This window comes from Ranitomeya imitator, chromosome 2, assembly GCF_032444005.1.
Source record: "Ranitomeya imitator isolate aRanImi1 chromosome 2, aRanImi1.pri, whole genome shotgun sequence".
Lineage (NCBI taxonomy): Eukaryota > Metazoa > Chordata > Amphibia > Anura > Dendrobatidae > Ranitomeya > Ranitomeya imitator.
In genome coordinates, this window is record NC_091283.1 from 258,298,948 (window position 1) to 258,371,036 (window position 72,089).

The following is a 72,089-nucleotide window of genomic DNA, read 5'->3' on the forward strand; positions in this document are numbered from 1 at the left end:
ATACAGTATGGAGCATCATGTGCGGTCATTATACACTATGGAGCATCATGTGTGGTCATTATACATTATGGAGCATCATGTGCGGTCATTATACAGTATGGAGCATCATGTGCGGTCATTATACAGTATGGAGCATGATGTGCAGTCATTATACAGTATTGAGCATCATGTGGGGCCATTATACAGTATTGAGCATCATGTGGGGTCATTATACAGTATTGAGCATCATGTGTGGCCATTATATAGTATGGAGCATCATGTGCGGTCCTTATACAGTATGGAGCATCATGTGCGGCTATTATACAGTATCTATTATACAGTATGGAGCATCATGTGTGGCCATTATACAGTATGGAGTATCATGTGCGGTCATTACAGTATTATTGAGCATCATGTGCGGTCATTATACAGTATGGAGAATCATGTGTGGCCATTATACAGTATGGAGCATCATGTGCGGTCATTATACACTATGGAGCATCATGTGCGGTCATTATACACTATGGAGCATCATGTGTGGTCATTATACAGTATGGAGCATCATGGGCGGTCATTATACAGTATGGAGCATCATGTGCGGTCATTATACAGTATGGAGCATGATGTGCAGTCATTATACAGTATTGAGCATCATGTGGGGCCATTATACAGTATTGAGCATCATGTGGGGTCATTATACAGTATTGAGCATCATGTGTGGCCATTATACAGTATGGAGCATCATGTGCGGTCCTTATACAGTATGGAGCATCATGTGCGGCTATTATACAGTATCTATTATACAGTATGGAGCATCATGTGTGGCCATTATACAGTATGGAGCATCATGTGCGGTCATTATACAGTATTATTGAGCATCATGTGCGGTCATTATACAGTATGGAGAATCATGTGTGGCCATTATACAGTATGGAGCATCATGTGCGGTCATTATACAGTATGGAGCATCATGTGCGGTCATTATACACTATGGAGCATCATGTGTGGTCATTATACAGTATGGAGCATCATGTGCGGTCATTATACAGTATGGAGCATCATGTGCGGTCATTATACAGTATGGAGCATGATGTGCAGTCATTATACAGTATTGAGCATCATGTGGGGCCATTATACAGTATTGAGCATCATGTGGGGTCATTATACAGTATTGAGCATCATGTGTGGCCATTATACAGTATGAAGCATCATGTGCGGTCCTTATACAGTATGGAGCATCATGTGCGGCTATTATACAGTATCTATTATACAGTATGGAGCATCATGTGCGGTCATTATACAGTATTATTGAGCATCATGTGCGGTCATTATACAGTATGGAGAATCATGTGCGGTCATTATACAGTATGGAGCATCATGTGCGGTCATTATACACTATGGAGCATCATGTGTGGTCATTATACAGTATGGAGCATCATGTGCGGTCATTATACAGTATGGAGCATCATGTGCGGTCATTATACAGTATGGAGCATCATGTGCGGTCATTATACACTATGGAGCATCATGTGTGGTCATTATACAGTATGGAGCATCATGTGCGGTCATTATACAGTATGGAGCATCATGTGCGGTCATTATACAGTATGGAGCATGATGTGCGGTCATTATACAGTATTATTGAGCATCATGTGCGGTCATTATACAGTATGGAGAATCATGTGCGGTCATTATACAGTATGGAGCATCATGTGCGGTCATTATACACTATGGAGCATCATGTGTGGTCATTATACAGTATGGAGCATCATGTGCGGTCATTATACAGTATGGAGCATCATGTGCGGTCATTATACAGTATGGAGCATCATGTGCGGTCATTATACAGTATGGAGCATCATATGCGGTCATTATACAGTATGGAGCATCATGTGTGGCCATTATGGAGCATCATGTGCGGTCATTATACAATATGGAGCATCATGTGTGGTCATTATACAGTATGGAGCATCATGTGTGGCCATTATACAGTATGGAGCATCATGTGGGGCCATTATACAGTATTGAGCATCATGTGGGGTCATTATACAGTATTGAGCATCATGTGGGGCCATTATACAGTATTGAGCATCATGTGGGGTCATTATACAGTATTGAGCATCATGTGGGGCCATTATACAGTATTGAGCATCATGTGGGGTCATTATACAGTATTGAGCATCATGTGGGGCCATTATACAGTATTGAGCATCATGTGTGGCCATTATACAGTATTGAGCATCACGTGGGGTCATTATACAGTATTGAGCATCATGTGGGGCCATTATACAGTATGGAGCATCATGTGTGGCCATTATACAGTATGGAGCATCATGTGTGGCCATTATACAGTATTGAGCATCATGTGGGGTCATTATACAGTATTGAACATCATGTGTGGCCATTATACAGTATTGAGCATCATGTGGTCATGTGGGGTCGTTATACAGTATGGAGCACTGTGTGGCCATTATACAGTATCGAGCACTGTGTGGCCATATTTTTTTTTTATAATTATTCTTTATGAACAGTGTGATCAGCAGTGCTAAATGGGTGTGGTTGAGACATGGATATGGGTGTGACTAGTGAATGGGTGTGGTCAGAGGTGTGTCCCAAAATTTGCTGCGGCGCGCAACGCAAACTTTGTCCCTCTTTCCCAACTTCAAAAGTTGGGAGGTATGGTAATATGTGGTCTGGAAATGGTGCGGTGGTATTTGTCCCTTGTATGTGCTATTATTCGATCACTGTGGTTGTAATTTGTGGTCTGGTCATGGTGCGGTGGTATTTGTTCCTTGTATGTGATATTATTGGTCAAGATATACCTAAATTGTATTGCAGATTTTAACAAATATTTCCTAGGTTACAGTAGAGTAGGGCCCGGCCCTTTTTCTGGAATAATCTGGTTCGGGTATATCATGACCCCCGTCACGTGACCCCCGTCACGTGACCGGGGGGGCCCACAGTGTGTGAACAGCCCGGGGCCCTGGCTACCCTTAATCCACCCCTGACTGCACATCATGCTCCATACTGTATAATGACCGCACATGATGCTCCATACTGTATAATGACCGCACATGATGCTCCATACTGTATAATGACCACACATGATGCTCCATAGTGTATAATGACCGCACATGATGCTCCATACTGTATAATGACCGCACATGATTCTCCATACTGTATAATGACCGCACATGATGCTCAATAATACTGTATAATGACCGCACATGATGCTCCATACTGTATAATAGATACTGTATAATAGCCGCACATGATGCTCCATACTGTATAAGGACCGCACATGATGCTCCATACTGTATAATGGCCACACATGATGCTCAATACTGTATAATGACCCCACATGATGCTCAATACTGTATAATGGCCCCACATGATGCTCAATACTGTATAATGACTGCACATCATGCTCCATACTGTATAATGACCGCACATGATGCTCCATACTGTATAATGACCGCACATGATGCTCCATACTGTATAATGACCACACATGATGCTCCATAGTGTATAATGACCGCACATGATGCTCCATACTGTATAATGACCGCACATGATGCTCCATACTGTATAATGGCCACACATGATTCTCCATACTGTATAATGACCGCACATGATGCTCAATAATACTGTATAATGACCGCACATGATGCTCCATACTGTATAATGGCCACACATGATGCTCCATACTGTATAATAGATACTGTATAATAGCCGCACATGATGCTCCATACTGTATAAGGACCGCACATGATGCTCCATACTGTATAATGGCCACACATGATGCTCAATACTGTATAATGACCCCACATGATGCTCAATACTGTATAATGGCCCCACATGATGCTCAATACTGTATAATGACTGCACATCATGCTCCATACTGTATAATGACCGCACATGATGCTCCATACTGTATAATGACCGCCCATGATGCTCCATACTGTATAATGACCACACATGATGCTCCATAGTGTATAATGACCGCACATGATGCTCCATAGTGTATAATGACCGCACATGATGCTCCATACTGTATAATGGCCACACATGATTCTCCATACTGTATAATGACCGCACATGATGCTCAATAATACTGTAATGACCGCACATGATACTCCATACTGTATAATGGCCACACATGATGCTCCATACTGTATAATAGATACTGTATAATAGCCGCACATGATGCTCCATACTGTATAAGGACCGCACATGATGCTCCATACTATATAATGGCCACACATGATGCTCAATACTGTATAATGACCCCACATGATGCTCAATACTGTATAATGGCCCCACATGATGCTCAATACTGTATAATGACTGCACATCATGCTCCATACTGTATAATGACCGCACATGATGCTCCATACTGTATAATGACCGCACATGATGCTCCATAATGTATAATGACCACACATGATGCTCCATAGTGTATAATGACCGCACATGATGCTCCATACTGTATAATGACCGCACATGATGCTCCATACTGTATAATGACCGCACATGATGCTCCATACTGTATAATGGCCACACATGATTCTCCATACTGTATAATGACCGCACATGATGCTCAATAATACTGTATAATGACCGCACATGATGCTCCATACTGTATAATCGCCACACATGATGCTCCTTACTGTATATTGGCCGCACATGATAATGGCCACACATAGCTACTCCTACACACGCGGCTGCGCTCCGTAAACTTTGCATACACGGCTCCGCTCCGTACACATGGCTCCACTCCATACATCTCATACACACACGGCTCCGCTCCGTACACATTCAGCTCCGCTCCATACACCTCATACACGGCTCCGCTCCATACACCTCATACACACACGGCTCCGCTCCATACATCTCGTACACACGGCACTACTCCGTACACCTCATACACACATCGCTCCGCTCCATACACATTGCACAAACTGCTCCGCATACCTTGCACACACACAGCTCCGCTGCGTACACCTCATACACATACGGCTCCTCTCCATACATCTCGTACACACACGGCACTACTCCGTACACCTCATACACACGTGGCTGTGCTCCGTACACCTCATACACACGCGGCTGTGCTCCATACACCTCGTACACACGCAGCAGTGCTCCGTACACCTCGTACACACGGCTCCGCTCCGTACACCTCGTACACACGCGGCTGTGCTCCGTACACCTCGTACACATGGCTCCGTACACCTCTTACACACGACTCCGCTCCGTACACCTTGTACACATGCGGCTGTGCTCCGTACACCTTGTACACATGGCTCCGTACACCTCTTACACACAACTCCGCTCCGTACACCTCGTACACACGCGGCTGCGCTCCGTACACCTCGTACACACGACTCCACTCCGTACACCTTTCACATGCTGCTCCGCTCCGTACACCTCGTACACACGCGGCTGTGCTCCGTACACCTCGTACACACGCGGCTGTGCTCCGCACACCTCGTACACACGGCTCCGCTCCGTACACCTCGTACACACGCGGCTGTGCTCCGTACACATGCGGCTCTGCTCTGTACACCTCGTACACATGCGGCTGTGCTCTGTACACCTCGTACACATGGCTCCGTACACCTCTTACACACGACTCCGCTCCGTACACCTTGTACACACGCGGCTGTGCTCCGTACACCTCGTACACATGCGGCTCTGCTCTGTACACCTCGTACACATGCGGCTGTGCTCTGTACACCTCGTACACATGGCTCCGTACACCTCTTACACACGACTCCGCTCCGTACACCTTGTACACATGCGGCTGCGCTCCGTACACCTTGTACACATGGCTCTGTACACCTCTTACACACGACTCCACTCCGTACACCTTGTACACACGCGGCTGCGCTCCGTACACCTCTTACACACGACTCCGCTCCGTACACCTTGTACACATGCGGCTGTGCTCCGTACACCTTGTACACATGGCTCCGTTCACCTCTTACACACGACTCCGCTCCGTACACCTTGTACACATGCGGCTGTGCTCCGTACACCTTGTACACATGGCTCCGTACACCTCTTACACACAACTCCGCTCCGTGCACCTCGTACACACGCGGCTGCGCTCCGTACACCTCGTACACACGCGGCTGTGCTCCGTACACCTCGTACACACGCGGCTGTGCTCCGTACACCTCGTACACACGACTCCACTCCGTACACCTTTCACATGCTGCTCCGCTCCGTACACCTCGTACACACGCGGCTGTGCTCCGTACACCTCGTACACACGGCTCCGCTCCGTACACCTCGTACACATGCGGCTGTGCTCCGTACACCTCGTACACATGGCTCCGTACACCTCTTACACACGACTCCGCTCCGTACACCTTGTACACATGCGGCTGCGCTCCGTACACCTTGTACACATGGCTCCGTACACCTCTTACACACGACTCCGTACACCTCTTACACACGACTCCACTCCGTACACCTTGTACACACGCGGCTGCGTCCGTACACCTCTTACACACGACTCCGCTCCGTACACCTTGTACACATGCGGCTGTGCTCCGTACACCTTGTACACATGGCTCCGTTCACCTCTTACACACGACTCCGCTCCGTACACCTTGTACACATGCGGCTGTGCTCCGTACACCTTGTACACATGGCTCCGTACACCTCTTACACACAACTCCGCTCCGTACACCTCGTACACACGCGGCTGCGCTCCGTACACCTCGTACACACGCGGCTGTGCTCCGTACACCTCGTACACACGCGGCTGTGCTCCGTACACCTCGTACACACGACTCCACTCCGTACACCTTGTACACACGCGGCTGTGCTCCGTACACCTCTTACACACAACTCCGCTCCGTACACCTCGTACACACGCGGCTGTGCTCCGTACACCTCGTACACACGCGGCTGTGCTCCGTACACCTCGTACACATGCGGCTCTGCTCTGTACACCTCGTACACACGCGGCTGTGCTCCGTACACCTCGTACACATGGCTCCGTACACCTCTTACACACGACTCCGCTCCGTACACCTTGTACACATGCGGCTGTGCTCCGTACACCTTGTACACATGGCTCCGTACACCTCTTACACACGACTCCGCTCCGTACACCTTGTACACATGCGGCTGCGCTCCGTACACCTTGTACACATGGCTCCGTACACCTCTTACACACGACTCCGCTCCGTACACCTTGTACACAAGCGGCTGCGCTCCGTACACCTCGTACACACGCGGCTGTGCTCCGTACACCTTGTACACATGGCTCCGTACACCTCTTACACACGACTCCGCTCTGTACACCTCGTACACACGCGGCTGCGCTCCGTACACCTCGTACACACGCGGCTGTGCTCCGTACACCTTGTACACACAACTCCGCTCCGTACACCTCATACACACGCTGCTCTGCTCCGTACACCTCGTACACACGCGGCTGCGCTCCGTACACCTCATGCACACGGCTCCGTACACATCGTACACACACGACTCCGCTGCATAGACCTTTCACACGCTGCTCTGATCCATACACCTCGTACACACACGGCTCTGCTACATCCACCCTGTAAACACCTCCTGACCTGAGACCTCACACATAAGCTGCCTTACCCTCCTCCGGCGCCATGGCAACCAGCAAAGTCCTGTACACGGAGGTCCTCCTCCCGATCATGTGACCCCTGACTCCTCCCATCCTGTGACCTCATCACAGGTCCTGTGCACAGAGCAGCCATTATGTGGTGTGCTGCTGTGCAGGCCTGGTGCAGGGACTCGGAGCTCTCAGCTGACCGGCTGATACACGCACCTCCCAACCAATGCGGGCCCCCTCTCTCTGCCCACCGGGTCCGGGGGCACACAAATGCCGGCGGGCATTCAGACACTTAGTGGAGGGTCAATCTGTGCGGTAGCCCAGGGCCCCCCCAGACCACTGGGCCCTGGGCTACCGCCCATATTGACCCTCTGATAATCCGCCCCTGTGTGCAGTCATTATACAGTATGGAGCATCATGTGCGGCCATTATACAGTATGGAACATCATGTACGGTCATTATACAGTATGGAGCATCATGTGTGGCCATTATACAGTATGGAGCATCATGTGCTGTCATTATACAGTATGGAGCATCATGTGCTGTCATTATACAGTATGGAGCATCATGTGCAGTCATTATACAGTATGGAGCATCATGTGCTGTCATACAGTGTGGAGCATCATGTGCCGTCATTATACAGTATGGAGCATCATGTGCGGCTATTATACAGTATGGAGCATCATATGCGGTCATTATACAGTATGGAGCATCATGTGTGGCCATTATGGAGCATCATGTGCGGTCATTATACAATATGGAGCATCATGTGTGGTCATTATACAGTATGGAGCATCATGTGTGGCCATTATACAGTATGGAGCATCATGTGGGGCCATTATACAGTATTGAGCATCATGTGGGGTCATTATACAGTATTGAGCATCATGTGGGGCCATTATACAGTATTGAGCATCATGTGGGGTCATTATACAGTATTGAGCATCATGTGGGGCCATTATACAGTATTGAGCATCATGTGGGGCCATTATACAGTATTGAGCATCATGTGTGGCCATTATACAGTATTGAGCATCACGTGGGGTCATTATACAGTATTGAGCATCATGTGGGGCCATTATACAGTATGGAGCATCATGTGTGGCCATTATACAGTATGGAGCATCATGTGTGGCCATTATACAGTATTGAGCATCATGTGGGGTCATTATACAGTATTGAACATCATGTGTGGCCATTATACAGTATTGAGCATCATGTGGTCATGTGGGGTCGTTATACAGTATGGAGCACTGTGTGGCCATTATACAGTATCGAGCACTGTGTGGCCATATTTTTTTTTTATAATTATTCTTTATGAACAGTGTGATCAGCAGTGCTAAATGGGTGTGGTTGAGACATGGATATGGGTGTGACTAGTGAATGGGTGTGGTCAGAGGTGTGTCCCAAAATTTGCTGCGGCGCGCAACGCAAACTTTGTCCCTCTTTCCCAACTTCAAAAGTTGGGAGGTATGGTAATATGTGGTCTGGAAATGGTGCGGTGGTATTTGTCCCTTGTATGTGCTATTATTCGATCACTGTGGTTGTAATTTGTGGTCTGGTCATGGTGCGGTGGTATTTGTTCCTTGTATGTGATATTATTGGTCAAGATATACCTAAATTGTATTGCAGATTTTAACAAATATTTCCTAGGTTACAGTAGAGTAGGGCCCGGCCCTTTTTCTGGAATAATCTGGTTCGGGTATATCATGACCCCCGTCACGTGACCCCCGTCACGTGACCGGGGGGGCCCACAGTGTGTGAACAGCCCGGGGCCCTGGCTACCCTTAATCCACCCCTGATTATACCAGGCAATGCAGGAGCTCCGCTTTTCTCTCTTCTTCTGATGGGCGGGGAGAGGCGGAGCTTAAATCCGGCATGCAGCGATGCTCAGAAGAGAGAGACTGTCTGAGTCAGGGGCCCACCGGGGGATCCTCCGGTACCCCGGTGGGCCAGTCCGAGCCTGCCGCCTGCTCAGGCCCCCCAGCACTCGGCGCCCAGCGACAATAGGTGAGTATGGTTTTTTTTTTTATATATCGCAGCAGCATACGGGCCATATACAATGGAGCATCTTATGGGGGCCATCAACCATAATGGAGCAGTGTACGGGGGCATATATTATGGAGCATCTTATGGGGGCCATAAACCATAATGGAGCAGTGTACGGGGGCATACACACTGGAGCGTCTTATGCGGGTCATAAACCTTTATGGAGCAGTGTACGGGGGCATACACACTGGAGCGTCTTATGGGGGTCATAAACCTTTATGGAGCAGTTTATGGGGGCATACACTATAGAGCATCTTATGGGGGCCATAAACCTTTATGGAGCATCTTATGGGGGCCATAAACCATAATGGAGCAGTGTACGGGGGCATATACTATGGAGCATCTTATGGGGGCCATCAACCATACTGGAGCAGCGTATGGGGCATATGGATGGGAGAAGCAAATTAAAGAATGGTGGCGCAGGATGGGAGCAGCACATGACAGGATGGTGGCGCAGGATGGGAGCAGCACATGACAGAACGGTGGCGCAGGATGGGAGCAGCACATGACAGAACGGGGGCACAGGATGGGTGCAGAACATGTCAGAATGGAGGCGCAGGATGGGAGCAGCACATGTCAGAATGGAGGCGCAGGATGGGAGCAGCACATGACAGAATGGGGGCGCAGGATGGGTGCAACACATGACAGAATGGGGGCGCAAGATGGGTGCAACACATGGCAGGATGGGGGTGCAGGATGGGTGCAGCACATGACAGGATGGGGACGCAGGATGGAGCAGCACATGTCAGAATGGGGGTGCAGGATGGGAGCAGCACATGTCAGAATGGGGGTGCAGGATGGGAGCAGCACATGTCAGAATGGGGATGCAGGATGGGTGCAGCACATGACTGGATGGGGACGCAGGATGGAGCAGCTCATGACAAGATGGGGACGCAGGATGGAGCAGCACATACCAGGATGGAGACCATATACCAATATAAATGCTCGCCACCCGGGCGTAGAACTGGTTCAATAGCTAGTATATTATATAGAGGGGAGGTGACACACAGGTATATACAGTATATAGAGGAGGAGGGGACATACAGGTATATACTATATACAGGGGAGATGGCATACAGGTGTATACTATATACAGGGGAGAGGACACACAGGTATATATTATATAGAGGGGAGGTGACACACAGGTATATACAGTATATAGAGGAGGTGACATACAGGTATATACTATATACAGGGGAGAGGACACACAGGTATATATTATATAGAGGGGAGATGACACACAGGTATATACTATATACAGGGGAGATGGCATACAGGTGTATACTATATACAGGGGAGAGGACACACAGGTATATATTATATAGAGGGGAGGTGACACACAGGTATATACAGTATATAGAGGAGGAAGTGACATACAGGTATATACTATATACAGGGGAGAGGACATACAGGTGCAGCGCCCCAGAGATCTGGTCATTGCAGTATGACGCTCTGCCACTAAGGGGAGTGATGGTGCGTCCGATGGCACTAAAGAGTTCTCCTGACCAGGTATCACCAGAACACTTTACACTTCACACTCCGGCCACTAGGGGGAGCAAAAGGCTTTATTTATTGGTCCACTCCTCACACTGGTAAAACTAGGGGTCGGGGAGGAAGTTAGTCAGAAGCTGACTGGGTTGGATTCAGGCAACATCCCGTGGCAGGGGGTGTTGCAGGGAGAAGACACAGGGGGGTCCCTGTCAGGCGTGGGAACCTGGCAGGTGCCTAGCGAACAGAACAGAACTTAACGGAACCGCACCTGCACACCCCGCGGCGGTATCCAAGAGAGAGACACGAAGGGAAGGATATTGTGGAACAGTGTAAACGAGATCAAGCACAAAGGAGTACCAGTAGGAGTCGTGCCGTGAGACCAAGGCAACATCCTACTGAGGCGTATAGCCGGTGGCCGGAACACCACGGGAGTAACTGACTCTAGGCCTTACTCCGAACTCCGCAGGACAGTTAATTATAGGTTGGCTGTCTCACCTAAACACCTACGAAGACATAGGGGGCAACTGTGGGAGAGGGGCGTCTCTAGGGTCCCGGAAGAACTCCAGGCCTTCCCGTCATATGGGTGCGTCCTAGCCATAACATATCTGGGGGACGTTGAACTAGTAACATCTGGAACTAAAGAAAGAGAGAGCTGTAGAAAACGAACGAACGAGAACAGTAGTTGTGAGGACTATTCCGAATGCTCAGCAGGGTAGGACTACAACACAAACAGGCGCTAGTGGTAGGCAACAATTTCCATCTGCGAAGGAAACTCTGGATGTGCCCATCGGACCGGCCGGTCTCCGACAGCCCTGTTAAGCGTGCTCTGGATTGTGGATCCTGAAGTCTTCAGTAAAGCGGTAAAGAGACTGCAACCCTGTGTCCTCGTTATTGACTGCACCTCACACCATCACCATCCACCTTACTGGGAAGCCCTGGGGACATACTTCACCTGTGGGAAGGTATACCATCCAGCTGCCATTCCATCACCCCAGCGGACCCCACAGCAGCGTCGGTCACCCTGCCCGAACACCACAGGTGGCGTCACGAACCCTTGACAGACTGTACTACCTTTCTTGGATGCCCCTTAGCAGGGTCGCGGACCGGGTCTAGCCACCGTGACAGCCTCAGAACCGAACCAGAGAGGCCCGGTACCGAGAACTCGTGGCCCTGTGTCTGGGGGCGCTCCACAGGTATATACTATATACAGGGGAGATGACATACAGGTATGTACTATATAAAGGAGGAGATGATATACAGGTAAATACTATATACAGATGATATTCAGAAATGCTTCCAGGGGTCTTCCCCATGATGTTCCCGTGTCATTTGAGCACTGTTCCCATTGATTTCTGACTTTTTTTAGACACTAAAAGGACCCCCCGGGGAATTGCGGCAAAAATGCTCGGATTTCCCACAGACTTACATTGGGCTCATTGCTCGGGTCGAGTACCCGAGTATTCCAATTTGCTCGACCCGAGCATCGAGCACCCGAGCATTTTAGTGCTCGCCCATCACTAAACTATACACACAGGAATTTGTGTCAAGTGTGCAGTATATAATATAGTATATATCGGGTATGAAAAGAATAGTTTCCCGATGTGATATAAATAAACTATGTGTTATTATAGTAGAAATGTATGAAAACTGTATTATAAATAAGAGTGATAAATATGACAATGACATTTATGAAAGTATTAGAAGTATGGTAAAAATATAAAAATAATTAAGATCCCCAATGAACAGACAAATACAATGTATTATGAATATGACAATAAACTGTTATAATAAACTAGCTATTGAACCCGTTCTACGCCCGGGTGGTGAGCATTTATATTGGTATATGGTCTCCATCCTGGTATGTGCTGCTCCATCCTGCGCCACCATCCTGTCATGTGCTGCTCCCATCCTGTGCCCCCATTCTGACATGTGCTGCTCCCATCCTGCGCCTCCATTCTGACATGTGCTGCACCCATCCTGCGTCCCCATCCTGTCATGTGCTGCTCCCATCCTGCGCCCCCATTCTGACATGTGCTGCTCCATCCTGCGTCCCCATCCTGTCATGTACTGCTCCCATCCTGCGCCCCCATTCTGACATGTGCTGCACCCATCCTGCGTTCCCATCCTGCGTCCCCATCTTGTCATGTGCTGCTCCAATCCTGTGCCCCCATTCTGACATGTGCTGCTCCCATCCTGCGCCTCTATTCTGACATGTGCTGCACCCATCCTGCGTCCCCATCCTGTCATGTGCTGCTCCCATCCTGCGCCCCCGTTCTGTCATGTGCTGCCCTATTCTGTCATGTGCTGCTCCCATCCTGCGCCCCCGTTCTGTCATGTGCTGCTCCCATCCTGCGCCACCGTTCTTTAATTTGCTGCTCCCATCCATATGCCCCATACGCTGCTCAATAAAGGTTTATGGCCCCCATAAAATGATCCATAGTATATGCCATGTACACTGCTCCTTAAAGGTTGATGGCCCCCATAAGATGCTCCATAGTATATGCCCCCGTACACTGCTCCATAAAGGTTTATGGCCCCCATAAGATGCTCCATAGTGTATGCCCCGTACGCTGTTCCATAAAGGTTTATGGCCCCCATAAGATGCTCCATGGTATATGCCCCCATACACTGTTCCATTATGATTTATTGCCCCATAAGATGCTCCATTATGGTTTATGGCCCCATAAGATGCTCCATTGTATATTCCCCATATGCTGCTGCAATATATAAAAAAATAAATAAATACCATACTCACCTATGGTCGCTGGGCGCCGAGTGCTGGGGGGCCTGAGCAGGCGGGGACACCGCGCTGTGGGGGTCAGGTGCCGGTATCGCCGCCAGCTCAGGCCCTCCAGCACTTATATATTCACCTGGCCCCGTTCCACCACTGCGCGCCGCCATCTTCCCGGTCTCCTGGCTGTGACTGTTCAGTCAGAGGGCGGCGCCGGCGCGCATTAAGCGCGTCATCGCGCCCTCTGAACTGAAGGTCACAGGCCGAGGACTGGGAAGATGGCGGCGCGCAGCGGTGGAACGGGGCCAGGTGAATATAGCGCATACTTACCCTCCTGGTGGTCCCTGCTTCTCTGCTGGAGATCGCGGTGTGCGTTCAGTGTTTACGCATACCGAGATCTCCTGGGAGCGTCACTCTGTGAGGCCCAGACTGCGCCGGCGCTTGCGCAGTCTATAAAGGCTTCGGACAGAGTGACGCTCCCAGCCTTATGTTATAGATAATACAATTTATGAAGTCAGAAAGGAGGTCACAAAAATACATCTGTGATTTCCCTGAGTCCATTTGGAGTAAGGTGTTTAGTTTATAAATCCACAAGATTTCTCTCTGATGTCGTTGTCCAGTGCGATTCTGAGCCTGTGGGGGAATCTCCTCTGTGGGGAATATTTTCCGTTGTTTTATTGTGTTTGATGGTGCAGTGGCGTGAAAGCCCATGTTTGAGAAAACCCTATTGGATCTTGGGACGGTGAGAGTTCAGCCTTTTGTGGGGGGTTGGGTCGTCCTTCCCACATATACATTCTGACATTAGCATATAATCACATAGATGACAGAACTGGTGGAACATGACATGGGACTTTTCATAGGGAAAATGTCACCTGTAGAAAAAAGGGTGAATTCAGAGAGACCATGGCAGATCGCAGGACAACAAAGACAATTTGTCAGATCGCATGTAATGACTTTATTCAGAAGACGCCACTTTTAGTGAATCTTCCATCTTCTTTTTTATCTTTCTTGGTGCTAGGACATTTTTTAATGGAGTCGAAATGTCAAAAACGGATTGCTAGGTAATGTTATTCCCACTCCAGCTGTCTGACATGCTCACCATGCTCCTCCAGAGTACGTGAGGAACTCAATACATCACCCAGGAAAATTACCACAAATCTACCAATCAGTGAGAAAAAATATAATTAATGACATTTTCAAAGACTGACGAAGCATTGGTTACCGCGAATGGCAGCATCAAATGTTCAATCTGCCCCTCAGGTGTATTGTGTGCGGTCTTCCATCCGTCACCATGGCGATATGTATAAGGTTATATGCCCCTCTCACGGTAAGTCTGTAAAACCATTTATCTCCAGGTAATTGGCTAAACAGGTCAGGTGTAAGGGGTAAAGGATCAGGAAGGTGAGCTGTGATTTTATTACTATCTCTGAAGTCCAAGCATGGACGCCGCCCTCCATCCTATTAACAAAACCCCACAGTGACTGGAGAGGGGCATGGCCGTATATGACCCTTAGCCGGACACTGGAAGGGGGTAAATAAGCGAGATTTCGGCATTTTAGCTCCTGGTATGGAGGCGATAGCACAATCATATGCCGCCATATACTAGACGTCCGGTAACCGGTAATAATTCCCTCATGTGTGGGGTCTATTTGTCTCCAGAGAAATCACACGTTACATTCCACACAGAACATTGTGTAGAAAAGGCGGCGCGAGGTAATTGTGCCAGTAGTGAGGGCGAATAATGGCGGAAATGTCACTGACTGAGGAGAAGTCTCCATGTAACGTCTTCACTGCGGATCACGTGACCCCTGACTCCTCCCCCCTGTGACCTCATCACAGGTCCTGTGCGCACAGAGCAGCCATATATGTGGAGTGCGGCTCTGCAGGTGGAGGTATGTGGAGATTCCCCATTACTGAGCGCGGGGGGGACATTAACCCCTTCTGCACTGAGACTCTTTATAAGAATCATAACGTTGTTGTTCTGTTTCCTGTAATAGATACATACGAGCCAACTATGGAGGACAGGAAGTGAGGGAGCGGATTGTTCTCCTAGTACAGGCCCCTTTCTTGGCCCCACACAGTGTAATGCCCCCATTATGCCCTGTAAGCAGGGTTCTGCCCCACACCCAGCTGCCTCGGGCACTTTACCATGAGCTGGTACCTCAGATTCTTCCCCGCACCCCTTTCCTTTGCTTGGCGCCAAATCTGTTCTGCCTTTGGGGCTCCGGCCTTTATAATATCAGTAACTGCGTCATCAAGGTCTCCTGACCAGGTGCACCCTCTAGACTCTTCCCTCCGGAAACCCTCCCTCTTCCCATTGATGTCACATGGTCCCGTCTGGACGGCAGATAGCAGTCTGTACAAATGCAGCACAGCCCTGAGGAGTCTTTTTTATGACTCTCCTTTTTACACCCCTTATGTAATATATATGATGGCGCTCACACAGTATAATGTTTCCACAGTACTGGCATCTCTCGTAAAAGGATTTTCACACTACCGCCATACCCCCACACAGTATAATGTTCTCATAGTACCGCCATACCCCCACACACAGTATAATGTTCTCATAGTACCGCCATACCCCCACACACAGTATAATGTTTCCACAGCACTGGCATCTCTCATAAAAAAGGGATTTTCACACTACTGCCATACCCCCACACACAGTATAATGTTCTCATAGTACCGCCATACCCCCACACACAGTATAATGTTCTCACAGTACTGCAATACCCCCACACAGTATAATGTTCTCATAGTACCGCCATACCCCCCCACAGTATAATGTTCTCATAGTACTGCCATACCCCCACACACAGTATAATGTTCTCATAGTACCGCCATACCCCCACACAGTATAATGTTCTCATAGTACCGCCATACCCCCACACACAGTATAATATTCCTACAGTACCGCCTTAACCCCACACACAGTATAATGTTCTCATAGTACCGCCATACCCCCACACACAGTATAATCTCATAGTACCGCCATACCCCCACACACAGTATAATGTTCTCATAGTACCGCCATACCCCCACACAGTATAATCTCATAGTACTGCCATACCCCACACACAGTATAATGTTCTCATAGTACCGCCATACCCCCACACACAGTATAATGTTCTCACAGTACCGCCATACCCCCACACACAGTATAATGTTCTCATAGTACCGCCATACCCCCAAACACAGTATAATGCTCCTACAGTACCGCCATACCCCCACACACAGTATAATGTTCTCATAGTACTGCCATACCCCCACACACAGTAGAATGTTCTCATAGTACCGCCATACCCCCACACACAGTGTAATCTTCTCATAGTACCGCCATACCCCCACACACAGTATAATGTTCTCATAGTACCGCCATACCCCCACCCACAGTATAATGTTCTCATAGTACTGCCATACCCCCACACACAGTATAATGTTCTCATAGTACCGCCATACCCCCACCCACAGTATAATGTTCTCATACTACCGCCATACCCCCACACACAGTATAATGTTCCTACAGTACCGCCATACCCCCACACACAGTATAATGTTCTCATAGTATCGCCATACCCCCACACACACCGTATAATGTTCTCATAGTATCGCCATACCCCCACACACACCGTATAATGTTCTCATAGTATCGCCATACCCCCACACACAGTATAATGTTCTCATAGTACCACCATACCCCCACACACAGTATAAAGTTCCCACAATAGTGGCTTCCCACAGACATAGGATAATGTTTCCACATGACTGGGATCCCCCTCACACACAGTATAATGTCCCCACAGTACTGTCATCCCCCCTCTTTCTAATGTTCCCACAGTACTGCCCCCTACATACACAATATGGTACCATCCACCTCACTGACTACCTCCGACCACCGACAATTAATAAATACTCACTTAGCCTCATTCTTGGCGCAGATACTAATGAACCCAGGATCTATGAGATATTTACCATATGATAGTTGGATAGGCAGGAGTGTATCATCCATAAAGGTAGCCCACTCGGTTGCTATGAATTGACAGGGCTCGGTGGGGTGTGGTATTGGTCACCCTCTCCTTCCCATCATCACAATTTCAGCGATATCCACTAAAGGGCAAGTGGGAAGAGAGATGCTAAGTGCCAGAATTGGTGCATCTTAGAGATGTGCCTTTTCTGGAGCGGCTGAGAGCTGATGTTTTTATACTAGGGGGGCGCAGTATCCATGGCCCCTTCCTAGGCTATTATCAACCCGCAACTGCCTGCATAGCCTTTGCTGGTTATTAAATACTAGATGGTGGCCCGATTTGAACGCATCGGGTATTCTAGAATATGCATGTCCACCTAGTATATTGCACAGCCCACGTAGTATATTGCCCAGCCTTGTAGTATATTGCACAGCCACGTAATATATTGCCCAACCACGTAGTATATTGCCCGGCCACGTAGTATATTGCCCAGTGACGTAGTATATTGCCCAGTCACGTAGTATATTGGCCAGCCACGTAGTATATTGCCCAGTCACGTAGTATATTGCCCAGTCACGTAGTATATTGCCCAGTCACGTAGTATATTGCCCAGTCATGTAGTATATTGCCCAGTCACGTAGTATATTGCCCAGTCACGTAGTATATTGCCCAGTCACGTAGTATATTGCCCAGTCACGTAGTATATTGCCCAGTCACGTAGAATATTGCCCACCCACGTAGTATATTGCCCAGCCACATAGTACAGGTCCTTCTCAAAAAATTAGCATATAGTGTTAAATTTCATTATTTACCATAATGTAATGATTACAATTAAACTTTCATATATTATAGATTCATTATCCACCAACTGAAATTTGTCAGGTCTTTTATTGTTTTAATACTGATGATTTTGGCATACAACTCCTGATAACCCAAAAAACCTGTCTCAATAAATTAGCATATTTCACCCATCCAATCAAATAAAAGTGTTTTTTAATAACAAACAAAAAAACCAACAAATAATAATGTTCAGTTATGCACTCAATACTTGGTCGGGAATCCTTTGGCAGAAATGACTGCTTCAATGCGGCGTGGCATGGAGGCAATCAGCCTGTGACACTGCTGAGATGTTATGGAGGCCCAGGATGCTTCAATAGCGGCCTTAAGCTCATCCAGAGTGTTGGGTCTTGCGTGTCTCAACTTTCTCTTCACAATATCCCACAGATTCTCTATGGGGTTCAGGTCAGGAGAGTTGGCAGGCCAATTGAGCACAGTAATACCATGGTCAGTAAACCATTTACCAGTGGTTTTGGCACTGTGAGCAGGTGCCAGGTCGTGCTGAAAAATGAAATCTTCATCTCCATAAAGCATTTCAGCCGATGGAAGCATGAAGTGCTCCAAAATCTCCTGATAGCTAGCTGCATTGACCCTGCCCTTGATGAAACACAGTGGACCAACACCAGCAGCTGACATGGCACCCCACACCATCACTGACTGTGGGTACTTGACACTGGACTTCAGGCATTTTGGCATTTCCTTCTCCCCAGTCTTCCTCCAGACTCTGGCACCTTGATTTCCGAATGACATGCAAAATTTGCTTTCATCAGAAAAAAGTACTTGGGACCACTTAGCAACAGTCCAGTGCTGCTTCTCTGTAGCTCAAAAGTGGCTTTACCTGGGGAATGCGGCACCTGTAGCCCATTTCCTGCACACGCCTGTGCACGGTGGCTCTGGATGTTTCCACACCAGACTCAGTCCACTGCTTCCTCAGGTTCCCCAAGGTCTGGAATCGGTCCTTCTCCACAATCTTCCTCAGGGTCCGGTCTCCTCTTCTGGTTGTACAGCGTTTTCTGCCACATTGTTTCCTTCCAACAGACTTACCATTGAGGTGCCTTGATACAGCACTCTGGGAACAGCCTATTTGTTGAGAAATTTCTTTCTGGGTCTTACCCTCTTGCTTGAGGGTGTCAATGATGGCCTTCTTGACATCTGTCAGGTCGCTAGTCTTACCCATGATGGGGGTTTTGAGTAATGAACCAGGCAGGGAGTTTATAAAAGCCTCAGGTATCTTTTGCATGTGTTTAGAGTTAATTAGTTGATTCAGAAGATTAGGGTAATAGGTCGTTTAGAGAACCTTTTCTTGATATGTTAATTTATTGAGACAGGTTTTTTGGGTTATCAGGAGTTGTATGCCAAAATCATCAGTATTAAAAGAATAAAAGACCTGACAAATTTCAGTTGGTGGATAATGAATCTATAATATATGAAAGTTTAATTGTAATCATTACATTATGGTAAATAATGAAATTTAACACTATATGCTAATTTTTTGAGAAGGACCTGTATATTGCCGAGCTGCGTAGTATATTGCACAGCCACGTAGTATATTGCCTAGTGACGTAGTATATTGCCCAGCCACGTAGTATATTTCCCAGTTACGTAATATATTGCCTAGTGACGTAGTGTATTGCGCAGCCACATAGTATATTGCCCATTGACGTAGTATATTGCCCATTGACGTAGTATATTGCCCAGCCACGTAGTATATTGCCCAGTTACGTATATTGCCCAGTCACGTAGTATATTGCCCAGCCACGTAGTATATTACCCAGCTACGTAGTGTATTGTCCAGCCACGTAGTATATTGCCCAGCCACGTAGTATATTGCCCAGTGACGTAGTATATTGCCCAGCCACGTAGTGTATTTCCCAGTGACGTAGTATATTGCCCAGCCACGTAGTATATTGCCCAGTTACGTAGTATATTGCGCAGCCACGTAGTATATTGCCCATTGACGTAGTATATTGCCCAGTCGCGTAGTATATTGCCCAGCTACGTAGTATATTGCCCAGCCAGGTTTGTCACAGGTGAAAAAATAAACATATACTCACCTTTCCGAGGTAGCCCTTGTAGTCCACGGCAGGTTCCGGTCCCAGGGTTGGTATTAGCGCAGGACCTGTGATGACGTCGCGGTCACATGACCATGACGTCATGGCAGGTCTTTGTAGCGCAGGCGCGCAGGGCCTGTGATGACGTCGCGGTCACATGACTGTGACGTCATGGCAGGTCCTTCTGCCACCGGAACCTGCAACGGAAGATGGCGGCCGGCGCGAGCTGCAATGGAGGGTGAGCATAGCAGGTTTTTTTTTTAAATTATTTTTAACATTACATTTTTTACTATTGATGCAGCATAGGCAGCGTCAATAGTAAAAAGTTTGGGACACAGGGTTAATAGCGGTGGTAACGGAGTGTGTTACCCACGGAATAACGCGGTCCGCCAGCATTAACCCTGTGTTAGCGGAGACCGGAGGGGAGTATGCGGGTGACAGGCACTGACTGCGGGGAGTAAGGAGCGGCCATTTTCTTCCGGACTGTGCCCGTCGCTGATTGGTCGCGGCAGCCATGACAGGCAGCTGGCGAGACCAATTAGCGAATGAATAACCGTGACAGAAGGACAGACAGACAGACGGAAGTGACCTTTAGACAATTATATAGTAGATAGGGGGACCCTATGTCACTTTTTTTGGGGGGTCCCCCATTTTAATAGCCACTAAAGGCTAAGTATACAGTTAAGAGCTGATATTACTAGCCTCGGAAGCTCCATGGGTATTACCCGCTTCCTAGGCTATAAACAAACTTCTGTGTGTGAATCAGCTGAGATCTAACGTGATAGAAGATTACAGTGCGGGGAAGACGGGAATCCTTCATATAGAGGCCGGTGGTGATGGAGTCAGTGACTGACTCTGGCCAAATATGTCTCTAGAGCCGTAGTAGAAGATGAAGATGTCGTCCTCATCATGAAGTAGTTATTTCTCATGTCGCGTGTAATGAATATCTCCTGCAGTATTGCTAATGCCGATTCCAGGGTCGGTAAATGAGACGAGAATTAGCGTTATGGAAGATGAGTCTATGATGAACGTATTCAGCTGCCGACTCCGAGGAGGAAACTGCTTGTTGTCTGTGGCCTAAATATATAGGATTTATTAGTGGATGTAAAGAAGGAAACTAAATACTGTAAAATAATAAATCTCCTCATGTTTCCCTTATTATCCCCAGTAATTGTATTATTACACAGGATTCTTATGATGGCTCATCTTCTCATTCAGGTCTCTACAATATCGGATCCTCTCAGTGAAGATCTTCTACAAAAGAGAATTTTCCTGATTTACCCATCAAAGATAGATATGGACAGAGACAAGATGGCGGAGAGGATATTACACCTCACCCTAGAGATCCTCTTCCGGCTTACTGGAGAGGTGAGAGATTCTGATGACGTCACATTACATCATTCTTATCTATGGCAATAACAGATGGACAGAACTGGAGAGGTGAGGACTCTGGAAATGTCTGTAGTGAGATTTATTAATGTGTCTCTCCATTACCAGGATTACACAGTGGTGAAGAAGACCTCTAGTGATCGCTGTCAGGACCCTGTGTCTGAGGGATGGGGAAGACCCCTGAGCCCAATCACGGGGCCTCCACCTCACCTCCTGATCCATGAGGACATCAATGACCAGAAGATCCTAGAACTCCTCTACAAGATGATTGAGCTGCTGACTGGAGAGGTGACACTGCTGGGAATGCTGGGACATTATACAGTAACACTATGACGGGATCGGGGGGGATGACGGTATCATTGTATGTGTCAGGTTCCTATAAGGTGTCAGGATGTCGCTGTCTATTTCTCCATGGAGGAGTGGGAGTATTTAGAAGGACACAGAGATCTGTACAAGAACGTCATAATGGAGGTTCCCCAGCCCCTCACATCTCCAGGTAATAGACAGGACTAAATACACACGGCCTATAATTATCTGTATGTAAAGAATGAATTCACCCCCTGTATGTGTTTCCTCCAGATCTATCCAGTAAGAGGACAACACCAGAGAGATGTCCCCGTCCTCTTCTTCCACAGGACTGTAACCAAGAAGATCCCAATGCTCCTCAGGATTATCAGGTAGATGGAGAGAAGGTGTCAGGAGATCTCCCCTATGATGTGTAGACGCCGGTGAAGGTCTTGTGCTCAGTCTTGTTTTATCCACCAGTATAATATGTTTTATACTTGTATAATGAGAACGGTGGAGATGGCAGGATTAGAGCTGATCATAGATGTGACTTCTCCATCTGTCGGTGACTTTTATAATATTTGTTTCAGGGTGAAGATCTGACCCATATTAATACTACAGAGACATATGTGAGGGGGGATGAGCGTTGTAAAGAAGAGATTCCTACATATGACTACCCAGGTGAGTAGAAACCACTAAATGCAGAGAAGTCACAGATTCTTCTCAGTCACCGGCTGTGGCTGCTTTATCGGTGGTGTAGTCCGGCCGTATTACCATGATCACCATTATGCCTTAGACCACAACATTCTCCTTCTATACACTGATCTGAGAGACTTCCTGATCATCACTGCGCATGACAGGAAGCCTCTCAGGTCTTAGAGACCCGAATGTCGTCATGACGACATCGGGTTTCCATGGCAGCGATCAGGACCACGCGTTATGCCACGGGATCTAGGATCCAAAGGCAGAGGGGCTGTCGTGTTATGGTCTGGTGATTATGGAGCGACATGAGACTAGCTCTGAGCAGGTGGTATCTTTACTGACCGCAGACCCTAAGCTCAACACACAACTAGAATCAGCCGTGGATAGCTCCTAACGCTCCCTATGCAACTCGTCACAGCCTAAGAGCTAACTACCCCTAAAGATAGAAACAGGAAAACTATCTTGCCTCAGAGAAAATCCCCAAAGGAAAGACAGCCCCCACATGTAATGACTGAGAGGAGAAGGAAATGACATACGTAGTATGAAACAAGATTGAGCACAGGAGGCCACTTCTAGCTAAAAAGGAAAGTACAGAAAAGAGCTCTGTGCGGTCAGTAGAAAAAACTACAAAAATTCCACCGCAGAGAAATGCAAAAATCTCCACACCTAACTAAAGGTGTGGAGGGCAAACTCTGCTGCCCAGAGCTTCCAGTTTAGCTAAATAGATCCATACTGATAAACTGGACAAATGAGCAAAAACAAGACAGTACAAAACAACAAGTCCACAATAAGTGAACTGCAAAGGACATGAAAGAACTTAGCTTATGAGAATTTGGTCAGAGTGTCAGGAAAGTCCAAAGAGCAATGACTCCAGGCAGAGACGATTGACAACTGGCATTGATTGAGGGCTAAGGCCAGCCTAATATAGCCGAGCCCAAAAGACAATCAAAGGAAACAGCTGAGAAGCTAAATCCAAGAAGCACCAATACCACAAAAGTCCACAGGAGGAGCCCAAGAGCAGAACTCACAAAGAACTAATTACAACCTAGAACGGAATTCACAACAGTACACCCCCCCCTTGAGGAGGGGTCACCGAACCCTCACCAGAGCCCCCAGGCCGATCAGGACGAGCCAAGTGAAAAGCACGAACCAAATCGGCAGCATGGACATCGGAGGCAGCAACCCAAGAATTATCCTCCTGGCCATAACCCTTCCACTTGACAAGATACTGAAGCTTCCGCCTTGAAAAACGAGAATCCAAACTTTTCTCAACCACATATTCCAACTCCCCCTCAACCAACACCGGGGCAGGAGGATCAACAGATGGAACAACGGGCTTCACATATCTCCGCAACAAAGATCTATGGAAAACATTGTGGATGGAAAAAGAAGCTGGAAGGGCCAAACGAAAAGACACAGGATTGATGATCTCAGAAATCTTGTAAGGACCAATAAACCGAGGCTTGAACTTAGGGGAAGAAACCTTCATAGGGACACCGACGGCGGTAAGCAAAACGCTGAGCCCTTTCCTGGGACAAAGTCAAATTGTCCACCACATGAGCCCAAATCTGCTGCAACCTGTCCACCACAGAATCCACACCAGGACAATCAGAAGGCTCAACCTGCCCTGAAGAAAAACGAGGATGGAAACCAAAATTACAAAAGAAAGGCGAAACCAAAGTAGCCGAACTGGCCCGATTATTAAGGGCAAACTCGGCCAACGGCAAAAAAGTCACCCAATCATCCTGATCAGCAGACACAAAGCATCTCAAATAGGTTTCCAAGGTTTGATTAGTTTGCTCAGTTTGGCCATTTGTCTGAGGATGGAACGACGAAGAAAAAGACAAATCAATACCCATCCTAGCACAAAAGGCCCGCCAAAACCTGGAAACAAACTGGGAACCTCTATCAGACACAATATTCTCCGGAATGCCATGCAAACGAACCACATGTTGAAAAAACAATGGAACCAAATCCGAGGAGGAAGGCAATTTAGGCAAAGGTACCAAATGGACCATTTTAGAGAACTGGTCACAAACCACCCAGATAACAGACATCCTCTGGGACACAGGAAGATCTGAAATAAAATCCATGGAAATATGCGTCCAAGGCCTCTCCGGAATGGGCAAAGGTGAAAGCAACCCACTAGCACGGGAACAGCAAGGCTTAGCCCGGGCACAGGTCCCACAGGATTGCACAAAAACATCCCGAGACAAGGAAGGCCACCAAAAAGACCTAGCAACCAAATCTCTGGTACCAAAAATTCCAGGATGACCGGCCAACACAGAACAATGGACCTCAGAAATTACCTTACTTGTCCATCTATCAGGAACAAACAGCTTCCCCACAGGACAGCGGTCAGGCTTATCAGCCTGAAACTCCTGAAGCGCCCGCCGTAAATCAGGGGAGATGGCAGATAAAATCACCCCTTCCCTAAGAATGCCAACCGGCTCAAGGACTCCAGGGGAATCAGGCAAAAAACTCCTAGAGAGGGCATTCGCCTTAACATTCTTAGATCCCGGAAGATACGAGATCACAAAATCAAAACGGGAGAAAAACAGGGACCACCGAGCCTGTCTAGGGTTCAGCCGCTTGGCCGACTCAAGGTAAATCAGGTTCTTATGATCGGTCAAGACCACAATACGGTGCTTGGCTCCCTCAAGCCAATGACGCCACTCCTCAAATGCCCACTTCATAGCCAACAACTCCCGATTGCTGACATCATAATTGCGTTCCGCATGCGAAAATTTCCGAGAAAAGAAGGCACACGGCTTCATCAAGGAACCATCAGATTTCCTCTGCGACAAAACGGCCCCTGCCCCAATCTCAGAAGCGTCAACCTCAACCTGAAAAGGAAGAGACACATCCGGCTGATGCAAGACAGGGGCAGAAGTAAATCGGCGTTTAAGTTCCTGAAAAGCCTCAACAGCCTCAGAGGACCAGTTAGTCACATCAGCGCCTTTCTTCGTCAAATCGGTCAGGGGCTTAACCACACTAGAGAAGTTAGCAATGAAACGGCGATAAAAATGAGCAAAGCCCAAAATTTTTTGAAGGCTCTTCACAGATGTCGGTTGAATCCAGTCATGAATGGCTTGGACCTTAACAGGATCCATTTCTATAGATGAAGGGGAGAAAATAAACCCCAAAAAAGAAACCTTCTGAACTCCAAATAGGCACTTAGACCCCTTCACAAAGAGAGCATTATCACGAAGGATCTGGAACACCATCCTGACCTGCTTCACATGAGACTCCCAATCATCGGAAAAAATCAAAATATCATCCAAATACACAATCAAAAATTTATCAAGATAATTGCGGAAAATATCATGCATAAAGGACTGAAATACAGAAGGAGCATTAGAAGGCCCGAAAGGCATCACAAGGTATTCAAAATGGCCTTCGGGCGTATTGAATGCAGTTTTCCATTCGTCACCCTTTCTAATACGAAAAAGATTATATGCCCCTCGAAGGTCAATCTTGGTAAACCAACTAGTCCCCTTAATCCTAGCAAACAAATCGGAGAGCAAAGGCAATGGATATTGGAATTTGACCGTGATCTTATTAAGAAGGCGATAACCAATACAGGGTCTTAAGGAGCCATCCTTCTTGGCAACAAAAAAGAATCCCGCTCCCAATGGTGACGAAGATGGCCAAAAATGCCCCTTCTCTAAAGACTCCTTAACGTAGCTCCGCATGGCGGCATGCTCTGGCACAGACAGATTGAAAAGTCGGCCCTTAGGGAACTTACAGCCAGGAATCAAGTCAATAGCACAATCACAGTCCCTATGTGGAGGAAGGGAACCGGACTTGGGCTCATCGAATACATCCTGGAAATCTGACAAAAACTCAGGAACATCAGAAGAGGGGGAAGAGGAAATTGACATCAGTGGAACGTCACTATGTACCCCTTGACAACCCCAACTAGTCACAGACATTGATTTCGAATCCAGCACTGGATTGTGTACTTGTAACCATGGAAAACCCAGTACAACATCATCATGTAAATTATGCAACACCAGAAAACGGCAATCTTCCTGATGTGCAGGAGCCATGCACATAGTCAGCTGAGTCCAATACTGAGGTTTATTCTTGGCCAATGGTGTAGCATCAATACCCCTCAGGGGTATGGGACTCTGCAAAGGCTGCAAAGAAAAACCACAGCGCCTAGCGAATTCTAAGTCCATTAAGTTCAGAGCAGTGCCTGAATCCACAAATGCCATGACAGAAAAAGATGACAATGAGCAAATCAGGGTCACAGACAGGAGAAATTTAGGGTGCACAGTACTAATGGTAACAGATCTGGCGACCCTCTTAATACGCTTAGGGCAATCAGAAATAGCATGAGCTGAATCACCACAGTAAAAACACAACCCATTCTGACGTCTGTATCCCCTCTGTTCCGCTTTAGTCAAAATCCTATCACATTGCATGGACTCAGAACTCTGCCCAGAGGACACTGCCATGTGGTGCACCACTTTGCGTTCACGCAGGCGTCGATCAATCTGAATGGCTAGAGACATAGATTCGCTCAAACCAATAGGCGTGGGAAACCCCACCATAACATCTTTAAGGGCTTCAGAAAGACCCTTCCTGAAAATGGCTGCCAGAGCGTCCTCATTCCATCCAGTGAGCACAGACCATTTTCTAAATTTCTGGCAGTATAACTGCTGCTTCCTGACCCTGACACAGGGCCAACAGTGTTTTCTCAGCATGCTCTACAGAGTTAGGTTCGTCATACAATAATCCGAGCGATTGAAAAAATGCATCTACATTAAGCAATGCCGGATTCCCTGACTCAAGAGAGAATGCCCAGTCCTGAGGATCGCCACGTAGCAGAGAAATAACAATTTTTACTTGCTGAGTGGGATCACCAGAGGAACGGGGTTTCAGAGCAAAAAACAATTTGCAATTATTTTTAAAGTTCAGAAACTTAGATCTATCCCCGTAAAACAAATCCGGAGTAGGAATTCTAGGCTCTAAGGCCGGAGTCTGAACAACAAAATCTTGAATATTCTGTACTCTTGCAGCAAGCTGATCCACACGAGAAAATAACCCTTGAACATCCATGCCTGCATCCAAATCCAGAATCACCCAGAAATCAAGAGGAAAAAAAAAGGCTAAACAAACCAAAGGAAAAAAAACCCTCAAAACTCCTTTTCTTTTCCTTCTTTTGAGAGGCATTCAGTTCAATTTTGGCCAGTTGTACTGTTATGGTCTGGTGATTATGGAGCGACATGAGACTAGCTCTGAGCAGGTGGTATCTTTACTGACCGCAGACCCTAAGCTCAACACAACTAGAAGCAGCCGTGGATTGCTCCTAACGCTCCCTATGCAACTCGTCACAGCCTAAGAGCTAACTACCCCTAAAGATAGAAACAGGAAAACTATCTTGCCTCAGAGAAAATCCCCAAAGGAAAGACAGCCCCCCACATGTAATGACTGTGAGAGGAGAAGGAAATGACATACGTAGTATGAAACAAGATTGAGCACAGGAGGCCACTTATAGCTAAAAAGGAAAGTACAGAAAAGAGCTCTGTGCGGTCAGTAGAAAAAACTACAAAAAGTCTACCGCAGAGAAATGCAAAAATCTCCACACCTAACTAAAGGTGTGGAGGGCAAACTCTGCTGCCCAGAGCTTCCAGTTTATCTAAATAGATCCATACTGATAAACTGGACAAATGAGCAAAAACAAGACAGTACAAAACAACAAGTCCACAATAAGTGAACTGCAAAGGACATGGAAGAACTTAGCTTAGCAGAACTTGGTCAGAGTGTCAGGAAAGTCCAAAGAGCAATGACTCCAGGCAGAGACAATTGACAACTGGCATTGATTGAGGGCTAAGGCCAGCCTAATATAGCCGAGCCCAAAAGACAATCAAAGGAAACAGCTGAGAAGCTAAATCCAAGAAGCACCAATACCACAAAAGTCCACAGGAGGAGCCCAAGAGCAGAACTCACAAAAAACTACTTACAACCAAGAACGGAATTCACAACACTGTCGGCCCATGTAATGAGGGACCAGCGACCTGTCATAAGCCAATACGGATGCATATGTAATCAGAGCACCACATAATGCCCCGCCCACAGCCCCACCCCAAAACACGAGAATCTCATTAGTTGAAAACTACAAATTAAACAACAGCCACAAGACGGATTTCATCACCAGGTATCGGTGTAATCAGTATAACGGCACCGACCTGACAGTGTCTGTAGTCACTGAGCACAATCCTGCTGATAGGTTCCCTTTAAGACATCTCCGCTCTGCACTATTATACACAGTTCTCTATAAATGTGTAATATTTCTTCTTGAAACTCATCTGACAGAAAATATTGGATCTTCCGATAGTTTAGATTGTGAAGTCACCGAGCCCCGTGCTCTAATTACCCCAGAGAGGTTTCACCACTAGCTGCTCATTTATTACTGATGGAGACTGTTCAGTTGGAGCATTTCAGTAGATGTTATTGTCTATAGTCAGTTTTTGATTACAGTAGTGTCCAGAATCCTCTGATTTAACCTCTTCCTGCAGCCAGTTTTGTGTTCTTAATCAGGCCCCATTTTTACCATCTGACGTGTGTCACTTTATGTGGTGATAACTTTGGAATTATTCACAAAGGATAATAGAAAACAAAAGGATCTTACAAATTATTTTTCATCTTCTCACAATACCCTACATACGATTGTACACTACTCTCTGGGCACATGGCCGTGTTCAGGAGGGAAGGAGCGCCATTTAGCTGTTTGAATGCAGATCTAGCTGGAATAGTTTGCAGACACAATGTATTGGGAGCACTGTTCATGGTCAACTGGCAGCTCAAAAGATCTCCACCATGAACATGCTTGGCACTATCTTCTCTGCTTTTGATATCCCAAGGATTGCCTTGTTCATCGCCCTTTAAATAAACTAAACTACATGTTGACAAAGCTTCTGGGAGAATGTCCTATGGACAGATGAGACCAAAATGGAACTTTTTGGCAAGGCACATCAGCTCTATGTTCACAGATGGAAAAATTAAGCATATCAAGAAAAGAACACTGTCCCTACTGTGAAACATGGAGGAGGCTATGTTATTTTCTGGGGCTGCTTTGCTGCATCTGGCACAGGGTGTCTAGAATCTGTGCAGGGCACATTGAAATCTCAAGACTATCAAGGGATTCTAGAGAGAAATTTGCTGCCCAGTGTTAGAAAGCTTGGACTCAGTCGCAGCTCTTAGGTCTTTGCAACAGGATAATGACCAAAAACACACAGCTAAAAACACCCAAAGAATGGCGAAGAGGAAAACATTGGACTATTCTTAAGTGGCCTTCTATGAGCCCTGACCTAAATCCTATTGAGCATCTTTGGAAAGAGTTGAAACATGCCGTCTGGACAAGGCCACCTTCAGACACGAGACAACTGGAGCAGTTTGCTCTTGAGGAGTGGCCAAAATACCTGTCAAGAGGTGCAGAAGTCTCATTGACAGTTACAGGAATCGTTTGATTGCAGTGATTGCCTCAAAAGGTTGTGCAGCAAAATATTAACCCTTTCGCGCCAGAGCCTGATTTTACCTTTGTGACCTGGCCAGTTTTTTCGATTCTGACCAGTATCACTTTATGAGGTCATAACTCTAAAATACTTCAACGAATCCTGGTGATTCTGAGATTATTTTCTTGTGACATATTGTACTTTATGATACTGGTAAAATGTCTTTGATATAACTTGCGTTTATTTGTAAAAAAAAAAAAAAAAATTACAGTATATACCGAAAATTTTGAAAATTTTCATTTTTATGCCCTTAAATCAGAGTCATATCACACAAAATAGTTATAGGGAACCTGTCAGCCCCAAAAATCGAGGGTGAGCTAAGCCCACCGGCATCAGGGGCTTATCTGCAGCATTCTGTAATGCATTCTGTAATGCTGTAGATAAGCCCCCGATGTATCCTGAAAGATGAGAAAAAGAGGTTAGATTATACTCACCCAGGAGCGGTCCCGCTGCGGTCCGGTCCGATGGGTGTCGTGATCCGGTCCAGCGCCTCCCATCTTCTTACGATGACGTTGTCGGGGTCGTCACGACAAAACCCTTCCTTCACCAGTCATTCCAAATCAAATTATGTGAGCATTGGTACCGGATAAGAATGAGTCAGACAAAGGCTGGTTCAATCTCAGTGTATGCTCGTGCTTCCACACGTAGTGGCAACGTCACAGCAACTGAACTCTTTATTTCATATACACAACATTATATGGTCCATTGGGGGAAGGTGTGCAGAGGGCGGGGTTTAAGCAATATGTCTAGTATTCAGTCTCTCTGGTTGGTCCTAACGTCATCTGATGGATCCTCCTGTCTCCACGTTACTTTAAGTTTCGACTTCAACAGAAATGATACTTGGCTTCTGGAATGTGAAACTTGCTTCTCATCAGAAACAGAACTAGGGCAAAGGTGAATACTGGCAGCCATCTTAAATACAATTACATTTGCATCAGCAAGCAAAGGGAAAAAACTTATGGTTTCACAGCATAAAAATATAAAGTACAAAAGTGTATAAAGATATATATTTTCACCTTGACAATCCCCCCCTAAACACTAAGTTTTTCCCTAAAAAGAAAGATCCTTCGAGACTGTCCATGTGATGGGGAAAGGGGAGGTGGATTTCTTCATCCAGACACCTCAGAAGCTCTCCCCTTGCGAGAGGTCTCCAGGCAGCTGAACCCTTCACTAGTCTCACATGAGTTCTCCCGCAGTCCCTAAACTAAATCTCTTAGCTTCATCTGAGAGTTGGGAGTATTGTCTAATTTTTTTGAGGAGGACGTACTTAGGGATCTCCCCTGGATCAGTGCCATCGTACTCTGGTGGGTCTACTTCTTGGTTGAGGAAGGTGCCAGTCGGAGTTGCTTCAGCAATAACCTTTTTTATACAGGGGAATAACACAACAGAGGATTATCGATCCAACTACAAGAAGGGCAATCGGTACCAGACAAGCTTGTTGAAGAAATCCTTTGAGCCCACCCAACCAACCGGAAAAGAAAGATATGTCTACTCCAGCATTAGTTTTTAATTCTGCTGCTAACCCATTTATCTTTTTTAAGGGCTATCATGGTCTTTCCATTTACCCCAGAGTTCTGAGGGATATAGGTACAACATTCCTCTCCCACCATCCCACAGACTCCTCCTTTCTCAGCTGAGATCATATCAAGGGCTAGTCGGTTTTGGAGGGTCATTCTAGTATTAGGGCCCAATTCCTCAACTACACCCTGAAAAGCATCACAGGTAAAATTGACAAACCTTTGTTCACTGTAATATACATAATTGATCCAATCAACATTTTTGTTAATCTGCACTTGTGGGATTAAAGAAGCAAAGCCAGCATAGATCTGGTTCTGGGGTTTAAATTGGTCAGGCACTCCCCTTGGCACTCCAATAGCATCAATATACACTAATGGATCTTCTTCATAACTCATGTGGAGCTGATCGAGACTTCTCCTCTTTCTGGTATATTCATCAGGTGTCTCTGGATCCCAAGGTAAAATCTTGAACTGCATAGCTAGTTTAACAAGGGTGCATTGACCTGTCCAGGCATTAGGCAACCTAGGACGGAGCTTACCATCTCCACATAACCAATAAATATCATACATATACTGTGTATGATTAACTAGCAAGTCAGTATCTATGAAACTGTTCTCTTTGCAGAAACCTGTCTCGAAGATCCCTACTGGTGTACCTGTAGTGTCGTGGGAATTATAGCAGGTATAATTATCAGCTAATATGGTTATCCCCCCTGGGACCTTTAATTTGGGTTCCTCATGAATTAGTGGGACATAATCTGAGCAATTAGTGGACTTTAGACCCTTCAACAGATTCATAACACAGGCAGTAGTATTGTCATCAGGAAAAAACAATGCATGTGTGTATAGATGTGTACTTGCTGCAGCACAAGCAATACATCCTACAGAGATATTCTGGACTCTTACATTGTATCTTACCCATTCTAACCATAAATTTTTCCTTGGGGCTGTTTGTGTTTCTATGGAGAAAACTTCTTACCAACTGAGACCTGGAATGAGGATTACTTCGTTAAGTACATTTTGCAAACGTTCACCTGGGCCTGTTTTAGCTGTACTGGTAATGATGGGGGCCTTGGTTGGTCTGAGGCTAATATCCTGGAGCTGTATATGGCCTAAATTCCCATAGTATCCACCATTAAACACATTATGAAAATATCTTCCCAGTACAATTGTTATCTCTGGTAACACATATATAATACTGGATGATTCCCTCTACCATCCGTTGAGTCTCGGGGCACTTGACTACATCGCAGAAATCAAATGGCCAGATATTTACCGGGGCCGTTAGGTTTACCCAGAGAATAGTGGCACCGGAAGGGGGTTTATTCTCCACAAGGAGAGCTCCCACCTTCCTAGTCTGGTGATGGATGGTCCTGGTAGAACGTCCTGGTTGTCTACTAAAGGTTTCTTCAGCTGCGGGGGCAGATGGGGAGCATTTAAATATGCAGGAAATACCAAGCAATATATTAAGTGAGGCCTGAAACAATAGTTATTGGTGACTTTATGACTTGCAGTAGTACATGTGTCACATACATGGTTACCTGCAGTATCTGTGATCTCTCTGGCAGCCTCAGTGAGCCCCTCAGGGATCAGTGACAAGAGACCTAATCCCTCTAGTGTATCCAGACATTTTATCAGGTGCACGGCGGTGATCTGAGCGGTTTCCAGTTTTTCGGCATGGAAAGGGTCAGCAAGCCCAGAAGGGGCGGAGCTTGGCAACAAAAACTCCTTAGCCGAAAAACTCATTGGATCCTGATAATAGAGGCCGCCCGTCCCACCGGTGTAAATAAGCGCAGATAGAATATTGTGTTATTAATATTGATCACTGAACTCTGGACTGTGTATAATGACAGCAGCATATTGTTGGGTTTAAGGTTGTATTTTTGTACTGGTGAAAGAGTTTTAATGTTGTGGGTGTGAAATAACTGAACCATGTGATGGGGCGTTTTATATAAACCCTAACTCACTGGTATAAACACTAGGTTATGACTAAGGGGCATATCTGGCCCTGAAATGTGTAAACCCGTGTCAGGGACCCCTGCTATTTATGCCATTTTTCTATTGTCGGTTGTCCATGCTTTTAATGAAGATTTTGCAATAAAGCTTATTGGACTGCAACCTCTTGGTACTGGATTTTTTATTACTTGTTGGATTTTCTTGGGATGGCAGCCATGCACTGAGTGGACAGATGAGCTGAAAAAAGACTTTTTTATTTACTTAACCCTCAACTGGTGAGGTGGGGTTTGCCACACCCCAGGGAATTTTCGTTAGGCTGCCATTCATTGAAAAATGCTTGTATGAAGATACGTGTCTCACTAGCTTCCATCCATTTCCTTGTCAACAGGATGTCGTCAAGGCCTCGCTCTTTTGGCCACGCATAACAGAGCTAGCTGTCGCTAAGTGCTGTCTTGGCCTTGCTGAACCCCACATCACCACTCATGTAACGTATATACTCGAGTATAAGCCGAGACCCCTAATTTTACCACAACAAACTGGGAAAACTTCACAGTTGGCTACAGGCTCTACGCTAGGGACGGGCTGCACCTCAATGGGGAAGGTGCAGCTGTGTTGGGGGAGAAAATGGCTAGAAGGTTGGAGGAGTGTTTAAACTAGGAATTGGGGGGGGAGGGTATTCAATTTATAGGAGGGGTAGATAGTGCAGACAGAGACCTGGGCACAAATAAGGAAGTTGGGGGTGGCGGTGGCATGGGGGGTGGGGCTAGAACAGTTAATAATTTAAGAAATAGAGGTACAGAGAGGAACATCAAGTGCATGTATACTAATGCCAGAAGCCTCGCCAACAAAATGGACGACTTACAACTAATGTTGTTGGAGCATAATTATGACATGGTGGGGATATCTGAGACGTGGCTGGATGAGAGCCATGACTGGGCTGTTAACTTGCAGGGCTATAGCCTGTTCAGAAATGACCGTACAGATAAGCGAGGGGGAGGGGTGTGTCTGTATGTAAAATCGTCCTTAAAACCCATCCTGCGTGATAATATAGGTGAATTTAATGAAAATGTAGAGTCCCTGTGGGTGGAGATAAGGGGAGGGGGAAAAAATAATAAATTACTGATAGGGGTTTGTTATAAATCTCCAAAAATAATGGAAGCAATGGAGAATATCCTCGTAAAGCAAATAGATGAAGCTGCGACTCAGGGAGAAGTCATTATTATGGGGGACTTCAACTACCCTGAAATAGATTGGGGAACAGAAACCTGCAGTTCCAGCAAAGGTGATCGGTGTCTGACAACTATGAGAGACAATTACCTTTCACAACTGGTTCAGGACCCAACAAGAAGGGGGGCTCTGCTAGACCTAATATTAACCAACAGGCCAGACCGCATAGCAAATATAAGGGTTGGGGGTCACTTGGGGAATAGTGATCACAAAATAATAAGTTTTCATGTATCCTTTAATAAGATGTGTAGTAGAGGGGTGACAAGGACACTAAACTTCAGGAGGGCAAATTTCCAACGGATGAGAGATGATCTTGGTGCAATTAACTGGGACGATATCCTGAGACACAAAAATACACAAAGAAAATGGGAGACATTTATTAGCATCCTGGATAGGACCTGTGCACAGTATATACCGTATGGGAATAAACATACTAGAATTAGGAGGAAACCAATATGGCTAAATAGAGCTGTAAGGTGCGCAATAAGTGACAAAAAGAAAGCATTTAGAGAATTAAAGGAAGTACGTAGTGAGGAGGCATTAAATAAATACAAAAAATTAAATAAATTCTGTAAAAAGCAAATCAAGGCAGCAAAGATTGAGACAGAGAGACTCATTGCCAGAGAGAGTAAAAATAATCCTAAAATATTCTTTAACTACATAAATAGTAAGAAACTAAAAAATGATAGTGTTGGCCCCTTAAAAATAGTCTGGGTGAAATGGTGGATGAGGATGAGGAAAAAGCCAATATGCTAAATGACTTTTTTTCATCAGTATTTACAAAAGAAAATCCCATGGCAGACAAAATGACTAGTGATAAATATCCCCAATTAAATGTCACCGGCTTAACCCAGCAGGAAGTGCGGCGGCGTCTAAAAATCACTAAAATTGACAAATCTCCGGGCCCGGATGGGATACACCCCCGAGTACTGCAGGAATTAAGTACAGTCATTGATAGACCATTATTTTTAATCTTTAGAGACTCCATAATAACAGGGTCTGTACCACAGGACTGGCGTATAGCAAATGTGGTGCCAATATTCAAAAAGGGGACAAAAACTGAACTTGGAAATTATAGGCCAGTAAGCTTAACCTCTACTGTGGGTAAAATCCTGGAGGGAATTCTAAGGGATGCTATACTGGAGTATCTGAAGAGGAATAACCTCATGACCCAGTATCAGCATGGGTTTACTAGGGACCGTTCATGTCAGACTAATTTGATCAGTTTCTATGAAGAGGTAAGTTTCGGATTGGACCAAGGGAACCCAGTGGATGTAGTGTATATGGACTTTTCAAAAGCTTTTGATACGGTGCCACACAAAAGGTTGATACATAAAATGAGAATAATGGGGATAGGGGAAAATATGTGTAAATGGGTTGAGAGCTGGCTCAGGGATAGGAAACAAAGGGTGGTTATTAATGAAGCACACTCGGACTGGGTAGCGGTTAGCAGTGGGGTACCACAGGGGTCAGTATTGGGCCCTCTTCTTTTTAACATATTTATTAATGACCTTGTAGGGGACATTCAGAGTAGAATTTCAATATTTGCAGATGACACTAAACTCTGCAGGGTAATCAATACAGAGGAGGACAATTTTATATTACAGGATGATTTATGTAAACTAGAAGCTTGGGCTGATAAATGGCAAATGAGCTTTAATGGGGATAAATGTAAGGTCATGCACTTGGGTAGAAGTAATAAGATGTATAATTATGTGCTTAATTCTAAAACTCTGGGCAAAACCGTCAATGAAAAAGACCTGGGAGTATGGGTGGATGACAAACTCATATTCAGTGGCCAGTGTCAGGCAGCTGCTACAAAGGCAAATAAAATAATGGGATGCATTAAAAAAGGCATAGATGCTCATGAGGAGAACATAATTTTAACTCTATACAAGCCACTAGTGCGACCACACTTAGAATACTGTGCACAGTTCTGGCCTCCGGTGTATAAGAAAGACATGGCTGAACTAGAGCGGGTGCAGAGAAGAGCGAACAAGGTTATTAGAGGACTGGGGGGTCTGCAATACCAAGATAGGTTATTACACTTGGGACTATTTAGTTTGGAAAAAACGAAGACTAAGGGGTGATCTTATTTTAATGTATAAATATATGAGGGGACAGTATAGAGACCTTTCTGATGATCTTTTTAATCATAGACCTGAAACAGGGACAAGGGGGCATCCCCTGCGTTTGGAGGAAAAAAGGTTTAAGCATAATAACAGACGCGGATTCTTTACTGTAAGAGCAGTGAGACTATGGAACTCTCTGCCGCATGATGTTGTAATGAGTGATTCATTACTTAAATTTAAGAGGGGAATGGATACATTTCAGGAAAAGCATAATGTTACAGGGTATATACACTAGATTTCTTGATAGGGCATGATCCAGGGAACTAGTCTGATTGCCGTATGTGGAGTCGGGAAGGAATTTTTTTCCCCAATGTGGAGCTTACTCTTTGCCACATGGGTTTTTTTTGCCTTCCTCTGGATCAACATGTTAGGGCATGTTAGGTTAGGCTATGGGTTGAACTAGATGGACTTATAGTCTTCCTTCAACTTTAATAACTATGATCTAACTATGAACTTAATGACTTGCGTATAAGCCTAGGGTAGAAAATGCAGCAGCTACCGGTAAATTTCAAAAGTAAAAATAGATACCAAGAAAAGTAAAATTATTTGAGACATCAGTAGGTTAAGTGTTTTTGAATATCCATATTGAATCAGGAGCCCCATATAATGCTCCATACAGCTCATGATGGGCCCCATAAGATGCTCCATATAAAATACGCCCCATAGAATGCTCCATATTAAAATATGCCCCATATAATACTGCACAAAGGTTAATAATGGCCCCATAAGATGCTCCATAGATTATGCCCCATAAGTACTCCATAGATTATGCCCCATAAGATGTTCCATAGATTATGCCCAATAAAATGCTCCATAGATTATGCCCCGTAAGATTCTCCATAGATTATGCCCCATAAGATGCTCCATACAGTGTGGCCCCATAAAACGCTCCATAGATTATGCCCCATAAGATGATCCAAAGATTATGCCCCATAAGATTCTCCATAGATTATGCCCCATATGCTGCGATTAAAATAAAAAAGTCACATACTCACCTCTTGTCGCTCAAGTCCCCGGCACTTGCGATATTCACCTTCCTCGTTCCACCGCTGCACGCCGCTCTGTCTTCCGGCTCTCTCACTGTTCATATTCATTACTTTAATGAGCAGTACCATGTGACTGCTGAACACAGGAAGCTCTGCCAGGAGACCATCAGAGATGCAGGGACCTCACCAGGACCAGGTGAGTATGTGACAGCCGCCGCTCCCCTCCCCCGCCGGCAATGACTCGAGTATAAGCCGAGGGGGGCACTTTCAGCTTAAAAAAATGGGCTGAAAATCTCGGCTTATACTCGAGTATAGACGGTAATTCTTTTTAACATTTTCACATTTTGAAAGCTTCTTTATTTCCATCAAAATATTACATTTTTCGATACTTGTGGGTGTCAAAAATTTGTTATACTCATGTGTAACCAATCGCCAATAAGAAAACGATTAAAACAAATGTGATCTTTGCACTTTCTGTAAAAATAAGAGATTTCTAAACACTGGGGTATAGCAAACCCCACATCACCAGTTGCGTGACAAAAACCCCACCTCACCAGTTGAGGGTTAAGATTTTCAGTGACCTTTTCCTGATAATCAAGGAAAGTATCTGCATTTCCGGCTTCTTTGTATAACACAAAAGAATTATATGTGGCCACCTGAAACAAACAAATTACTAACTTTTTATACCAGGTATATGATTTTCTTGGTACCTGGTATGGCTGTAGAACCTGATCTGCAAGGTCCACACCCCCCATATATTTGTTGTAGTCAATGACAGACACAGGTTTAGGAGTAGTGGATCCCTGTTGGTCTGTAGTGGCCCTTGTGGCATCTGTGTGGATCGAGCTCAGGATAAAAATATCTTTTTCACACAGCTTTCCATTGTGTAAAGCCCCTGAATGCCACTTTCAGATCTTTTTTTGACCAATGATTGTGGAATCCCCTGACGTTTTTTGCAAATGGTCCCACAAGCCCCCATGTTATGTTCAACCAGACTTTTAAATAGGGGTATGCTGGTGTAGTAGTTGTCAAAATACAGATTGTAGCCTTTTTGTAAAAATGGAGTTATCAGCTCCCAAACGGTTTTTCCAGATGTCCAGAGATAAGTAGGGCATCCTGGTGGGTTCAGTTGCTATCTTTCTCCTCATAAATGCGAAAAGCTCATGTGTATCCGGTTGAACTCTCACACATTTTATAAAACTTTATTCTGAACCTTGCCCTCTTAGAAGGAATAAATTGCTTGAGGTGCAGTCTTCCTTTGAATTTTACAAGGAACTCATAAATGGAAATGTTTTCTGTTGGGGTGTAAAGCTTTAAGAACTTTTCTGTCAAGTCTTCGATGATGGGTCTGATTTTGAATAGTCTGTCATGTTCTGGGTCATTTCTGGGCAGGCATTGACTATTGTCGTTAAAATGCCAAAATCTTATGAGCATTTCATAACGAGTCCTAGGAAGAATGGCAGAAAACATTGGGGTGGCTTGAACAGGGCGGTTTGACCAATAGGACCTAATGGTCATTTTTTTTAACAAGCCCCATAGCGAATGTAAGTCCTAAATATTTTTTCATTTCTAGGACATTAGTTGGTGTCCATAAATTTGATCTAGCATAATAGGATTGTGAATTCTGGCTGATGAATTGGGATGCATATAAATTTGTTTGTAGGACAATATGCTCTAGCAAGTTATCTGTCATAAACAGATAAAAAAAAATGAATACTTGAACCTCAAGACTAGTTAACATACCTACTCCACCATTATAAAGAGTGACATAGGTTAATAAAGGTTTCCCACTCACATACGTTAATTTGTTCATTTACAGGATGTACATCAAATGGTTTTCTAAAGGCTTGCATGATTTTTGCTGTCAACAAACTGATATCTGATGCACATTACACTGATTGTTAATGTTATTTTTCCCCTTACCCCCCCCCCCCCCCCACCACCATATCCCTTCCCCCTATCCACCCCTCATAACTACCCTGTTCCAGTTGAAAAATCCAATAAAATCGTTTGGAATAAAAAAAAAATGAATAGGTCCAAAATTTTCCACCTCCACATTTATACCAGGAATGGCATTAAAATTAGGGCTGTCCCATCCCTGTCTCCCCCATCCCCGTCCCTGTATCCCTCGTCCCATCCCTGTCTCCCCCGTCCCTGTCTCCCCCTGTCCCTGTGCCCCCCTTCCCGTCCCTGTCCCCCCCCCCTCCCCCGTCTCGTCCATTCCCTCTTTCCCGTTCCCCTCGGAATTTTGTGTTTAAGCATCGCAATACAACTTTTGCAGCTAAAGTACAGGGGACTTTGATAGAAAATGTGTTTTGCTTTTTTGTCATTATTCTCTAATGTCTTCAATGTTTAATTCATTGTTTTGATCTCTAAAACTCTTTATTATTCATATGTATATATATATATATATATATATATATGTATGTATCTATAATTGTCTAAGGGGTACTTCCGTCTGTCTGTCTCGGAAATCCCGCATCACTGATTGGTCTCGCCCAGCTGCCTGTCCTGGCTGCCGCGACCACTCAGCGACGGGCACAGTCAGGCCGAGAATTAGTCCCTCCCTACTCCAGTCCAATCAGTGCCTGGCGCCCGCTCCATACTCTCCTGCCGTCAGTGCCCACTCTATACTCCCGTCCAGTCACCGCTCACACAGGGTTAATGACAGCGTTAACGGACCGCGTTATGCCGCGGGTAACGCACTCCGTTAACGCCGCTATTAACCCTTTGTGATCAACTTTTTACTATTGATGCTGCCTATGCAACATCAATAGTAAAAAGATGTAATGTTCAAAATAATAATAAAAAAAAAAAAAACCTGCTATTCACATTTTCCGTCGTCTGACGATGCGCTCGAGCCTGCAGCCAGCTTCCGTTCCCAGAGATGCATTGCGACATTACCCAGAAGACTTAGCGGTCTCGCATCGGCACAGCTTCGCTGGATACCGGCAGGTGAGTATATAACTATTTTTTATTTTAAATAGTTTTTGTTAACAGGGATATGGTGCCAACAGTGCTATATACTAAGTGGGCTGTTTTATGTACCGCGTGGCTGCTATATACTACGTGGCCACTGCTGTATACTACGTGGCCAGTGTTATATACTATGTGGGCTGTGTTACATACTGCGTGGCTGCTATATACTACGTGGCCACTGTTACATACTACGTGGCCAGTGTTACATACTATGTGGGCTGTGCTATATATTACGTAGCCAGTGTTATAGGACAATATGCTCTAGCAAGTTATCTGTCATAAACAGATTTAAAAAAATGAATAGGTCCAAAATTTTCCAACTCCACATTTATACCAGAAATGGCATTAAAATTAAGGATGAATGTAGTCGAATCCGAAGCCTCCCATCTGGGAAATGCTACATCAAGAGGCAAAGCCCCTTGGACATTAATGTGCGCCAATTCACGAGCACTAGGGACAGCGCTAGTACTGGGCATTGTTCCCTGAGTTGGAGACATTTCTCCAGAAGCGCTATTTGTCCCCCTTGTTGTACTGGTCCATGTGTGTGACGATGGACCAGAATCACTGCTCATTTCTGAGCTATCACTGTCCCTGCTACTAAAGCCCTCGAAATCCACATCGCCATCTGGCACTGCACTATCTTCACTGTCAGAACATAAAAGTGCATAAACCTCCTCTGCACTATAATACTGACAGCCCATTTTATTCGTTATTATCTTTTCTGGAAATAGAAAACTCTGATGTGACGTGACCAAATTATTGGGGAGACAATTGAGAAAAGACTAATTCTTTAGCCTAACCCTAACTTTAGAACAAACCCTAACTTTAGCCTAAAAGTAACCCTTACAGTAACCCTAACTTTAGCCTAACAGTAACCCTATATTTAGTCCCAACACTAACCTTACCAATAGCATTAACCCTAACCTGCCTTATCTGTTTGCTGACTGACGCAGCTGTTGGCAGCAGCACTTGTAACACTGTTTCCAGTTCACCACCTGACAGCACCATTGGAGGACGTCCTTCTTACCCTCAGTGGGACAGGAACCACAAGCAGTTAAAAGGACCCTCCCCACTCCACCCACCAGTGTTTTTCCTGTCCCACTGCGGATAGGAACGGCAAGCATGTCCTCCGACGGTGCTGTGCAGATGGTGGGGATCGGGGGGCCCAGCCTTTCCCTTCCCCGCCGCAAGATATCTGCGGCTGATACCTGCTATGGGGGGTCCCTCAGCCTCCCCAGTGTAGCGCTGCTCCTGGGGGTCGGGTCCGTTTCCTCCTCGTGGGGGCTCTCTGTCCGGGTGCCTGTCTGCCGGGGGGTGAGTGCGGCGGCCGCCTTCAGCAGCGGCCTGCTCCAGCATGCGACCGCAGCTTCCGGGTCCAGCGGCCGCGTCACTTCCGGTCGCGACGGCCGCGTCACTTCCGGTCGCGACCGGAGGAGACTATGGAGGAGACTGCCAGACCTGAGGGGACTGACCAGCTTCAGGGGCACGTGAGTGGGCTATGTTAAAGCCATACCACAAAGCTCACCCCTCCCCCTGCTTCCCTACTTACGTACCTCACACATCTCTATTTATCCTAGGCTGACCCTCCCATCCCCACAGCCGAAAGGAAAAAATCGGGGAAAAATAAATTTCCGATTTGTGCCACTAAGTTTCCGGAAAATTGGCGTAAACCATTGTGCAAATCGTGCACATCCAAGATTGTGGGTGATGAGCAAACGACGCTACTATCCAGTATGAGGACCATGATTCGACAGGAGGTTCAGGCTTCTATCTCAAGCTTGAATCTTTCCCAGGCAACTCAGTCAGAACCGCAGACTTCACGGAAGAGGCCAAGGGAGTCTAGCCCCTCTTCCGAGGGTGAGGTTTCAGAGGATTCTGACCAGGAGGAAAGAGATGGAGCTTTAGGCAAAGGGAAGAGATATCTCTTCTCTGCAGCAGACACAGACGAGCTTCTTTATGCTGTGCGCAACACCATGCAGCTACAGGATACGCCAGAGGAGACCTCGATCCAGGACGAGATGTTTGGCGGATTACATGCCCAGGTGACAAAAGTCTTCCCCGTCAGCAACCACATCCGTTCCGTGATCCTGGAAGAGTGGCAGGAAGCGGAGAAAAAACTGGTGATTCCTAGGGATTTTAGACTTCGACTGCCCTACAATTCAGAGGACATTAAAGTGTGGGATGAAGTTCCCAAGATCGATGTGCCACTAGCAAAAGTGGCGAAGAAAACCTCAATCCCATTTGAGGAACCTTCCGCATTAAAAGATCCTATGGATCGTAAAGCGGACGGTTTGCTAAGGAGAACTTGGGAGTCCTCCGCGGCAATAATACGGGCCAATATAGCGGCAACATCCGTAGCCCGGTCAATGCATTTATGGATTGACGATTTAGAGGATCATCTCAAAGCCAAAACTTCCAGAGATGTTATCCTTAAATCCCTGCCGTTGCTCAAACTCGCAACAGGCTTTATGGCGGACGCTTCGGCCGAATCTGTACATTTTGCGGCTAGAAGCGAATCTTTGTCTAACGCGGCCAGAAGAGCCATATGGCTAAAAACCTGGTCGGGGATCTCCAGTCAAAAAATAAATTGTGTGGAATCCCATTCTCAGGGAATAAAGTATTTGGGCCTATTCTAGACGATATCCTAGAAAAAGCCTCAGACAAAAAGAAGGGATTCCCTGAGGAGAATACCAAAAGGTATCAGCCCTTTCGTAGGTCCCGACCTAGTCAGAGGACAGACTACAGGGGGAAAGGGAAGACTGGGAGGTGGTCTTATCCCAAGGGTGGAAAAGGTAGAGACTCCATCTTCCCAAGTGCAGGTACACCAAAGTCAAATAAATGACATAAAGGTGGGAGGTCGATTACAAAAATTTCTAGGGGGTTGGCAGAAGGTGTCCCAGAATCCTTGGATTCTACAGGTGATTGCGCAGGGATACAAATTAGAGTTTTCCAGCAGTCCCTCAGAAAGATTTGTAGTAACCCGACTGCCCGCTCTCCGACTCCTCCATGTGGACAAACATCCAGGAGCTGTTGGATTTAGAGGCGATTGTGCCAGTTCCAAACTCAGAAAGAGGCAAAGGCCATTATTCCCATTTGTTTTCAATAAAGAAACCATCCGGGGACTCCCGGAAGATTATAAATTTAAAACCACAAAACAAATGGGTCCGGTACAAAAGATTCCGGATGGAATCTTATAAAGTCCACAACGCCTCTAATAGACAAGGACATGGTAATGTGTACCCTAGACCTAAGCAACGCATACTATCATGTCCCGATACACATCTCCTACCAAAGATTCCTGAGATTTGCCATAATGAACAAGGGGATAGTACATCACTTCCAGTTCAGATGTCTCCCCTTCGGGCTTGCTTCAGCGCCCAGGATTTTTACCAAGCTGATGTCGGAAGTTGTGGCCTATCTAAGGAACCAGAATGTGACCATTGTCCCATACCTGGACGACTTCCTGATAATGGCGAAATCACAGAAACACCTCAAAATAGACTGCACTTTCACTCTTTCCATCCTACAGGAGCTGGGGTGGATTGTGAACTGGAAGAAGTCCTGCCTGGTCCCGAATTCCAGAATAAAATTTTTGGGAGTGATGTTGGATTCCAATCTAAGAACATCTTTTTTACCAGAAGACAGGCAAGAGGCCTTGATCAGGCACATTCATCAGTTCAGAAAAAGTACCCCCTCCACAAGAGAGGCAATGAGGATACTCTGCTTCATGACAGCATGCATACCCTGTGTGAAATGGAGCCAATTCCACTCGCGTGAGTTGCAAGGAGAAGTTCTAGGATCCTGGAACATGAAACAGAGTTCCCTAGACAGGAAGATGGTTGTGTCTCCGTCGGTAAAGAGATCCCTAACCTGGTGGACCACACTGGGAAACCTGAAAGAGGGAGTTCCATGGATACTCGATCCCTGTGTTACGGTGACCACAGACGCCAGTCAATACGGATGGGGCGGTCATATAGGAAGAACATACTACCAGGGAGAATGGACTCCTCAGATTGCCGCAAAATCGTCAAATTTCAGGGAGCTATATGCGATCTGGAAAGTGTTGCGCCAGGCCCAGTCATTGGTCCGAGGCAGACACGTGAGAATACTGTCCGACAATATCACAGCAGTGGCATTTCTGAGACACCAGGGAGGTCCGAGGCATCTACCACTACAACACTTAGCAGACCAGACTTTCAGGTGGGCAGAAAGATCTGTCAAATCCATCTTGGCAGTTCACCTGGAGGGTGCCAAGAATCAGGTAGCAGATTTCTTGAGCCAAAAGTCGGTACATCCCGGAGAATGGGAACTGAACCCGGAAGTATTCAGCAGTCTATGTCAGAAATGGGGAACACCTCAGGTGGACCTCTTTGCCACCAGGTCGAACACAAAGATCAGAGCATTTTTCTCTCTGAATCCTCTAGATGGAGCCACAGAAGTAGACGCCTTGTCTCAGTATTGGGGAGAAGGTCTCCTGTACGCATTTCCGCCTCTTCCTCTGATATCGAAGACACTCAGGAAGATACGAGACGAGAAAGCAACCGTAATTCTGGTGGTTCCTTTTTGGCCGAAAAGAAGCTGGTTTTCTCTACTATCCAGGATGTCAACAGAGGAACCAGTCTTACTACCGAACAGGCAGGACCTTCTACTTCAAGGTCCGGTGTTCCACAAGAATCCAGATTCTCTTCACCTATCTGCTTGGATCCTGAATGGCAAACCTTAAGATCCAGAGGCCTGTCAGAAGATGTCATTACCACACTCCAGGCAAGCAGAAAGTCGGTGACTTCGGCGATTTACAACAAGATCTGGAAGCGGTATTGTTCCTTTCTGGGAGAAGGTCCTGTGGATACTTCGAAACTGGATATCCCCAGAATCCTCGATTTCCTGCAACTCGGATTTGACAAGGGCCTTCGGCCTAGTACTCTAAAAGTACAGATTGCAGCACTTAGTGTCTTTTTTGATACATCACTAGCCTCCCATCCCTGGATAGCGAGATTTTCCAGGGCCACGCAGAGAATGAGGCCACTTGTGAGGAAATCAACCCCTCCTTGGGACCTAAACCTGGTCCTTAACACTTTGTGTAAAACCCCTTACTTACTGTCGGAAGATATGGACATAGCCAATCTCTCCTTTAAGACGCCATGATTATGATTGCCATAACATCAGCTAAAAGGCTGGGGGAGATGCAGGCTCTTTCTATCCAGAATCCATATCTTCAAATCTTTGACGACAGAATAGTCTTCAAACCTAACCCAGCTTTCCTCCCCAAAGTAGTATCCTCTACCAATATAAATCAGGAGATAATCCTTCCTTCTTTCTGCCAACACCCTAAAAACGCAAAAGAGGGGGTCTACCATAACCTTGACGTTAGGGAGATTGTTCTAAAATACCTGGGGGCGACAGAAAGCTGGAGACGGGACACCAACCTATTTATACAATACGGTGGTCCAAATAGGGGTTGTAAAGCAGCAAAATCAACCATTGCTAGGTGGATTAAAAACATGATTAGCCTAGCATATACAGACCAAGGGAAAGATCCCCCGGATACTCTTAGGGCCCACTCAACACGAGCTATTTCTACATCATGGGCAGAGAAAGGGGGTGCCTCGGCTGAGCAAATCTGTAGGGCGGCGACTTGGACTAGTCTTTCTACCTTTGCTAGACACTATAAATTAGATGTCGTATCAGACCAGTTAGCTTTTGGTAGAAAAGTTTTACATGCAGTAGTCCCACCCTAGTTAAAAATCCTTTGGTATTCTCCAATGGTGCTGTCAGGTGGTGGACTGGAAAACGGTAATTAGTTCTTACCGGTAATTGTATTTCCAGGAATCCACCTGACAACACTACCAGTTCCCTCCCACTGCAAGCTTATACTACTGACTAATGTGATGTAACATTGGTGTGTAATTGTAAATAAACTCTCTTTTTGCATCCATCCAGATGTGGTACTTAGAAAATCACTGGTGGGTGGAGTGGGGAGGGTCCTTTTAACTGCTTGTGGTTCCTGTCCCACTGAGGGTAAGAAGGACGTCCTCCAATGGTGCTGTCGGGTGGATTCCTGGAAATACAATTACCGGTAAGAACTAATTACCGTTTTCTCCTCTAATCTCTCACTGACAGGAGATCTGAGGAGTAACAGCGTTTTTATGAGGCAGATCTCCCGGGAAAGTTCATTGCTACAACCAACTGTCCTAGTCATTTGTCTCATTGGCTGGTGTGATGCTGATGTCATCAGGACCTGAACCAGTCAGGTCTCGATGAGGTCGGGGGTCACAGTAAGATTTGTGCGCCGACCGTAGGCAAACGTTGGGTGCTGCACAAAGCCGATGTTTATCTACTGTTGGCGATCACGAAGCGCTTGAGTTAAGGGTACCATCATTTCTGTCCAGGCCTATTTCATGAGTTGTATTTTTTATTTTTTTTTTATTTTGTGTAAGCATGGTTGAAAAGCAATGTCTGATTTACATTTGTTCATTTTCATAGATTAAAATTTTTTATTCATTATTACTTTTGTCAGATTCATGTTATTTCTGTGACCATTGTGGGTTTTTCTGTCACTAAACGACGGGTACCAACAATTTAGACCACGTGTGCAGGAGGAATGAATATTTTGACTCCATAGCCACTTTCTGGAAATTAGCACGAAGTGGATGTTGGAGAGTGAAAATTACACACCTGCCATTTTATTACCCAGCACATAGTGCTCAGATTGTGCTCCAGGAGACACACAGACAATAAATTAAGTGGATTCTTCTCACTATAATATTGGTAAATAAAGGGATCCTAAATGTTGTTTGAGCACACTGCAAGACTCAGAAGTGAGAGCAGATTTTGCTGGATTGGTTTATAGAAACGCTGTTGCTTTTCAACAGTCTTTGAGCCACTAATAGTGTGGGAACCTCTGTTTTTCCATTGACAGATGATGAACCTGAGTGGGGACTTGTTTTTTGTGAGATAAAAATTGGTATTATTTTCACCTACATAATATTGATTGGTTTCTTTTTATTTGATATTTGGGAGGCAGAATGAACAAACAGTTGAACGCCACACACTACTGGTTCATCCAACAAGGTTTTCTACTAGACTGTGAACTGTCATGGTCTTGGTAAATAATTAAAGTTTTTTACATAGCTTGCCATTTTTATGGACAGTTTAAGTAGAAATGTTCAAAAATATAAAACTCTAGGATATTTTATAAAAAAAATAATTTTTTTTTATCTTAGCAGATGACTGTACCAGAAGATCAGAGGGACATCTGACATCGTCAATGTTTAAATCTGATGATCTTGAGATCCTACAAGATACAACTGAAGTGATTGCTGTTACTCCAGATATATCATCATTCATTCACAGCAAAGATCTATCATCTGATCCTATGAAACAGGTCCCGTATTCTGATTCATTACTGACTACTAAGGAAAATCAAAGTCACAAACGAGGCATTAAAAAACAAACAGCGTCTAAAGCAAAGAAGTCCTTTTCATGTTCAGAATGTGGGAAATATTTTACCCGCAAAGAAAATCTTGTTAGACACCAAAGAATCCACACAGGGGAGAAGCCTTTTTCCTGTTCAGAATGTGGGAAATCTTTTGCACGTAAATCACTGCTTGTGACTCACCATAGAACTCACACGGGGGAGAAGCCTTTTTCATGTTCAGAATGTGGGAAATGTTTTACCTATAAAGGGAATTTTGATGAACACCAAAGAACCCACACAGGAGAGAAGCCTTTTTCCTGTTCAGAATGTGGGAAATGTTTTAACCATAAAGGGAATCTTGCTAGTCACCAGAGAACTCACACAGGGGAGAAGCCTTTTTCATGTTCAGAATGTGGGAAATGTTTTAAATGGAAAATAGATCTTGATAGCCATCAAAGAACTCACACTGGGGAGAAGCCTTTTTCCTGTTCAGAATGTGGGAAATGTTTTACCCAGAAAAGAGAGTTGGTTAATCACCAGAGAACTCACACAGAGGAGAAGCCTTTTTCCTGTTCTGAATGTGGGAAATGTTTTAACCAGAAAGGAAATCTTGTTAGTCATCAGAGATCTCACACAGGGGAGAAGCCTTTTTCCTGTACTGAATGTGGGAAATGTTTTAACCACAACGGGAATCTTGTTAGTCATCAGAGAACTCACACAGGGGAGAAGCCTTTTTCCTGTTCAGAATGTGGGAAATGTTTCATCCTGAAAGCGAATCTTGTTATACATCAGAGCAATCACACAGGGGAGAATCCTTTTTCCTGTTCTGAATGTGGGAAATGTTTTAACCAGAAAGGGAATCTTGCTAGTCACCAGAGAACTCACACAGGGGAGAAGCCTTTTTCCTGTTCAGAATGTGGGAAATATTTTAAATGGAAAATAGATCTTGATAGCCATCAAAGAACCCACACAGGGGAGAAGCCTTTTTCCTGTTCAGAATGTGGGAAATGTTTTAACCATAAAGGGAATCTTGCTAGTCACCAGAGAACTCACACAGGGGAGAAGCCTTTTTCCTGTTCAGAATGTGGGAAATGTTTTAACCAGAAAGGGAATCTTATTAGTCACTGGAGAACTCACACAGGGGAGAAGCCTTTTTCCTGTTCAGAATGTGGGAAATGTTTTACCTACAAAGGGCATCTTGTTAGTCACCAGAGAACTCACACAGGGGAGAAGCCTTTTTCCTGCTCAGAATGTGGGAAATGTTTTAAATGGAAAGTACTTCTTGTTAGACATCAGAGCAGTCACACAGAGGGGAAGCCTCTTTCATTTTGTTAATGTGGAAAATATTTTACTTGGAAATCAACTGTTAATAAACATTAGAGATGTCACATAGGGAAGAAGCCTTTTTATGTTCATAATGTTGGAATAGTTTTAACCAAAATTAAATCTTCTGAAATTGGTTGTCTCTTGTCATTCCTCATGTTTGCTGAAAAAAAGGATAACACTAAACTTTATTAATTCCAAATGTGAAACTATACTCAAAATTCACCCCCTGAAGGTTAGTCAGTAGGTGACTAATAGAAAAAGCATGTATATAGGGTGAGATGATGTATACACACTCACTCTCCAAGCCTCTCGTTTCATTTTTCCTCACCAAAGGCAACTAATCAGTAGTATTAAATATTGACCTATATTCAAGCGAGTACCTGTATCCCTCGTCCCTGTCTCCCCCGTCCCTGTCGTCCCGTCTGTCTCCCCCGTCCCGTCCCTGTCTCCTCTGTCCCGTCCCTGTCTCCCCCCGTCCCGTCCATCTCTCCCCGTCCCTGTCTTCCCCGTCCCTGTCTCCCACTGTCCCATCCCTGTCTCGTCCTATCCCTGCCTCCCCCCATCCCTGTCTCCCCCGTCCCTGTCCCCCCCGTCCATCCCTGTCTCCCCCTCGTCCTGTCCCTGTCTCCCCTGTCCCATCCCTGTCTCCCCCGTCCCGTCCGTCTCTCCCCGTCCCTGTCTCCCACCGTCCTGTCCCTGTCTCGTCCCATCCCTGCCTCCCCCCGTCCCTGTCTCCCCCGTCCGTCCTTGTCTCCCCCTCGTCCTGTCCCTGTCTCCCCCGTCCCGTCCCTGTTTCCCCAGTCACTGTTTCCCTGTCCCTGTCTCCCCCTCCCCCCATCCCTGTCGTCCCGTCCCTGCCTCCCCCCATCCGTGTCCCGTCCCTGTCTCCCCCATCCCCGTCCCTGTATCCCTCGTCCTATCCCTGTCTCACCCATCCCTGTGCCCCCCTTCCCGTCCCTGTCCCCTCCCCCGTCTCATCCATTCCTGCTTTCCCGTTCCCCCCCGGAATTTTGTGTTAAGCATCGCAATACAACTTTTGCAGCTAAAGCACAGGGGACTTTGATAGAAAATGTGTTTTGCTTTTTTGTCATTATTCTCTAATGTCTTTAATGTTTAATTCATTGTTTTGATCTCTAAAACTCTTTATTATTCATTTGTATGTATGTATGTGTATATCTAATATATAATTGCCTAGAATACTACTTCCTGCAATTTGTGCCAACTTCCGTGGCTTTGTCCGGAGCTAATGTCCGGAGCTAATGTCCGGAGCTAATGTCCGGAGATAAGTGACGTCAACAGTGTCCAGTGTCTGATTGGTTGCCGCCTGCTGCGAGCGACCAATCAGAAACGTGCCGTACTGTGACACACTCCGCCCGCCATTTTGGTGTGATTTTTGAATTTTTACCTCACAGCAAGTTTCTACTGCGTGGAGGCGGGCCCAGTGACGTTGCTCTTCAAGCTCCTGCCGAATTTCGTCAAAAAAATGATAATACCATTTACCAAAACTATATATATTTAGTTGGGAAGTGGTTCAGTGACATTTTCACACCAATTTTGAACTTTTGTTTGGTGTTTTCTCCATATACTGCCTATTATTCACTGACTGTTATACTGAGAGACTGCCGTTTATTAACCTCTTCTTTGGGTATATTGCTCTATTATTTGCCACATAAGGACATTGTCTATTATTGCCCAGCAATTTCTCTGCAATATAAACTGCCTATTTATTAATATCTGCATTCCTGCAAAGAACTATTGCCTATTATTAACTGGCTATTTTCCTACTACCTGACACTGCCTCTTATTAACCTGTTGTTTGCCACCACCACGCTTAAAGCTGTTTAGCTTAGCCAACATGAGCTCTAATAGTGAGGATACTAATGACACAGAGCCCAAAGCTGCTGATGGTGCACGTAAGATTAGGTCTGATATAAAGTATACTAATAATGCAGAGCAAAAAGACAAGTTGTCGTCTGATGTCTTTCATCCCTCCCCTCATAAGCATGTTCATGGATCCTGTGTAACTGTACCTTAAATAACAAGAATTGTCAAGAGCTGGTGAGTGCAGCCATTTTTTGTTCTTTCTTACTATTATTTATTAATTGTATTATTCTTACATTTGAATAAATAAAGTATATATGGATTCTAGACTCCCGATTCTTTAGAATCGGGCTGACATCTAGTCTATATAATAATTGTCTAAGGGTTTTTCCGTCTGTCTGTCTGTCCAGGAAATCCCGCGTCTCTGATTGGTCGAGGCCGCCAGGCCTCGACCAATCAGCAACAGGCACAGTATCGACATAGAAATCCCGCGTCTCTGATTGGTCGAGGCCGCCAGGCCTCGACCAATCAGCGACGGGCACAGCGACGATGATGTCATAAAGGACGTAGACATCCCGCGTCTGGCGGCCTCGACCAATCAGCAACGAGCACAGTATCGACGTAGATGTCATAAAGGACGTAGAAATCCCACGTTTCTGATTCAGCGACGGGCACAGTATCGACATAGATGTCATAATGGTTGCCATGGCGACAATGATGTCATAAAGGTTGCCTCGACCAATCAGCGACGGGCACAGTCTGCTGCGAATTCTGGAATCATCATTGTCCATATACTACGGGGACATGCATATTCTAGAATACCCGATGCGTTAGAATCTGGCCACAATCTAGTGTCCTAATAGTTGCCATGTGACGATGATGACATAATAGGTTGCCATGGCGACATTAATGTCAGAATGGTTGCCTTGGCGAAGGTAATGTCATAATGGGTATATGGTCACGGGACTATGGGATGGAGGATATGTATGATGGGAATATTGACACGGGACTATGGAATGGAAGATATGTATGATGGGAATATGGGTACGGGACTATGGGATGGAGGTTATGTATGATGGGTATATGGGCACGGGACTATGGGATGGAGGATGTGTGATGGGAATATGGGCACGGGACTATGGAATGGAGGTTATGTATGATGGGTATATGGGCATGGGACTATGGGATAGAGGATGTGTGATGGGTATATGGGCACGGTACTATGGGATGGAGGTTATGTATGATGGGTATATGGGCACAGGACTATGGGATGGAGGATAATCATAATTTGTGATAAATGCCTGAGCAACGCCGGGCTCTTCAGCTAGTGTATATATATATATATATATATATATAAATAATTGTCTAAGGGGTACTTCCGTCTGTCTCGGAAATCCCGCATCGCTGATTGGTCTCGCCCAGCTGCCTGTCCTGGCTTCAGCGACGGGCACAGTCAGGCCGAGAATTAGTTCCTCCCTACTTCAGTCCAATCAGTGCCTGGCGCCCGCTCCATACTGTCCTGCCGTCAGTGCCCACTCCATACTCCCGTCCAGTCACCACTCACACAGGGTTAATGCCAGCGTTAACGACCGCGTTATGCTGCGGGTAACGCACTCCGTTAACGCCGCTATTAACCCTGTGTGATCAACTTTTTACTATTGATGCTGCCTATGCAACATCAATAGTAAAAAGATGTAATGTTAAAAATAATAAAAAAACAAAAAACCTGCTATTCACATTTTCCGTCGTGCGACGATGCGCTCGCGCCTGCCGCCAGCTTCCGTTCCCAGAGATGCATTGCGACATTGTCGGGGTCGTCACGACAATATCCTTCCTTCACCAGTCATTCCAAATCAGAATAATAGCAGTGGTACCGGAGTGAAGAATGAGTCAGACAAAAGCTGGTTCAAACTCAGTGCCTGCTCGTATGTCTACAAAGTGTAGCAACATCACAGCAACTGACTTTATTTCCTAATACACAACATTATATGATCTATTGGGGGAAGGTGTGCAGAGGGCGGGGTTAGGCGGGGTTTAAGCAATATGTCTAGTATTCAGTCCCTCTGATTGGTCTGACATCTTCTGATGGATCCGTCTGTCTCCACGTCGCTCTAAGTTTCGATTTCAAGAGAAATGATACTTGGCTTCTGGAATGTGAAACTTTCTTCTTTGGCAGAATCTGAATTTAGGGCAAAGGTGAATACTGGCAGCCATGTTAAATACAGTTACATTTGCATTAGCAAGCATAAAGGGAAAAACTTATTGTTTCACAGCATAAGAATATATAAAAGTACAAAGAGTATAAAGATATATATTTTCACCTTGACAATCCCCCCTAAACACTAAGTTTTTCCCTAAAAAGAAAGATCCTTCGAGACTGTCCATGTAATGGGGAAAGGGGAGGTGGATTTCTTCATCCAGACACCTCAGAAGCTCTCCCCTTGCGAGAGGCCTCCAGGCAGCTGAACCCTTCACTAGCTTCACATGGAGTTCTCCTGCTGTCCCTAAACTAAATCTCTTAGCTTCATCTGAGAGTTGGGGGTTTTGTCTAATTTCTTAAGGGGGACGTACTTAGGGATCTCCCCTGGATCCGTGCCATCGTACTCTGGTGGGTCTACTTCTTGGTTGAGGAAGGTGCCAGTCGGAGTTCCTTCAGCAATAACCTTTTTATACAGGGGAATAACACAACAGAGGATTATCGATCCAACTACAAGAAGGGCAATCAGTACCAGACAAGCTTGTTGAAGAAATCCTTTGAGCCCACACAACCAACCGGAAAAGAAAGATGTCTCTACTCCAGCATTAGTTTTTAATTCTGCTGCTAACCAATTTATCTTTTTAAGAGCTATCATGGTCTTCCCATTTACCCCAGAGTTCTGAGGGATAAAGGTACAACATTCCTCTCCCACCATCCCGCAGACTCCTCCTTTCTCAGCTAAGATCATATCAAGGGCTAGTCGGTTTTGGAGGGTCATTCTAGTGTTAGGGCCCAATTCCTCAACTATACCTTGGAAAGCATCACAGATAAAATTGACAAACCTTTGTTCACTGTAATATATGTAATTGATCCAATCAACATTTTTGTTAATCTGCACCTGTGGGATTATGGAAGCAAAGCCAGCATAGATCTGGTTCTGGGCTTTAAATTGGTCAGGCACCCCCTTGGCACTCCAATGCCATCGACATATTCCAATGGATCTTCTTCATAACTCATGTGGAGCTGATCGAGACTTCTCCTCTTTCTGGTAAATTCATCAGGTATCTCTGGATCCCAAGGTAAAATCTTGAACTGCATAGCTAGTTTAACAAGGGTGCATTGACCTGTCCAGGTATTAGGCAACCTAGGACGGAGCTTACCATCTCCACATAACCAATAAATATCATACATATACTGTGTATGTTTAGCTAGCAAATCAGTATCTAGGGAACTGTTCTCTTTGCAGAAACCTGTCTCGAAGACCCCTACTGGTGTACCTGTAGTGTCGTGGGAATTATAGCAGGTATAATTATCAGCTAATACGGTTATCCCTCCTGGGACCTTTAGTTTAGGTTCTTCATGAATTAGTGGGACATAATCTGAGCAATCAGTGGGCTTTAGACCCTTCAACAGATTGATAACACAGGCAGTGGAATTGTCATCAGGAAAAAACAATACATGTGTGTATACGCAGCAGCACAAGCAATACATCCTACAGAAATATTCTGGACTCTTACATTGTATCTTACCCATTCTAACCATAAATTTTTCCTTGGGGCTGTTTGTGTTTCTATGGAGAAGACTTCTTGCCAACTGAGACCTGGAATGGGGATTACTTCGTTAACTACATTTTGCAAACTCTCACTTAGGCCTGTCTTAGGTGTACTGGTAACGGGGGCATTGGTTGGTCTGAGGCTAATATCCTGGAGCTGTATATGGCCTAAATTCCCATAGTATCCACTACTAAACACATTATGAAAATATCTTCCCAGTACAATTGTTATCTCTGGTAACACATATATATAATACTGGATGATTCCCTCTACCACCCGTTGAGTCTCGGGGCACTTGACTACATCGCAGAAATCAAATCGCCAGATATTTACCGGGGCCGTTAGATTTACCCAGAAAATAGTAGCACCGGAATTCTTATTTACAATAGGGGCCGAAAAGGTAGGGGCGAGGATAGCCCCCAGCCTCAGTACCAAAAACAACAGCAACATTTTCCTTCGATCACCACTGTGACTAAGCGCTGGTTCGGTCTCTTTTGCAATGTGATGCGTGGATCCAGGTGCTCTTTCCTTCAATTTTTCTGACACAGGAGTGATGAGGAGGACCTGGTAGGGTTCTAATCCATGTCTTCTGACATGGCTTTTCACGACCATAAAACCACCAGGCTTCAAGTTGTGACAAGTGTCGGTTTCTGCTGAATCTGGAAGGGAAGAAGAAACTAAAACATGGGTGTTAGCAACATTTTTACTAAACTGAATAACATATTGAACAGCACAGTCAGTTTCTTCTGACAACTACTGAGACTGAAAATTTGCAACTGAGAACCTAGCACCAAACAATATCTCATATGGGGACAGGCCATGTTTTGCAATAGGGGTAGTACGAATGTGTAAGAGCCCTGGCCATGGAGCCGTAGTCTCCTGCATCATTTTGGTCAATTGTCCCTTCAGTGTGCCGTTCAGCCTCTTAACTTTCCCACTAGATTGTGGAGAATATGGAGGGCTGCAGTGGATCCAAGCATTGTCAGAACCTCCTGATACACATGAGAAGAAAAGACCGGGCCTTGGTCACTTTCATCAACTTCTGGAACACCATATCTGCATTTGACTTCCATCACCAGTTTCTTTGCTGTGGTCTTTGCAGTCATATTGGTAACGGCGAATGCTTCTGGCCATCTGGAGAACATGTGGACAACCACCAGACAATATTCATACCTTCCAGACTTAGGCAACGTGATGAGGTCCACCTGGAGATTTTGGAAAGGATAGTCGGGCTTAGCAAGGTGCTTTGGGGTTACACGTTGAAGTTGACCGGGATTGCAGGTCTGACAGATACCTCGATGTGTGGGCCCATGCGCCCATGTGGCAATAGCAGGGTACATCCGCTTAGGGAGACACACAAGTTGGTCCTTTTTCCAGTGACCATTGTCCATACATGCTCCATCAGCTTTCCACTGCTTCACTTCTTCCTTTGGAGACATTCTCTGCATCGTCATTAAGCGGTCTCGCAGGGTCCGACAGAAAACCTCAGTCTGGCATAGATCATCAGGTTCCTGTAGAGTCAGTGTTTCTTGTAACTGTTTACGCTGAGAGCGTGTGGTCACCATAGTTGGTATGGTCTGCTCAACGGGTAGGAGAGCAGCAGCTTTTGCTTGCATATCCGCACAGGCGTTACCAACAGTCTGTGGCCTGTTCCTAGGACCGTGCTCCTTAACTTTGATGATGGCCACCTGGGTAGGTAATTTAATTGAGTCCATGAGGGTTTTAACAGCTTCAGCATTCTCCACTGAGTTTCGGCTGTAGTAACAAATCCTCGATTGGCCCATAGGGCTCCGAAATCATGAGCAATACCAAATGCATACTGTGAGTCCGTGTATATATCAGCCTGCCTGTCTTTGGCCAAAGTACATGTAGTAGACAGATCCTGAAGTTCTACTTCTTGTCCTGACAGGGAGGGAGGGAGTGCAGCTGCGTGCACTACAGTATCTTCCGTAGTAACAGCGTATCCAGTGTGGAAGCTGCCAAAATCATCAGCATATCTTGAACAGTCTTTCAGGGCATTGTAGAGAGGTTGCATTATGCGGGATGCGTCCGGTATTCACTGACAACAATAAGTACATGGTCCAAGAAAACGCTGGAGTTCAGTCTCATCTTTTGTAGCTGACGGCTATTTTTTTTTACTTCTGTGAGGTGTCTGGCACCCTGAAGGAGACAGTGACCCAAAAATATCACTTGACCAAGGCAGAACCGAAGTTTCGAGGCCGAAACCCGACAGTTCAGATCTGCCAGATACTTGCGAAGGCCAACAGTGGCAACAATGGCTTCCTGCTCTGTCTGTGCACACAACAAAAGATTACCCACATACTGAAGCAGCGTGACATAAGGATATTCTAACTGCCAGGGTTAAAGACACTCGCCCATATTTTTTTTTTTTTGCAAACTGATTGGGAAAGGGCGTGTAAGATACACATCTCATTATATTCATCTGCATAGGGGTTATATAACGTAAATACCATCTGACCATTATCTTGGAATTATGTTCTGGAGCGGAATTGTGATAATAAATCTGCCCCCAGTAGATTTACCGGACATGAGGGAGAGACCACGAACTAAGCAATAACTTCAGGGAAAGGTCCCACAGAGATGGGTTTTGTGAGAGTATATTTATTGGGTCTGCCGTCTACTCTAATTAAAACAAGCTCTTGGTCTGAGAATTAACATAGCGAGGGAGATTCCCAGACACAGGGTTAAAATGGATATTGGAGTATGAGACTGGATTTGTGTAAGGGAGGGGGGTTGGAGCCTGGGCCGGTGATAAGAAACCAGCTGCGTCCTTGTACTGCGCTGGGGGCTAGAGAGCGCAGCTGTTTGATTTAACCTCTAATTTTACTGCTGATACAGAGCGGGTTAAGTTCTTCTGAAAACTTTGTACTACTTTTAATGCATCGTCCGGAGTGGAATAAATCTCTTGATTCGCTGCTATTTGTCTATAGAAGGCCATGGGGGATGTTTCTGGCTGATCAATCAATGCTGTCAGCGTTTACCAAGGGAAAGGTGGGGGCTACAACTCCGGATCTTCTTGCTTCTCAATTGTAACAGACGTCTCTCCACTGAGAATTAGTAACTCTGCATACATCACAAATCCACCCGGCAGGATCATAGGGTGGGGGCGCACTAAGTTTTGGCAACCCAGGATATATTGGAGCTTTGGGGTTAAGGGGCACAGGGCTTACAGTCAGGAGAAGAGACTTAATTTCCTGGGGAGGGACCATATTACCCAACAGGGAGCCCCCCTGTTTCAGGTTATTATTTTTAATTATTTGTCTTTCTAACACATTACCCTCAATCACTTTCTCAGTTCCCTCTTGCACCACAAACATCTAGTTTTTGTCACAGTAATAGACAACTTTCCTTTTTTCAACGTAACAAAAACAAATCAAATTCACTTTCTCTGTAAATCCTTAATTTGCTATATATCAACCATTCAACTTGAAACAGATGAATCTTTTACCAATCTTTCAATTACACTGATAACCAAACAATCCTTTTTTTAAGTTTCCTTCTAAAACAAAACACCATATTTTACTTTAAACTTACAATAATTCTTATTACACAAGGAGAGGACGCAGCGACTCGCCCCCTCCATACCAGAAACACAGAACAGATAAGAACATCACAGCATTCCTCAACACAAAAGAAAGCAATAGCACAGCTGTTTGACCCCTCCCATCGAGTGTCTCGGAAAACCACACAGAGTAACGGAATACAGCAGTTCTCAGACTCAATTAATTTCTACAAAACCTTCACACAATTCATATGCCAGAACACCTTAGAAAAACCAATGATTGAGACATTTTATAACCAAACACGGGCTCTGCATCCTATGATCCTCCCTCTCCATCAACCTCTTTCCATTCCTCGTTCTTTAAACCTTGCGCAACTCGCAGATGAGCTTGCGCTTGCTCTAACAATCCTTTCTCTTTCAACATGCCCCTTTTGTTCTCTATGAGATGGTGCCATGTAGACGGCTGCAATCTCCCTGACGAGGGCAATCCTACATGCTTGTACAACCTTTCAACATTCTTGACTGCCTTCTTGCCCTCCCGTGACTCTACTATTGTCTTGACTTCCACAGCATCCTCACTTAACTTGTGGGGCACGGACTTCTTCTTTAAGAGATGCAACATGACTCACAGAATACTACGCCCTTCTGCAGCAGGCCGCTGACAACGACAACAACACTTGTGTCCTAAACACAGAGCCTCACGTTTGACGTGCTTTGAATAAAGAGCCTCGCGCTCAATATTTTTCCCTAACCTGAACACCAGTGATTACAGTCTGCCCTGTCACGATATTCTAAACATTGGGAGGCGGTCTCCTAGTGAGAGCCCTCCCTGGAAATGTAGGTGGTCCCCTCTCGGGACGTCTTAATTACCTATCTGGACAATATCACAGAGGCTGCGTCTCCTGTCCCTTTCTCAAAGCCGCCCCCAATCCACAACTTCCTCAATCTTTCACTCTATCACTACTAGGCAATAGTCACGGGTAGGGTGGTTGAATGGAGTACAATGACCGGTGGAGGACGTGCAGAGTGCGACGTCTCTCAGTTGCTGGTTCGAAGCGTGGCACGGGATCGCGCTCGGTCTCACCACTCGACCGGTCACTCCCCAGACCCAAGAAGACCACAGACTAACCAATAACGGCTGAAACACTAGCAAGTGTGACACATACATAGTATGTGATCTCCACTTACCATGTTTGGAGGGTGATCAGTCCTCGAGGTCAGCCACTATGGGTGTCGTCCACGGACGTCCAGGCATGGGTCCAGGGGGTCTCGGATCGCCGGCCACGCCCCACGTTGGGCGCCAAATTGTCGGGGTCATCACGACAATATCCTTCCTTCACCAGTCATTCCAAATCAGAATAATTGCAGTGGTACCGGAGTGAAGAATGAGTCAGACAAAAGCTGGTTCAAACTCAGTGCCTGCTCGTATGACTACAAAGTGTAGCAACGTCACAGCAACTGACTTTATTTCCTAATACACAACATTATATGATCTATTGGGGGAAGGTGTGCAGAGGGCGGGGTTAGGCGGGGTTTAAGCAATATGTCTAGTATTCAGTCCCTCTGATTGGTCTGACATCTTCTGATGGATCCGTCTGTCTCCACGTCGCTCTAAGTTTCGATTTCAAGAGAAATGATACTTTGCTTCTGGAATGTGAAACTTTCTTCTTTGGCAGAATCTGAATTTAGGGCAAAGGTGAATACTGGCAGCCATGTTAAATACAGTTACATTTGCATTAGCAAGCATAAAGGGAAAAACTTATTGTTTCACAGCATAAGAATATATAAAAGTACAAAGAGTATAAAGATATATATTTTCACCTTGACAACATTACCCAGAAGACTTAGCGGTCTCGCGAGACCGCTATGTCATCTGGGTAATTTTGCAATGCATCCTGGGAATGGAAGATGGCGGCAGCCGCGCGCGCATCGGCACAGCTTTGCTGGATACCGGCGGGTGAGTATATAACTATTTTTTATTTTAAATAGTTTTTGTTAACAGGGATATGGTGCCCACACTGCTATATACTAAGTGGGCTGTTTTATATACCGCGTGGCTGCTATATACTACGTGGCCACTGCTGTATACTACGTGGCCAGTGTTATATACTATGTGGGCTGTGTTATATACTAAGTGGGCTGTGTTATATACTGCGTGACTGCTATATACTACGTGGCCACTGTTACATACTATGTGGCCAATGTTACATGCTATGTGGGCTGTGCTATGTATTACGTAGCCAGTGTTATATACTATGTGGCCAGTGTTAGATACTATGTGGGCTGTGTGTTATATATTGCGTGGGCTGTGTTATATACTGCGTGACCTGTGTTAAAGGGACTCTGTCACCTGAATTTGGAGGGACTGGTTTTGGGTCATATGGGCGGAGTTTTCGGGTGTTTGATTCACCCTTTCCTTACCCGCTGGCTACATGCTGGCTGCAATATTGGATTGAAGTTCATTCTCTGTCCTCCATAGTACAAGCCTGCGCAAAGCAATCTTGCCTTGTGCAGTCGTGTACTATGGAGGACAGAGAATGAACTTCAATCCAATATTGCAGCCAGCATGCAGCCAGCGGGTAAGGAAAGGGTGATTCAAACACCCGAAAACTCCGCCCATATGACCCAAAACCAGTCCCGCCAAATTCAGGTGACAGGTTCCCTTCAACGCATCAGGTATTCTACAATATGTATGTATGTATATAGCAGCCGCATAGTATATAGCACAGGCCACGTAGTATTTGTCTGCTTTTTACTACATGGCTCCTATATACTACGTGGCCTGTGCTATATACTATGTAGCTGCTATATATATATACATACATACATATTCTAGAATACCCGATGCGTTAGAATCGGGCCACCATCTAGTAGTTATATATTTCTCTTTTTTTATTTCTAACTATTTGACTTGTAATAAGATAGTGTGACAGCTATGAGTTGAATTTTCATTTCTGTAATTCTAAAGCTCGGGGTGACATTAGTGGAGAGTAACGCAGTTGGATCTGTATCAGGCTCAGTTTACACAATGCGGTTTATTGGGGAAACTATCTGCAGAAACATCCTCACCAGTAGACCAGATCCGCACTAACATGTAGCCCATACAGACGGACTACCTGTATGTTTGGTTTTTTTGGGGGTTTTTTTAATCCATAATTTTTTTTTTCTTAAAAAGTTATAAGCTGCTTTTCGCTGACGGTCTGACTGCTGCTGCCACCACTGATGGGACAGGCTATGGCAGATTTTCCAGAGGATAAATGTATCTTTGTATTGTTATTCAATATTCACATTTTTATTTTTTTTGTACTAATGGTTTACAAAATTCTGATGACCTGTGACAGAGCTGGCATGAATGTGTCGCATGTAGTGATGAGCGAGTATACTCGTTGCTCGGGTTTTCCCAAGCACGCTCAAGTGATCTCCGAATATTTGTTATTGCTCAGAGATATAGTTTTCATCGCCCCTGATAGCTGCATTGCTGTTTGCACGCTGCTGTGCAAAACAACTGCTTTTTTAAAAGCAAAAAACCTGTTGTTCCTTTCTGCACAGATATCTTGTTTATTTGTCCACACTTTTGTGTGCAGCAGTCCTTTTTATTGCTGCGATACTTGTCCTGAGATCATTGTAGGGAGATTGAAATTGTACTACAACCCTTGTATTTTTTCATATATCTTCCAGCCACTTTCTGCCACGTACATAGTGTTGTTTTAGACACAGTGCCTGAGTTTTGGTTCAGTCTCCCTCGCTCAGTCTGACTCTGTACAAAGAGTTACTCCTGCTTTTCCTGCTTCTGCCATTGAAGCCAGTGCTGGGCAGCGGCGACGCTTCTAGGACTAAGTCCTGCTTTTCTCGTTCTGAGCATGCCCAGAGTAAGATCTCTCAGTGAAGATCGAGGATCACATGTTCAGATACTGCAACTAAATCCATTGGTCCTCCAGGAAGGTCCTGTAGGTGCTCAGGCTCTGTTGCAGCCTCTCATTGGTCCTTCTAGGAAGGTCCTGTATTTGCTGCAACTATTTAAGGCTCGCATGGCCGCACGACCATGCGCTAGTACTTTTCTAAGTTATGTGCTTTGCGCCAGTGTGGTCATGTAAGATTGTGTTCAGGGACCCGGCTGAAATAAGCCCCTAGAATGCTGGCACCTCCGGCGAGGAGATTGTGTGATTGTATGTATTCAGGGACCTGGCTGAAATAAGCCCCTAGAATGCTGGCACCTCCGGCGAGGAGTTTTGTGTGCATGCATGACCACTGACTGCTCTCAGTTGGGCAGTTAGCCTGTGCCTCTGTGAAGTCTAACAGGGCGCAGTGCTTTGCTTTCACAGCTACTCTGTGAAATAACAGAGCTAGTTCATACCACCATTGCTAGCAGCAGGTTCTCCTTCACGGTGGACACTGTGCTGCGAACGCATCAATAACAATAAAACATCTATATTTACTTGGTGCGTTACGCTAGCCCTAACAGTTAGTTTGTCGTATATCAGCCAGCCACTTTCTGCCATTTTAACTTGCGTTGTTATATACACTGGGTCTGAGTTGTGGTTCAGTCTCCCAAAAAAAAGAGGGAGATTCAAATTTTCACAAAGTGGATTTACTTCTGTACTGTTAGTTTGTCGTATATCAGCCAGCCATTTTCAGCCACTTACATTGTGTTGTTTTTTGCACAGGGCCTGATTTTTTGTTCAGTCTCCCCCCCAAAAAAAGGTAGATTTAAAATCTCAACACGTTTATATACACCTTCTACCTGGTTTTACAGTATCATATAACGGTTGTTATTTTTGGTTAGATTTTCCAAAAAATGAAGTCAGGTGGAAGAGGCCGTGAGCGGTGGTTGCGAGCTGGTACTGATGGTGGTGGTGGTGCATCTGGTGGTAGTGGAAAAAGCACAATAGCACCTAAGACTGGAGATGTTGAGCCAGCGTCATCGTCTGGCTACACAAGGCCTTGAAGGCTCCCTTATCTGGGAGTAGGAAAACGGCTTTTAAAGGGAACCTGTCACCTGAATTTGGCGGGACTGGTTTTGGGTCATATGGGCGGAGTTTTCGGGTGTTTGATTCACCCTTTCCTTACCTGCTGGCTGCATGCTGGCTGCAATATTGGATTGAAGTTCATTCTCTGTCTTCCATAGTACAAGCCTGCGCAAGGTAAGATTACTTTGCGCAGGCGTGTACTACGGAGGACAGAGAATGAACTTCAATCCAATATTTCGGCCAGCATGCAGCCAGCGGGTAAGGAAAGGGTGAATCAAACACCCGAAAACTCCGCCCATATGACCCAAAACCAGTCCCGCCAAATTCAGGTGACAGGTTCCCTTTAAAGCCGGAGCAGCAGGAAAAAGTTTTGGCTTTCCTTGCTGACTCAGCCTCTAGCTCTTTCGCCTCCTCTTCAGAAAGTTCCAAATATAAAAGCATCGAGCCATCAGTGGATGCTCCCAGTCAGGAACAAGACATTTCCTTGTGTCCTTCACTGTATTGCCAAGTTTTTAACACTAAGGTTCAGATACGACTTTAAAGAAGGCTACTATTTGCGATATAACGCAATTTTATTTCAAAGTACAAAATTAAAGGAATAATATACAATAAGATACAAAGTACATACAGTATAAGGATTAAATACATATAATGATTAAGAACATATAAGGATTAAATACATATAATGATTAAGTACATATACTCACATCATCAGTCACCAAGGAGCTTTTAAACATCATCTGTCTGGAAAATCAGAGAAGCAAACACCAAGACAGAGAACCCCTGGAAATTTCTCAACACTGCACGGGCGTCCCCACTTATGCAGGTATCACAACACTGTAAGTACAGGTATACCAGTTTATGCTTCTGTCTTAGTCATGTTTCTCTGGCCTTATATAGTGATTTGCACTATGTTACATTTGGCTTCACCCTGCCCTTCAAGTGGCCAGCTTTCAAGATAGGATGAGACCAAGATATCAGTCATACATCAGACAATGGGCCATAAACCCATAGATACATAAAAGCCCACAAGAGTTAGATAAACCCACCTCAGACAGAGATTAAATAAACCTTACTGTTTTACAATAACAAACTTAAAACAGTTTGTAAACTCAAAGGTCTTCAGACAATAAATAAACAGCTCTCAAGATTGTGTCACAATGAGCATTGTCTGTCTGTAAATGTATAGCAAGAAATGCGGCTCTGTAATAGTCTGAATGCATTCAGTATATTTCAAAATGGACTCAAAATAGCCATTTTTATATTCACATTACATTCCACCCTTGGCTATTTTGAGCCAAACATTATTTATACAAGGTACCATATCCTAAGGGGATGGTTTTAGTGGATGATTGGCATAAGGATAATAATGGAAGTGTGCACTGTATACAACAGCACAAAGCAATGCATGCACAAATTATAGCAAGATTACTATTATATGTGAAGTTTTAAGTCACATCTTCTTCTATGTCTTCATCTTGAGTTAATATCCCTATCAGCTTTGTCCATAACTGTAAAGGGGTCCGTACTGCCACCAGACACGTTTCTAATATATTGGTAGCAGTAGTAGTCTTTGTCATACAAAAATGGCTAGTTTTCATCAGCTGAGCAAAGTAAATCCATAGATTCTGTTTGGTCTTCATTAAGCTCCACTTTCCATGGTTGGTCTCTTGGTGTTCGGTCTGAAGATCTCTTGGGTGACTGAACTTGAAAGGACCATGCACACGGTAGCTGCAACGATGCACCATTTCCAGATTTTGATCTAAAGGGAAAATATATATTATTCTCTGAGATAACACCTGTCTGTTGGGACGTGTTCCCACTTCTCTTGCCCAGGTTTCTTTATTATCAGCACATTATTTGCTCCACAAGCAATTACTTCTGCATGCTCTGGAGGACCTTTGTCTCACAAATTTTTTTTTTTTACACCATCATTGGTAGGATGTAAGAATCCAAATACTTTAGCAAATCTAACCTGATGGGCACCCTTCTGGTCTGTGCCCACTGAGTCAATCCGAGCAGTCCCTCAGTGGTGTCAGTCTTTGAACTGGATTCAGAGACTGATATTTTTTATGATGGAATATAGGCTGAACTGGATGGACAAATGTCTTTTTTCGGCCTTACTAACTATGTTACTATGTTACTATTTTGGAATGTTCATCTGCTACTGATTTGAAAAGTCTTTCCAGTGTATCTGAAGCACAATAATCATCAGCATTAAACACAGTCAGTTTAATTCTTTGTACAATTACCCAGAAATCTTGCCACAACTTTCCCCACACTACAGGATTGTTCCATTCAGTAGTAGTAGGCACAAGCACACGGGTCTCTAATAAATTCTGTAATTATAACTTTGCACCCCCTGAACTGAACTGTTTTGGATTTACATAAATCAAACTGTCCTCCACCCTTGTATCCACCAAAGCTTTAACATGTTGGCTGTTTTTATTTTTCCAGTTAATCACTAAAGGTACCTTCACACATAACGATATTGTTAACGATATCATTGCTATTTGTGACGTAGCAACGATATCGTTAATGAAATCGTTATGTGTGACAGCGACCAACGATCAGGCCCCTGCTGGGAGATCGTTGGTCGCTGAATAAAGTCCAGAACTTTATTTCGTCGCTGGACTCCCTGGAGACATCGCTGGATCGGCGTGTGTGACACCGATCCAGCGATGTCTTCACTGGTAACCAGGGTAAACATCGGGTAACTAAGCGCAGGGCCGCGCTTAGTAACCCGATGTTTACCCTGGTTACCATGCTAAAAGTAAAAAAAAACAAACAGTACATACTTACCTACAGCCGTCTGTCCTCCAGCGCTGCGCTCTGCTCTCCTCCTGTACTGGCTGTGAGCCGGAAAGCAGAGCGGTGACGTCACCGCTCTGCTTTCCGGCTCCCAGACAGTACAGGAGGAGAGCAGAGAAGCAGAGCGCAGCGCTGGAGGACAGACGGCTGTAGGTAAGTATGTACTGTTTGTTTTTTTTTTACTTTTAGCATGGTAACCAGGGTAAACATCGGGTTACTAAGCGCGGCCCTGCGCTTAGTTACCCGATGTTTACCCTGGTTACCGGCATCGTTGGTCGCTGGAGAGCGGTCTGTGTGACAGCTCTCCAGCGACCAAACAGCGACGCTGCAGCGATTCTGATCGTTGTCGGTATCGCTGCAGCGTCGCTAAATGTGAAGGGGCCTTAAAGCTACATGAGGGCGGCTATCCATTTGTGGGGGGTGGCCAGCTAGTTAATCACTCTTATTCCCCCTCCCCATTGATCCTCCATTTTAGATAAAGGCATCTTGGTAGGAGATAGTGACAGCCCCCTCAGTTGGGCTTTGAATTCCTGTATCAAGGATTTCACTTCAGCATAAAGATCCTCAATCCCCGGTGCTGTGGGCTTTGACGGAGACGAAAAGGGAGCGGGCCCTCTCTCTCCCCGTGTCCTGTCTGGCCCCTGCTGTGGAGATTCAGAATCTTTTACTGCAAAGATTTCATTATATGACACAGCTGACTTTCTATTAAGTCCTCTCTTTTGATACAATTTCCACATTGCGTCAGTTGCAATCCCATCTATTTTATCCCTGTGGACGCCATCCTTTATTAAGGCCCTAAACATATATTTTTGAGTAATACGGGTCCTAGGATTGTAATTACTTTTGACATCATTCTGCTCTTCAGCAGGAAAATAACCCTTTTGTTTGGGACCCCAATCTCCCAGATCCCTTAACTGTCGAATTGCCTCCAATGTACTGGCGATTGTTTTCCCTGTCTGATTTACCATTAGCATCATCATGACATGTTTATAAGCTGGAGGGGCGTTTCTAATGATACGATTTCTAACAGATACACTTACAACAACTTGCATGTAATCATCATAGGTGTTTGCTGAAATAGCATTTTTCATGACCTCCTCCTTCAACCTCTGAGCGCAATCTTTCAACGTAAACCATGTTTTTTCATTGGGTGACCAGTCCGCCTCAGATGGGTATTTATGCTGCAGTGCCATAGCCACAACATCAAGCATACTACACACCACATGTGGTTGCTTGATTATCAAAGTACGAAATGCCTCCTTCACTACAGGCTCATGACTGAGTTGGACAAATTTGGGGCCATCCACAGCGTCCACCTGTACTCCATGAGCCCCCGTCTCCCATAATCTGACTGCCCAAGCTACCAGGGATTCATTTGACTTTTGAGAAAAACGATCATGAAGATCATTAAGCTCCTTCTGACTGTAATCCTCTACGGCATTCTCATTCCGTCTGCCTGTCGCTGTCTCTACAATCCGTCTCCGGTATATAGGATGAGCTTTCACTGGGTTAAGAGGAGGATCAATTTCCCTCTTCCCATGGAAATGTTCATCCTCAGACTCGGGATCGGTGATGTTTTCGGAGTCAATTGAATTCCAAATATCACCATCCCACTGATCTGGTTTCCACTCTATCCCTGCTTTGGCTATGGCCAAAGCTACTTTGTTTTTATTCACCTTCCCTCGCCTCTTTCTGTACTTATACTCTGCTACACGTACGGCAGCCTTTTCTGGAACATTTTGATATCCATCACATCTGTCCATTAATAACTTATTCTGACATTGTGCTCTAACCAATGCATTCTGGGCCTCACACAACTGTTTTTCCAATTTCTGGACTCTTGTTAACATACGTATTCTTTCCTCATGCTGTTTTCTATATGCAGACAACAATATCCATCCGCGCCTAGCAACAGCGCCCAACTCTTTACCTTTCTCCACTTTCACTTTCTGTAAGCATGTAACCACATCAGCAGGTTCAGCATCCTTCAAACATTTGTCCCATGCTTCACCCAAACCAGCACTGTGCGACCACTTGGTTGCCAAAATATGATAGGGAGCCCGTTCCCAACCTGGAATCTCAATAGACTCACTCACAGCCACCTTTTTCTTAAAGAGAGGCATGTTTTACACAATATCACACTATCACACAGAGTCCTGTTAATATTATAAACTTCTGAGCCTTCTGCGTATCCTGCCAACTACGCCAAATTATGTATTGCCAAGTTTTTAACACTAAGGTTCAGATACGACTTTAAAGAAGGCTACTATTTGCGATATAACGCAATTTTATTTCAAAGTACAAAATTAAAGGAATAATATACAATAAGATACAAAGTACATACAGTATAAGGATTAAATACATATAATGATTAAGAACATATAAGGATTAAATACATATAATGATTAAGTACATATACTCACATCATCAGTCACCAAGGAGCTTTTAAACATCATCTGTCTGGAAAATCAGAGAAGCAAACACCAAGACAGAGAACCCCTGGAAAATTCTCAACACTGCACGGGCGTCCCCACTTATGCAGGTATCACAACACTGTAAGTACAGGTATACCAGTTTATGCTTCTGTCTTAGTCATGTTTCTCTGGCCTTATATAGTGATTTGCACTATGTTACATTTGGCTTCACCCTGCCCTTCAAGTGGCCAGCTTTCAAGATAGGATGAGACCAAGATATCAGTCATACATCAGACAATGGGCCATAAACCCATAGATACATAAAAGCCCACAAGGGTTAGATAAACCCACCTCAGACAGAGGTTAAATAAACCTTACTGTTTTACAATAACAAACTTAAAACAGTTTGTAAACTCAAAGGTCTTCAGACAATAAATAAACAGCTCTCAAGATTGTGTCACAATGAGCATTGTCTGTCTGTAAATGTATAGCAAGAAATGCGGCTCTGTAATAGTCTGAATGCATTCAGTATATTTCAAAATGGACTCAAAATAGCCATTTTTATATTCACATTACATTCACCCAAACCAAAAGTGAAGGATGCGTCAGGCGACACTACAGGTTACTCCATGGAGCTCTTTACACATTCCGTGCCTGGGTTAGAACGGGAAATTGTTAACTGCCCATTACAAGATGAATCGGACATGGAGTGCACTGATGCACAGCCACAGCTAGATTATAATGCTGTTCCATTGACTCGGATCACTACATTGCCCTCGCAGTGTACTGAGCCAGAATCTAACCCTGATGAGACTATGGTGCCCCGTCCCGAACGCTATAGCACCTTACACAGTGACACAGAGGAAGGTGCACATGACCTTGAAGAGGAGGTGATAGATGACCCAGTTGTTGACCCAGATTGGCAGCTATTGGGGGAAGAGGGTGCCGCTGCCAGTACCTCAGAAGCGGAGGAGGATGATCTGCAGCAGCCATCTACATCGCAACAGCGGTCATCTGGCTGGCCCGTATCAGGCCAAAAAAGGTTTGTCAAAAACAGTTTTAGGACAGCGTGGCCATCCGGTGAAAGTAGCACAGTGTGCAATGCCTGAAAAGGTATTCCATAGTAGGAAGAGTGCAGTGTGGCAATTTTTTAACCAAGATCCGAATGATGAGTCAAAAGTTATCTGTAAGAAATGCTCAAAGACCTTTAGCAGAGGAAAGAATCTTCAAAATTTAAATACAACGTGCATGCTTAGACATTTAACCAGCATGCACTTGCAAGCCTGGACTAATTACCAAATGTTCCGTACCGTTGGTGCACCTGCTCAGAATGAAGGTAGTCAGCAACGCTACATTGCTTCCCTCACTGTAAGCCCACCGGTTAGGACACCACCAGCAGCAAAAGTGGAGGTATCGTCGCAAGGCCAAAGCAGTCAGGGAATCACAAGGTTATTGGTAGGAAACACTGTATGTAGGCCAACATCGAGAATACCATCACCAACCCTCTCTCAATCCACAATGTCCACCACCTCCACCGCTAGTTCCACCATACACACCTCTCCAGTCCAGCTCACCCTACAAGAGACTCGTTAGGAAAAGAAAGTACTCATCCTCTCATCTGCGTACACAGGGTTTAAACGCCCACATTGCTAGAATAATCTCACTAGAGATGATTCCCTACCAGTTGGTTGAAAGCGAAGCTTTCAAAGCCCTGATGGCCTATGCAGTACCATGCTATGACCTACCCAGTCGACACTTCTTTGCGAGAAAAGCCATCCCAGCCTTTCACCAGCATGTCATAGACCGCATTGTCCATGCACTGAGCCAATCAGTCCGTAGAATGGTGCACCTCACAACAGATGCATGGCCAGGGATGTTACGTGTCCATCACAGCACACTGGGTTAAAGTAGTGGATGCAGCGTCCACAGGGGACAGCCATAGTGGGACAATTCTGCCTAGCCCACGGTCTAGGAAACAGTTGGCTGTAGGCGTTCGCCACCCCTCCTCCAGAAGCGAAAGCTCGTCCACAGAGCGCAGTCGCACGACCACTCCATCCGCAGCTGCCAGTGTTGCACACGAGGTGTCCCATTATCGAACAGCTAGTGGTAAGCGTCAGCAGGCTGTGTTAGAAATGAAGTGTTTGGGCGACAACAGACACACCGTGGAAGTACTGGCCGAGTACTTGCAGCAACAAACTCAGTCATGGCTGGGCAGTGTACATCTTAAAGCAGGCCAGGTAGTCAGTGATAACGGACGGAATTTTATGGCTGCCATAGCCCTTTCACAACTGAAACACATACCTTGCCTGGCTCACACCTTGAACCTGGTGGTGCAGTGCTTCCTCAAAAATTATCCAGAGTTACCAGCCCTGCTCCTGAAGGTGCAAAGACTTTACTCGCACATCCGCCGGTCGCCCGTACACTCCAGCCGTATGCTGAACCATCAGCGATCACTGAATCTTCCCCAGCACCACCTAATAATCGACGTTGCAACAAGGTGGAACTCCACACTGCACATGGTTCAGAGGCTGTGCGAACAGAGGCGTGCTGTAATTAATTTGTGGGAGGATACACATACACGGGCAGGCAGTTGGATGGGAGACATGGAGTTGTCTGGTGTGCAGTGGTCGAACCTCCAAAACCTCTGTCAAGTCCTTC

At 45.4% G+C, this 72,089-nt stretch overlaps 1 protein-coding gene across 2 annotated transcripts; it reads left to right on the forward strand.

Moving 5' to 3' along the window:
* The first annotated feature begins 15,694 nt into the window (after nt 1-15,694).
* Nucleotides 15,695-50,278, forward strand: LOC138662985 (oocyte zinc finger protein XlCOF6-like). 2 transcript variants are annotated; one of them, XM_069749015.1, is made up of 7 exons: nt 15,695-15,745; nt 21,925-22,074; nt 22,204-22,383; nt 22,468-22,591; nt 22,675-22,772; nt 22,971-23,061; nt 48,626-50,278. In XM_069749015.1, the coding sequence occupies exons 1-7, from the start codon at nt 15,719-15,721 to the stop codon at nt 50,152-50,154; spliced, it is 2,199 nt and encodes a 732-aa protein (XP_069605116.1). In that variant the 5' UTR covers nt 15,695-15,718; the 3' UTR covers nt 50,155-50,278. The 2 variants fall into 2 exon arrangements, with proteins under 2 accessions (XP_069605116.1, XP_069605117.1); XM_069749016.1 differs by having other exon boundaries at nt 48,629-50,278.
* Nucleotides 50,279-72,089: the final 21,811 nt, after the last annotated feature.

Coding starts and splice junctions, on each gene's coding strand:
- LOC138662985 (XM_069749015.1), top strand. CDS start 15,719: ATGTGGAGTGCGGCTCTGCAGGTGGAG. Junction 22,075..22,203: donor TCTTCCGGCTTACTGGAGAG/GTGAGAGATTCT, acceptor CTCCATTACCAG/GATTACACAGTGGTGAAGAA. Junction 22,773..22,970: donor ATGCTCCTCAGGATTATCAG/GTAGATGGAGAG, acceptor TATTTGTTTCAG/GGTGAAGATCTGACCCATAT.